General features: G+C 51.2%; 2 protein-coding genes across 5 annotated transcripts; both read left to right on the forward strand.

Moving 5' to 3' along the window:
- The first annotated feature begins 3,744 nt into the window (after positions 1 to 3,744).
- On the forward strand, positions 3,745 to 23,245 carry LAD1 (ladinin 1). 2 transcript variants are annotated; one of them, XM_054027361.1, is made up of 10 exons: positions 3,745 to 4,199; positions 9,810 to 9,956; positions 10,957 to 11,503; positions 12,156 to 12,305; positions 15,486 to 15,529; positions 17,850 to 17,922; positions 18,654 to 18,782; positions 19,325 to 19,414; positions 21,067 to 21,144; positions 21,628 to 23,245. In XM_054027361.1, exons 1-10 carry the CDS (start codon positions 4,162 to 4,164, stop codon positions 21,631 to 21,633), a joined length of 1,302 nt encoding a protein of 433 aa, XP_053883336.1. In that variant the 5' UTR covers positions 3,745 to 4,161; the 3' UTR covers positions 21,634 to 23,245. The 2 variants fall into 2 exon arrangements, with proteins under 2 accessions (XP_053883336.1, XP_053883337.1); XM_054027362.1 differs by having other exon boundaries at positions 3,747 to 4,199; positions 9,813 to 9,956.
- Positions 23,246 to 31,616: 8,371 nt separating this feature from the next.
- On the forward strand, positions 31,617 to 60,736 carry TNNT2 (troponin T2, cardiac type). 3 transcript variants are annotated; one of them, XM_054025868.1, is made up of 14 exons: positions 31,617 to 31,649; positions 32,613 to 32,666; positions 36,518 to 36,547; positions 39,806 to 39,841; positions 40,742 to 40,763; positions 41,394 to 41,417; positions 43,266 to 43,326; positions 43,674 to 43,790; positions 44,240 to 44,317; positions 45,080 to 45,190; positions 46,485 to 46,594; positions 47,462 to 47,552; positions 51,901 to 51,941; positions 60,599 to 60,736. In XM_054025868.1, exons 7-14 carry the CDS (start codon positions 43,273 to 43,275, stop codon positions 60,645 to 60,647), a joined length of 651 nt encoding a protein of 216 aa, XP_053881843.1. In that variant the 5' UTR covers positions 31,617 to 31,649; positions 32,613 to 32,666; positions 36,518 to 36,547; positions 39,806 to 39,841; positions 40,742 to 40,763; positions 41,394 to 41,417; positions 43,266 to 43,272; the 3' UTR covers positions 60,648 to 60,736. The 3 variants fall into 3 exon arrangements, with proteins under 3 accessions (XP_053881843.1, XP_053881844.1, XP_053881842.1); XM_054025869.1 differs by lacking the exon at positions 41,394 to 41,417; XM_054025867.1 differs by lacking the exons at positions 31,617 to 31,649; positions 32,613 to 32,666; positions 41,394 to 41,417; positions 51,901 to 51,941 and adding an exon at positions 48,581 to 48,621 and having other exon boundaries at positions 36,525 to 36,547.
- Positions 60,737 to 60,948: the final 212 nt, after the last annotated feature.

The following is a 60,948-nucleotide window of genomic DNA, read 5'->3' on the forward strand; positions in this document are numbered from 1 at the left end:
GGAGCAAAGCTCATCAGCCCTTGGCCGCAGCAGTGGGTGGAATTGACCTGTGGGCATCACACCCGAGCCCCTTTGCACAGCCTTTCAGGGCTTGAGTGGTGCTGGATGGTTTCACCCCTCTGGGAAGGTTTCCAGGAGACCCTGGTTGAAGAATACAGCCCTTCCCCACATGTGCCCTGTGACTGCCAGGCTCCCAGACAGCAGCCGCATGTGGGGAGTGGGGGCAGGATTCTGGCCCACGTGGGAGCCTGGAGCCCCCACATTACCCTGCAGCATGGCTGCCACTGGTGATTTCATCACTGCAGTGAGGCGGGGCTGGAGTCCATCTGACCATGACCCACCCCAGCGTGCCATGGGGAAAACCTGCTCTCACACTGATGCTCTCACACGGATGCAGGCCTCGTTGAAGCCAGTTTGGACGGACCAGTGTAACTGAGAGCAGAATTTGGCCCAGTTGGACAAATGCAAACCAGGATTTGTTAATGCAACACATCATTGCAAAGGAACAAATCGGCCTCTCCCAGTTGCACCGTGTAACTGAGATAAACAGAATTTGTCCCGCGGTGTTTGTGAGACCATACGGGAAAAATCAAATGCCAGTTCAGACCCTCCATTGGTGTAAATGGGTGTAGTGCTTCAATGGATGTGTGTCAATTCATACCCACTGAGCATCTGGCCCATAGGTTCTTCTCCATGAGCATGAAATCCCAGATCCCCCTGAAGAGCATAAAACAGAATAAGATGCTGGAAAATGGGTTAGAACAACTCAGCCAATTTGTCTTCTCCTCATCTTTACAGAACCACACACCTAACTGAATTCCCCAAGCTCACAACTCTCCATTAACCTGGGTCAGGGCCAGATTTACACCTTACATGCCCGTAGGCACAGCATCTTCAGTGCCCCCCCCCCACCACCTACAGCTGACCTTCGTGTTTTCCATAAAAAATAAAACTTTTAACTTTTAGTTGCCCCTAGAGTGCCTACTGTGCCTAATTGGAAATCTGACCATGACCTGGTTGAGGGACCATGTTTGGTGAACTGATACCTCTTTCTGGGGTCCTGCAAACACTTTGGGCTGAATTCTGTTAGTCGCAGCCACTTGGTGCGACTGGTGCTGAAGTGAATAGTTGGGAAATAAAGCAGAATTCGGCCCTGCATATATAAAAATAACATAGGAGCACTGGAATTTTCACATGGGCTGGATCATACTGTTGGCCTGTCTGGTCCAGTAGCCTGTCTCTCACAGTGACTGTAGCAGATACTTCAAAGGCTATTTGGCCCAAATCCTCAAAGCTATTTAGGCACCTAACTCCCATTGATTTCAGAGGGAGTAAGGTTCCGAAAGACCTGTGATATCCAGGACATTTTTTTCTAACCACAGGTAGTTAATGATGGCCAGAGCTGCTGCTGCTTTTTTTTCTTAATCCCAGAAGCAGTGAGGTTTTACATCCCTTCTAAATGTGTATCCTAGCCAGTGGTGTTCCTATTATCCATACAAATGCCTAAACCTTTCTGAAATCCTAGTAAGCTCTTGGCCTCAATAATAAAGTCAAATCCTTTGTGTCCTGGTGTATCCTCAGCTTCACTGCTTCTCCTTGGCATCAGGTTCCATAGTTCATTATAGATAAAACCAAAGGGTGTATTGTGCTCTCTTTGCTGCTGCTGAGACTTGGGTAGACTACCTAGCATTTGCAAGTGACAAGTTTGCTGTTCTCCGGAATATTTCGGGTTTCCTTTCTTACACTGAAACCTGTTGCATTTTCTACACGTATATAAAAAATGATTTAAAAGGCGGCGGGTGACAGAGACAGAAAGAAAAACTGAGGTGAGTCTTGCTTGGAGGAGATGGTCTTTTGACAGATTTATCGTTTAAAACCACAATTACAATCAGAAACCCCTCATCTGAGCGATGCTACATTAACTATCTATACCAACCTGTCAAAAGCAAGTTAATTCACTTTCTACTCACCCTGTGGGAATTGCATGCAGCACATATGGTAGGTAATAGACAAACAAACAAGCAAACTAACCACAGAGTCAGGTTGGTTGGAGATGGGAATGAAATGTAGGAAGGGGGAAAGTTGTTAATAGCAACCCAGATGCTACAGAAGGGAGATCTGCAATTATTAATAGACACCTCAGAACAGATTCCTGCAGCTCCGACACCAAGCTGTGCTGGATAGGAATGCCCAGCACCGTGTAGCATCTGAGCACTTTGCAAACATTCATGGATTGATGTCCACAGCCACCCTGAGAGATATAGAAGGGCTATTGTCCTCATTTTATAGCTGAGGGAGCTGAGAGATTTTTGATGTGTCTACAGGATTTAGGTACCTAATTACTATTGAATTCCTAGGAGCTTTAGACAGTGTCTAAATACCTGTCAGGATTTAGGCCTAATTTCCTGGGGTTCCCCTTGAAAATCCTAACATAAGTGACTTGCCAAAGGTCCTACAGGGAATTTGTAGCAGAACTAGGATTTGAACCTAGGTCCCACAAGTCACAGGCCAGTATGCGGGCCACAATCCCAAGGTTGCGCTCCTCTGGCTGGGAGACAGGTATTCTGCAAGTCTCAAGGAGAAAACACCTGTTCTCAGGAGCCAACCACCCTGATTGCAAACCCAAGGGGCTTAGATAGTTTGGTTCTGATAATCCAAAAGCTGCAGATTTGAAAGGGATTGAAATATTTATTTACTTTTATTTATTATATTACTTTTCCCCTCCATGTACAGTTAACCTGTGGGACTCACTGCCACAAGATGCCACTGAGGCCAAGAGGGTTCCAGAGAGAATAGACATGGATATGGATAACAAGTGCAAGTTATTGTAGACAGGATAAAAATATGTAAATAATGTAAACCCTGATGCCCCCGGGAATAAATCAACCACAGAGGGCCAGATTTTCAATAAAGTCCAGCATCCACTGAGGCTTTCCACACTCATATTGAGAACAATAGAGAACATGCCCCACCCCCATTGAGAACAATGAGAGATGCTTGGTACTTTTCAAAACGTGGCCATTTTATTCAGCTGTCAAAGTGGAAGCTGAGCTCTTTGGAAATTCCCAATGGGAGTTAGGCCCAGATGCAGAGCAGTATTTAGGCATCTATCTGTGAGGGGGAAGCAATTTCTCCTGAGGGTTGGTTATTCCATAACTGTCCAAGACTGGGATTCCTTGAGTGTCCCCCTGAAGTAGGGTGACCAGATGTCCTGATTTTATAGGGACAATCCTGATTTGGGGGGCTTTTTCTTATTTAGGCTCCTATTACTCCCCACCCCCTGTCCCAATTTTTCACACTTGCTGTCTGGTAACCCTACCCTGAAGCAGCTCCTACTGGCCACTGTCAGAGACAGGATACTGGACTGGGTGGACCATTAATAAAGTCAAATCCTTTGTGTCCTGATGTATCCTCAGCTTCACTGCTTCTCCTGCATAGCTGCTGAGTTAGTTCCTGTGGGTTTTTATACAATCACAGGGGAGCAAACCCCCTAAATAATAGGAAGATGTGATTGTTAAACCACACACATGGGCAGCCCCCGCAAGAGATCTGAGCTCAGCTTTTGAAACTGACTAGATTTGGAAGTCCCTTTAATTGCATCTTCTGAAAGCCCCTGCGTTGGAGGCTGCCTGTCCTGGTTAAATGGGTGGGGAGCCAGGTGACTGATTGACTATGCCTCCTCCCACCCACCTGAGGGAATTCCACCTTTCCTACGCACTCAATCGAGAGAGGGAATTGAGGACAGAGAGCAAGAGGCTGGTAGAACAGGCTTCTGAGCAGAAAGTCGCCCCTGAAAACCAGGGCAACTTGGATGGCTGGTGCACCGAGCACAGGGGGCTGAACCCAGACCAAGTGGCCAGCCAAGAGTGGTTTTCTCGGGCAGAAGCTGGGTCACGCCCGCGCAGGGTGCCTTTTGTAAGGTGCTGCTAATAGACAAATTACAGCTCTCAGTGTCTGTCAAGGTAGATAAGAGACCATGTGACACACCCCGGCAGTAAATGGTCTGCAGACAGGGTAAAGGTGCATAGGGAAGTAAAGCAGGAGGGAAGGTGCAGGAGTCCCCTTTCCAGTTCCTCCAGACATCTCAAATCTGTGCCTTGCTGTCGCTAGGGATCTCTGCAGAGTGGGGTTTGAACCTGTGTTGATGTCTGGAGAGCCGGGATGTCTTTCAACAGGAAGAACTGGTCTGCGCTCTCTAGGTAGGTGCTGTGGTTTAATGGTTAATGCTTTCTGGCCCCTCCAGGGGGGTGAGGTGGGGTGGGCTCAGGGGAAAGGAAGGCTGTTAGTGTCGGACAGGTGGGGATGTAAGAGGAACAGGCAAGGATAGCAGCCAGTGTGACTTCAAGTTGGGTAGGACAAAGCCAGCCCTGCAGAGCCTAGGTGGCTGTTGAGCTTCAAAAGGACAAGTAGCAGTAGATGATGCTGGAATTAGGGGTACTGGGGGGGGGTGGCTGCACCCCCTGGCTTGAAGTGGTTTCCATTCTATCCAGGGTTTGCAGTTTGGTTCAATGGCTCTTAGCCCCCCCCCCCCCGCTATAGAAATTGTTACGGCAGCACCCCTATAGCAGCAGCTAAAGGGGGAGATAACCCATGTGTGGACTGTTCATGAATTGTATCTATGGACTAAGAATTATGCATGGCAAAAATTTGCAAAAATCTTTCTGATAATGAATAATTTGGATATTCTTAAAATGGAATGGGGGAGAGGGGAAATAAAAGATGCATTGAATAGTGTAGTCCATTGTGGATTATTTAATCAGCTATAGTTAATAATTCTCTTGATGATGCATGAGCCAGAACAGAATACAGCTCACTTATCAACAGCCACTTTGGCTCTGTGGGGTTAAAAGACGTACAAAATACAACTAGCTTATTTTCATCGATAAAAGGTGAAATGTACCCATGTGCAGAGAACCAGGAAAAGCCCCACACTCCGCTTAAATAATCCATCAGAAACTGGTCAATAACTGGGAAAACAGTTTCACAAAAATCAACATTTAGAAATTATTTCCACTTGGCAGGGTTTGAAACTGACCCATTTGAAGTCTCTCTTGTGTGTGACATTGTCCATTATAGTTCTACCAAAATAACTTATTAATAAAATCATCAATATTTATATTTAAATTGCTTTTGAATCTTACCAAAAACCCCGAACGAAGGCTTTGGTACAAGAGAGACTTTTCAAAACAATTTCTAAAATATGATTAAGTACATTTGTGGGGTGGGGGAAAGCATCTTGGGAGGAAAAAATGTTAAGAAGATTCAACTTAAAAAAAGATCTTGGAGAAACTTTTCATGCAAAAATTTTCAGCCAGCTCTAATATAAGCTTAGGTAGGTCTGTAAGTGCACCATAGAGCCGGTTCTGGCCCTCTACAGGGGGGTGGATTTCTTTCTAAGAGCCTTCTAGTTAAGGCTCCAATCCTGCAAAAGCTTATGCACATGCTTAACTTGATCACAGCTGCAACTACTACTACTAATACCTAGCTCTATCATAGATCTCAAAGTGCTTTACAAAGGAGGTCAGTAATATTATCGCCATTTTACAGGTGGGGAAACTGAGGCAAAGGAAGGTGACCTTGTCCAAGGTCACCCAAAAGCTAGTGGCAGAGCTGGGAATAGAATCTAGATCTCCTGAGTCCCATGCCGGCACTCTATCTACTTGGCAACAATGTCAAGTCAATACTAGTCAAGTTTAGCAGGTGCACAAATGCTTGCAGGACCTAAATATGTAACTGGAGATCAGTACAATGACTATAACATCCTGTGCAGTACAGCACAATTTTGCACATCTAATCAACTGATTGTGAGCACAAAAGGCCTGATCTAAAGCCCAGTGATCTCCATGGGATGGGGATCAGGCCCAAAATGCAGCCTGGAAACCTAGCTGTGTGTGCAGTAATTTGAAGACATGCAAAGCACCATCAGAAGGATTACACAGAAGCCGACTTTTGTTTTTTTTCTTTTAATTAAGGATGGTAAGGCAGGAGGGTCAACTTGCTTCCAAAGTGCAAGGGCTACAGGAGCGAATGCCGGTAGATTTAAATCTGGCTATGAATCACTGTAGTTTGGTGTCAATGCCTAGTGAACATTGTATCTTTCAGAATTGGGTTATTGTAAAAGAGGGTGGGGCCATCTTTTTGCACTGGAAAAAAAACACACAAAGGGAAGGGTGCATGACTCATGCATGCTACAGTAACAAGCTCATACAGTTCCTTGCGTCGAATTCTGGTGCCATTTCTCCTCCTCTTTTTCCAAGGGAGGACAGGTAACTTTCTACCTAGAAAGTCAGGTTTGAAAGTTCTGTGGCTGAGACTTGGAGCTACTTAAACGCTCTTCTCCCCTCCCACCCCACTGGCTCTCTGCTTCTGCTTTGTTCCTTACCCTGTCACTCTAGCCTTCCCCTTCCCCTCCCCACACCTTGCAGCCTGGGAACGGGGAGTCAGGCAGAGAGGAAATGTGCACTTGTGTAAAGGTATAGCACTGCCATAGCAATTATTAACCCACACAGTGTGACAGCTACAACTCACAGGGTTTGCAATGGCATTAATGCTAGGCTAGGCCTGTTTCTGATCCCACTGACTCCAATGGGATCAGGATTGGGCCCAGTTCCACTTGAATGTTTTAAATGTAAAATTGGGCCCCAAGTTCAGTCAGCAAAAACCAAGCTTGTACTTAAACCATTAACCACATGCTGTTCCCATGGTCTTACTATCTTCCCTTTTAAAATATACTCTAGAGGAAATGCTCACTTTTGTGTTTAAAAAAAAAAAAAAAAAAGTATATTCCCAGGAAGAGGTTGCAGCCCAAAACACTGCAAAGCTGTGAAATGCATAAGAATCGAAAAAAGCAGGCCAGTGTACTCCAGCTATGGTCTGGGGATTGCTGTTGGTCAGAGAAACACTTGCTGGTGGTGTGTAGAGCTGGTTGGTCACCTGATGCTGGCCTCTCCTGCTTGTTTCTTGCAACTGCATTGCATTTAAAGGCAGACAAATGCATCCATACCACATTGCCACTTAAATGTCTAGTTTTCATTAGGCCATTACACAAACGTGAATGGCAGGGTAGGTGGTGAGTGTAACCACTGATGAATTAAGATGTGGACTACACTATTAAAATGTCTGAGATCTTCTGTAAAGAAAGGTGGGTAGGGATAGCTCAGTGGTTTGAGGATTGGCCTGTTAAACCCAGGGTTGTGAGTTCAATCCTTGAGGGGGCCACTTAGGCATCTGGGACAAAATCAGTAATTGGTCCTGCTAGTGAAGGCAGAGTACTGGACTCTGACTTTTTGGGGTCCCTTCCAGTTCTATGACATAGGTATATCTTCATATGTTATTTATTATTAAGAAAATTGATTATAAGCAAAAATGAAACTGACTTGTGATTTCATCATTTGAGGGCTTATCTGTGTGGGGAAGTTCTACCTGTTATAAACTGGTATAATTATATTGGTATTACTTAAACTGATTGCATTATGCTGCTATAACTCCCTTTGTGGCCGCTCCTATTCTGGAGTAGCTTTGTCAGTTTAAACCACTTCCAAAGCAACATAAACCAAAAGGAGGCTTTGTCTACACTGAGCAGCTTTTAGCGACACGACCGTGTTGCTAAAAGTTGGGCAGTGTAAACGCTGTTTGTTGGCACTTTTGCCGACAAAATACGTCCACCCCCTACAAGCGGGGTTTGCGTTGTCGACAGGAGTGATCCCGCCGACAACGAGATGTTTACACTGCCACTTGCTGCGGCAAACTTTTGTCTTTCGGGGCAGAGGGAGGAGAGGCGGCTGGCTTCTTTAAGCACATGGGAACGACAAAACTTTTGTTGTTCAATTGGCAGTGTGGACACAGCCTGAATAATGATCCTCTTACACAAGAATAAGAGTGTCCACATGAGAAGTTCTCTTGGTTTAAATTCAAACCTCAGGTTATACTGTTATAACGTTTTTCTGTGTAGATGAGCCCTGCGCTGAGTCGTGCAAAAAGTCAACAAACAGCATCTGTGGTGGAAAACCAATTTGGTTTTTAAAATTCTTTGTTTTAATGATCTTGGGCATTATTTGCAGCACAGTGTGGGACTGTGTGTGTGTGTGTGTGAGAGAGAGAGAGAGAGCTGAAAAAATATGCCATTTATTTTTGGTGGAAAATTTCAAAACTTCAGTGGGGGAGGGCGGAGTAAAAACTATAACATGTTTTTCTTGGTGTCAAAAGCTTTAATTTTTTCTTAAACTTTTTTACTGAGAACTACAGTTTGTGCTTAAAAACTGAAATCCTTTTGGTAAAAGATTTATTTATTTTAAGCAAAAAAAAATCACTGGTTGGAAAGCCATTTTTCAGTTGTGTGTGTGGTGATGGAATGTTAATGACCTTTACTTATAGGCAGAACTGGTAATGATGGTTGCCTGAAACCTTCCATTAGAAGAGTTTGTTTTTTTAGTTGCTTGTAACTTTTTACCATACTTCAGCCATTCAGACTAAATTTTTTTGTCTCAGGAGCCTACCTCTGTCTAAATTTTTGTTTTTGTAAGTTTAAGGGAAAAGGGTTCAGTCATTTCTGAGACAGTGCAGGGAGGGAAAAGAATACATTTTGCCCATTTTTAAAATAAGTAAATCTTACAACTGTTCCATTAAGAAGCTCTAGCACTCTAGTCTTGAAATTTGGCAGGGAGTTGGCCTCTATGCCAGGGTTGTAGGTGTTGCTCTTCCTGTGAAAATCCACCCAAACTTGCTCAAGTTATGAGCCTCTAGCAACATCCCAGTTTAACAAACCTCTAGTGAGCAGTGTTCTCCAAAAATACTGTCTGGACGAGTATACTCCATCCGCCACTGAGCATGCATCAGCCCAGGGACTGAGCAGGACTTGTTCTGCAACTGGCTGTCAAGGACTGCAAAAAGCACCAAGTGTAGGATTTGAGAGCAGGGAATCTGTCTCCTGTGCTCACAATGTCCCTCTCTGCTGGTTCCTAGGAGAAGCAAGAAGTTTCCTTCCTGTAATGTGGAGGAGTGAGGAGCAGAGACTTGCAAGACAAATGGGGAGGAGGGGATGTGGGGTTGGCAGGGAGGGAGAGAGATAGGGAGGGATTCTTGCTAGAAGCAGGTGTGATGCCAGGGAAAGAGTCTGTGCCCACTAGAGCGGGCTCCCCTACAGACCTTGGACTGGAAGCCCAGTTTCTAACCTTGCTGATGACAAAACTAGGGAACCATATGGTACCATGTGATGGAACTTCTGGTTTGCTTATATCAAACTTAAAGATTTAAAAAATGTAACTTCCGTACATTAAAGGAACACTATGGTTCAAAGTCAAGCGCTTAATTCAGGTATTTCCTAATGTTTAGAGTAGCCTGTTCCTGTGTAGGTGTCAGGATTACACATCACACATGATTAGATCTATGTAATCCAGTTTGTATTTCTGCTCCTGTTTTCCATCCTCCCCCAGCCGATACCCACTGGGGCGGGACGCTGCCATGTATCTGACTGGGATGCTGTGCCACTGTCCAATTGCACGCTGCTGTACAGCTCCTCCTTGACCCCAGGGGTGATCACTTGCTCTCTGCAAGCTCAGAGAGAGGTCCCCTGGTAGCTATGCTCCTACAGTGACCCAGTCCACTGGTATCTGACTGGCACGTTCTTGTATGCAGCGTTGTTGTAGCCATGTCGGTCCCAGGATATTAGCGGCAAGGTGGGTAATCTCTTTTACTGGACCCACTTCTGCTGGTGGGAGAGACAAGTTTGTCTCTCACCAGCAGAAATGGGTTCAATGAAAGAGTTGACCTCACTTCCCTTGTCTCTGGTACGCCCTTGTCTCCTTTCCAAGCAGCCTGGCCAGGCAGAGGACTTTGGAGGATGAGGAGGAACAAGCGAGAGAACGCCGGCGGAGAGACCGCAACCTGAGCTCCACCACTGATGCCGAGGATGAAGCCCTTTCCCCTGTGCAGGATCCCAACAAGCAGGCAGTGGAGAGGTGGGAGAGGAGAGGGGTGATTACCTGGGACTGCAGTGCCGGCGTCGCCCGGAATGCTGCACACCCGCCCAGCTTGTCTTGCTCTGCTGGGCCAGAGCCAAAGCCCACATCTCCGTGGGAGTCCTCCTATCAAACGGGTTTTGGATCAGGGCTGCGGGGTGGGGCAGTTAGAACAGGGGAATCCAGGTTCAATTCATGGCTCTGAGAAGCAGAGGGTCTAGTGGCTAGAGTAGGAGACTGGGTGTCAGGACTCCTGGGTTCTGTTCCGGACTCTGTCACCAAGTCATTATGTGACCTTGGGCAAATCACTCCCCCCGTGCCTCCATTTCCCCAAGTGTAAAATGGGGATAACAATATGCTACTTCGCCAATCCTGTTGAGAGCCATGGAGGACCGATGCAATAGAATGATTAATCACTGTTGCTTATGATACAAAGCTGAAGGCTAAGATCTTCAAAGCAGTCCAGGGGAATTAGAGAGACACATTCCATTGAAATTACCCATCCAAATCCCCCTGGACTCCTCTGAAAATCTTAACCCCTATATTTTAATTTGAATCCACTGGTATAAATACCTTCCTCCACCTGCTCTCCAAACCCCCTTTTTCCTCATCTGTTGCCCAAGGCGAAGGGCAGGATCCTGCCCTCTTCAGAGCAAGCTAAGGCTGCTCTGGCTGCTGTTCCCAGGAGAGTGGAGCAAGTGGCTCTACCTCCCCATGGTGCTAGCTCAGTGCTCCCAGGGGGATGGAGGCTGATCGGGGCATGGAGCCCCCACAATGCTCTGCCCCCATCAGCTGTATAGGACCACACAGGTACCTAGCCTATGCCTGCAGAATAGGGATTCAAAGAGGGGTAACCGTATGTGCAGGGTGCATTGGGATAAAATGGGGGGGCTCCATAGGTGTTAATCTGGCCTCTCTCAGCTGGGCTGGATTCACTTGCTGTCTAACAAGCAGCCTGCCGGTGTCCAAGGGTGTCAGTGCCCTCTCTCTGTTCCTGCAGGCTACGGCGGCTCAAGGAAGCAGAGCCACCAGCGGCAGCCACGGCCGAAGAGGAGGTGTCCGAGCAGAAGCTCACAGCGGTGCTGAGACCGCAAGAGATCAGGAGGCAGAGGTGGCAGGTGGAGAGCTCAGAAAACCTCCGAAAGGAGAAGGAGCAGCCAGAGAACTGCAGGGAGCCAGACATGGGAGCAGGCCGCCTGGAGGCAGCCCCATGTCGGGGGTCAGCTCGGGATGGGAAAGCTCTGGCAGGGGAACAGCACCAGGGGCTGGCCCAAGAGCCGACGGGCCCAAAGGCAGAACAATGTCTGGGGTTGGCTCCAGAGCAGAAGATCCTGGTAGGAGAACAGCATCAGGGGTTGGCTCAGGATGAGAAGGACCTGATAGCTGACAAGCCCCCGCAGGAGCCAGAGGTGACGGGAGGCCAGCCCCAGGGATCGGCTCAGGAGCAGAAAGACCGTAGTCACCTGGAGGTGAAAGTCTTCTCAAGGGGAGGAAGCCGCATAGAACAGAAACCAGACTCCCCAGTTACTCGCCCCTTCAGCCAGCAGGTGAGAGGCATGTTCGTGGCACTTTACCAGCAGTCTCACAACACTTGGGGGTTTTCCCTAAAAGCCCCAGATCCTCAGTGGGAACGAGGTACCTCTGAGGAGCTGGACCCGGGTGACTTTGTGAGTATCCTGGCTTCTGTTTAAAAAGGGAGCTGGCATCGAACCTTCTGGAGAAAAGCTTGAAAAGGTGAAGTGGGTGCAACCCAAAGGCTCTGATGCTAAACGGCAAAGAGCCCGGAACATGGTCATTTAAAAATCATGACTTGGATCTTGGGCTTGGTGATGCTGCACTTTGGCAGCACTGCTCTTTCCAGGCCCAAGGGGAGAAAGGGATGGGGAGGAGGGAGTGGGGGTGTTACTTCCCCAACTCTAGAACTCTGCCCTAGATGAGATAGTGCCAGTACCCACTTCCCCACATTGAGCCAAACCTTGAGCCCTCTCCTAGGCAACCCCCCCATTGGCCTCAGTGATGATTGGGCCTAGGGAGGAGCTTGGGGTTTGGCCCATCCAGTTGGGATTCCAGTGGTCTAGGCTGCTCAGGTGCTTGGTGGATCTGCTGAGCCCCCAAGTGTTGCTCCCGGCTCTCGTAGCCATGCCTGGAAACCTTCCTGCTGGCTCTTGACTGATGTGTAGGGGTGTGTTCCTCCCTCAGGATACAGCAAGGAATCCCCCGCGGGCTCAGGAAACAGCAGGGTCACCCACCACCCAAGACAGACCCGGAGGCTCCTCGGTTACTTCCCCCACTCAGATCACCTACAGCAGCTCGTTCAAACGCATCAGCCCCAGGACGGTCTCTTTCCGGGTGAGTGCTGAAATGGGCAGGGAAAAGTGGCACTCCAGGCAGTGGAAGCTGGGTTTATTCTAGCTGTATGGGAGAGGCTCCCTCCAGCTGTCCTCAGCAGGAGTAGTTTGCTCAGTTCTCTGCAGGCTGGGGGGGCTTGCAGACTCCATTCCAGTGGGCACAGAGATCCAATCCCAGGTTTTCTCCTTTGAGGCTGCACCTAGAGTCCAGGTGGATAGAGCATAGGGGGCAGAGGCCCTTCCATGTGGGTGCTGCAGTCCTGCAAAGATTATTTTCCTCTCTAGAGTCCAGTCCCTATGGGTGCAGAAATCCAGTCCAGGTCTTCTCCTTCCCATTGTTACTTAGAATCTGCTCCAGCTGGGCTCAGGTTATTCCCAGATCATCTCCTTGTAGCATTTCCTAGAGAGGCAGAGTTGTGTGTTCTCCATCTGGGGCGTGGGAGACTCGGGAAGCTCCATTACAAGGATCCAGGGAAGCATGAAGTTTGGAGAAGCTGGAATTGAAGTGCTTGGTGCCATGGGCCACAGAGGCGCTGCCAGTTTCTGGAAAAGGCAGTGCCCAGCCAGATCACTGTTGGGGAACCTGAGGCAGAGCCAAGAAAAGGCAGAACCTTTTGCAGGGCGGGCCACGTTCCTCCCTGGTGCAGCTCCAATGAGTGGCCCCAGGGGTCTGCGAGTACAGCATGCCAGCTGCTCAACTTGTCTGTCCTGTGTCTTCGCATTGCGGAATTCTGCTCAGGACCCCCAAATCAGGAGCCGCTGTGCTGCCCCTCTGCCTGGGCAAGCGGGAGTTTTGCTGCTGCTAAGCTGTGGGTCCACTCCCTGCCCCACCAGCCTCTCTGCCTGGCCAGCAAACACTTCAAGAGTCGGCCAGTCTAAACATTGCCTTGTAGGTAATGGTGAATTCCAGCCCCCAAGTTCCCCAGCCACTGTCCTGCCATGTCCAGTGCCTCCCCCTGGATACTCACAGGAATTAAGTTCGCTGCCTCCAAAGACACCGAGCACACACCAATCTGTTAGCTTAGCTCAGCTTCTCTTCACCTTTGTATAACAGCACTGAGATGGCTCAGAGTAAAACTAAGAAAGCTTATCAACAAAGAGATTGAAGTGATATTAAGCAAGAATAAGAGACCGCTGTGGTTACAAACACCATTACATGTGCTTTCTAGTGACAGCAACTCAACGTTGGCAAGTTACAATCTTTGGCCAAGCAATTTCCTTACTTGCCTTCAGTTTCCAGCATCCCAAGCTCTCCAGACCAGGGGCTCCAACTTTCATAGGTCCAGAGGGTCCTATACCCTTATGTACACCCTAAGTCAGGAGTTCTCAACCTTTTTCTTTGAGGCCCCCACCAACATGCTATAATGTCCACAGCCCACCCTTGCCACAACAACTGTTTTTCCACATATAAAAGCCAGGGCTGGTGTGAGAGGTAGCAAACAGGGCAATTGCCTGGGCCCCACACCACAGGGATCCCAGCAAAGCGAAGTTGCTCAGGCTTTGGCCCCAGGTGGCAGGGCTCAGGGCCCTGAGCTTCAGCCCCCCCACAGCGGAGCTTTGGGTTTTTGCCCTGGGCCCCAGCAAGACTATCACGGTCCCTGCTTGTTGGACCCCCTGAAACCTGCTTGTGGCTGCCCTCAGAGGGCCCTGGACCTCTGGTTGAGAACCACTGCCTTAAGTGATAGATAACTAAAATGTCTTTCTGCTCCCATTATGTTACCCAAAATCCGTTGTCTCTGCCTTGAGCCAGGAAGGCTTCCTTAGGTGCAGATTCTGTCCTCAGGTGTGACTGTTAAAGCTATCAAGCAGGGAAGAGGATTGTTTGTTTACCATATATGTAAATGTCCTTTCATTGGCCTCCCCAGCCGGACAGACAGGTAAATACGCATTCCTTTGTCTAGAGCAGGCTGGGTCTAGGCTCTGCCTCCAAAACCTCTTTTTAAGAACCTGTTTCCAGAACACATCTGTAACTTTGTTCACAACCCATTCGCGCATCACTCACAGATTTATTTTTTTTTGGGACAACATGTCACCAGTTAACACAAGTTTTAGAAACATGTTGCGGCAATGAGTGAGCCAGGGCTGACGTAAGTTATGGCATGGTGGGCCCTCTGCCAGTTGGCACTGAGGGACTCGTAGGGTCACACCCCTTCGGAGCAGTGATTTTAGCAGACTTGGGGAGATGAAGGATTATAATCCTTTCCTCTCCTGGCTCGTGCTGTCCCAGATAAGGGCATTTCCTGCAGCACACGCTGTACTGACCCCAGGACTTTCCAAGTTGAGTAGCGAGGGAAGCTGTAGGGCAGTCTGGCTCTGCGGAATTGATCAGGGGGCAGTTGTTCTGTGCTGAAAAATGTCCAGCATATGTGCTGGGCTCAGTCCTGCCTGGGAAGGGTTTTCATATGGATGGATTGCCTGGATCCAGAAGGACAGTAGCTGGAACTGTGTCTGTTGGAACGGAGTCAGGGTGCTGTGGCCATGCAGGTTTTAGAGCAGTTTCTGCAGGGATGGCCTTCGGCACAGGGCGGAGAGATGCCACCTCTCCATCAGGACATCTTGCCAGAAGGTTCTTGTTCTCTGGGATCACGGGGCAGGAGGATGAGGCAGGCTGGTCAGGAGATTTGGGGGGTGGGGGGCGCTTGCAGTGAAGGAAGAAAGAGGGGACATTTGAGGGCAGGGGGAAGAAGGAAAGAGAAATGGTGAGGCCAAAGGGATGGAGATATGCATGGGCTGTGGAGGAGGGAATAGACTGATGAGAGAATCTCTGGCGCAGGGTGGAAACTGAACATGTTCTTGGTCCAGGGTTCCACCGTACTTTAGCCAGCCCCAAGGGGAGGGGACCAGGTTCAGAAGTGATTGGAACCGACCCACATTTTCACTCAGACCAAACCTTTCCTGAAGTCTGAAGACGTTGGGAACTTTTCTGTCATGTTTGAGACACCCTCTTCTTCTTCTCCTCCTCCTCCTTCCCCCCCCCCCCCCCACCGGTACAGATTGCTCATGTGGCTCAGAGAAGCCACCAAATGTTGCTCTGTGCTAGGGTGAATGTCTGAACTCTGGGAGACGTGGGGAAAGTTCACACAGCCCTGCTCATCCCCAGCTCTAGGAAGGGGGTCTTCTCCCAGCCCATCTCGTGCCCTCCCATTGTTCCATGTCTCATCTCCCTTGCTTGCATTTCCAGGTGATCTCTAGAAAAGACAAGGAAGAAAGTGCATTAACCAGAAGGTCAGTGGGTTTTACTTGTATTTCTGGTAATGTCACAAAGCTGCTAATCATTCTGACCTTCCCCCACCAGCGGCCATCCAAAGATCTCGAAGCATGCCCCAAACTTTAATGAATTAATCCTAGTACACCACCTCTGATGGGTATCCTCGCTCCCCTGGACTTGCACAGCAAATCTAGTGATTGCTCCTGCTCCAGAAATAGAATTCAGGTCTCCTCCCCCCACCTCTTTGTTCATTAGGCCTCACTGTTGTACACGAGGAGGGGGTGTTTGGATGGCCCTGGTGAGAAGATCTAGATAGACAGAGACAAAATATGCTGAGTCCTCCAGTTTTATTGTCTATTGGCTTATACTGTAGCCCTCCTGATCAGACCCCTATTAGTGCTTCCTACTAACCAGGCCCAGACTGCACCTTGGCATTTCAACCCTATGCAAAGTTTACCCCAGCACCTCTTTGTGTGGCAGGGCCTGTCCAGAGTCAAAGACCTCTTGTGGAATTTGGGGGTGTTCCCCTTGCCTGAGACCTGCCCTCAGTGCATCATTGTGTGGTGTGTTGTCATTTGGCTTCGCTGGAGTGGTTGTCTATGGTGACCTGGTCCTGCTCCCATGGAAGTGGCTGGCAAAACTCCCATTGACTTCCATGGCACTAGAATCCAGGCTCATAGTCTGTGCAGTGCCAGAGAATGGGAAATAGTATTAGGCAAATAGCAAATGCACTGAGCGCTTGGCTCGAGTGGTGACACCTCAGCTGTGCTCCTTCCAGAAGTGAATCCATATTCGAACTTCTGCTTTGGTCAATTTCAACCCAAGAAGACTTCTTTTAGTAAAGTCTCTCCTCCCTGGGCTCAGTTCTCCTGTCTCACCCTACTGTAAATCAGGAGCAACTCCATCCTCAATGGGTCTCTACTGGAACAAAACTGATGTGAGATCAGAATGGGGGTCCCTTGACTTTATCCAATACTGAATATCAGTGAGGGGGAAGTCCTGCACTGAGGACAATGCAGAAAAAGTGGGCGGGGGGGGGGGGGAGGGAGGAAGAGCTTCCTCTGAAAACAGGAGGGAACCAGACAAACATGAAGTTGATTTCTCTTCCAGTGAAACAAACCCAAGATCAAATCACCTCTATCCAGGAAACACCCAAAGAATTCCAGATTTTTGCCTCATTTCAGCCCCGTGAATGACTCCTGGAGTGGAAACAGCTGGCTGGGCAGAGAGGCTGGTGTATCAGGGAGCTGACATGCAGCTTAGCTGAGTAGAGAGCAGATACTGGGGCAGTAAGAGGCTGGGGAGTCAGGGAAGTGGTCCCCAAACAACTGGGAGAGAGATGGAGATGTTTGAATTAGATGGTATGAGCCAAAGTTGTCACGTGCGTACATTGCCGTTTGACAATGTGCATTCACCACCATTTTGTGACTATACTAATTACACCTGTGCAATGAGTACATAAATATAATGGAGAAGTTCTCTCACTGATCACCGGGGATCGCGATTCCCTCTCCAGCTGGAGGGAATTGGAGACACAACACAATGTGAAGAGGTACGGGGCCTTCGTTATCCCCGAAGGACCCAGAGAATCCTGGAAGAAGCAATTGTTGGGATGGTGTCGCTTGACCCTGGTCATCTGTGTTCTGGATCTGATGAAGGTGGAAGCTGGGACTCTGGGTTTGAGGACAGAGCAGGGATAGGATTCTGGGTTTGGGTCATGAATTGCCAGAGACGAGAGTCTGGCAAATCTGGGTCTCATGATGTTCCCTGATAGGTAAAGTACTATTACAGCCTACATCTGCTTTCTAGCTCTTTGGACATAGGATGTGTAGGATGCTTGCCTGGGACTTTGTTGACCCAAGTTCAGTTCCATGCTCTGCCCTAGATTCTCTGCATGACCTTGGGCAAGATCCTCAAAGGTATTTAGGTATCTAATTCCCATTGTTCCACTGTGGCCTCAGTTTTGGAGCTGTACAGTGTGGGGATGATAGAGGTGCCATGCCTCCCCAGGGCAGCTTGTGAGGACGGATCCATCAAAGATGTGCTCAGATTTGGTAACGGGCTATGTCCGACATCTTAAAAACTACTTAACTAGCTTCACTTATCATATTACTACACTGAAGCCAAAGTATTTTTATCCCCATTTTATAAGGGAGAAACTGAGGCAGAGAGGGAAATGGAATTGCCCCATGTCTCCCAGTGAAGAGCTGGGAATAGGCTTCCCTGGTGCCAAATAGACCTCCCCCAGCCCTGCCTGTCACTAGGCAGACGTTGCCATGGCATGAAGGATGTTGGGGGATTTCACTCTGCTCTTTTCCATCCCTTCCCCCTCCCCAGTGCCAGTGTGAGACATCCACCCAATAGCATCCGGATCGAGGAGAAACTGGAGAAATACACCTCAGCTGTGCAGGTAAATGGAGCCCCGAGGTAATGGGGGAGGGACCCTTGGCAGGGCCGGCTCCAGGCACCAGCTTACCAAGCAGATGCTTGGGGCGGCCTCTCTGGAGAGGGGTGGCACGTCCAGCTGTTCAGTGGCAATTTGGCAGACGGTCCCTCACTCCTGCTCGGCGCGAAGGACCTCCTGCCGAATTGCCACCGCAGATCGCGATCGCAGCTTTTTTTTGTTTTTGTTTGGCTGCTTGGGGCGGCCAAAACCCTGGAGCCAGCCCTGACCCTTCGCCAGGGAGGGCTGGGCCTGCAGGCCCTGTGAATGCCCAGCTAGTTCTGTGGTCTCTAGGTGGAAATGGGTGGTTTCTGAGCTCTGCATGGCTGTGCAGTGTATGACCTGGGGAGAAGAAGCAACAGGGAGTCAAGGAGAGTCTGTCACACAGAGCTGAGGGCAGGGGCTGGGGAAGAACCTGCCCTAGCCAAAGGGGAGTAGAGACCTGCCTCAGCCGTTCACACAGAGGGAGTGGGGCCTTCCAAGGGACAGAGGACATTCCTCCACCAGACAGGTGATGTGGTAAGAGGGGAGGGGGAAATGACAGGGGGCTGGGGTAAGAAACTGGGCTGCCCTTCATTCATGCATTAAGAAACCCATGAGGAGTGGGGGGTGGGAGGTCAGCCTTGGCAGGACCAGACCAGGCCCCCTACATGAATCTAGGGCTCTAACACAGATGGATCCTGTCTCTCTGCTCCTAGCGATCCGAGGTGAAGTCCCCTGTGACCATGCCAAGAGGTTTTCTCCCCTCCTTGGAGGGTGTGGCCAGCAAGCGCAGCATCTTCGAGGCCAATGCCCCCAGCAAAGCTGATCCAGCCCCAGTCAGAAAGGTGAGGGCTGAGGTGGGACTGAGCATGGGCTGGGGGAGGGACCCCCATGAGTCCTTCCATTTGAAAATGCCACCCCCATCTTCAGGTAGGGGACACTGGGCAGATGGTGGGGGAGACTTGAGGTGGAGTAACCCTCAGGGTGCAGAACTGACACAGCTGGTCCCTCAGCTCAGTGGCACTTGCCAGGCAGAGGCTGGGTGGCTGCATGCCCTGGTGGATCCTCCTCCTAGCGGCTGCTGGCTGGGATCCCATGTGGCAGGTGTGCATTTCTTTTGCAGCTCCCCAGGCTGGCTGCATGGCCAAGGGCTCCCCTGCAGCAAGGCGGGTAAAAGCTGGCCGAGGCATCTTCCAAATGGTGCATTCTAGAATGCTTCACACAGGTCAGCAGGTGGCGCCCTGCCCTCTGAGTTCCTCTTGTTTAGCACAGGAAGTGAGGGGCATGGTCACCATTGCGGCTCGTGCTAAGCCATGTTGCAACCCAGAGGTGGCTGTGTTCCAGTGGTGGGTAACATGCAGTCTTAACTCTGGTCCTGTTGTGGCAGGAGAATTTGAGGCTCCCTGGCGTGGTGTCATCTCGCATCAACCTGTGGATAAGCAAGGCCCAGGAACCCAGCAAGGATGGAGGAGTCAAGGTATCGGCTGTGCTGGGGCATTGCACTAAAGTGCTGGTGCTTTGACAGCCTGGTGCAGGGACCCTGCATCAGGGAGCTGCCAGGTCATGACAGCGATTGGAAAGTGGGCCAGATCATGCTGATCGGAATTGTTTGTAGACTAGTGCTGGCCACAGGGCTGGCTCCAGCATTTCTGCCGCCCCAAGCGCCAAAAAAAAAAAAGCCGCGATCGGTGGCGGCAATTGGGGGGGGGAAGCCACGATCGGCAGTTCAGCGGCAGGTCCTTCGCTCCTAGAAGGAGTGAGGGACCTGCCACCCCCGAATTGCTGCAGGTGCCGCCCCCTCCCTTGGCCGCCCCAAGCACCTGCTTGTTAAGCTGGTGCCTGGAGCCGGCCCTGGCTGGCCATGTTCCAGCAGGATTTAAGTCCCCTGCACCCTTCAGCAGCTCCAATTCGAGCCACCTCACCTGCCTTAGAGTTTCCCACCTGGTGGGATTTTGAGGCTCCTCCAGGAACTCATGGTTACACTAAAATCTCAAGCAAAAAGCATTGGCTTCTCCACGGACTCCAGCAAAGAATTTATTCCCCTGCCCTTCCCCCTCTCCCCTCTCCCTTCCCTCCCCCCCCCCCCCCCCCATGAGGGGATGCTGGCAGTCTGCAGTGAACAGGCCCCACACTGAATGCACTAATCACAAAGGTTCACACTCAGTGAAGCCCTTGCTGGGGGGCTGCTTGTGGACCCCAGATCAGCCACACTTCCTCAGGGACATTGCGAAAATCCCTCTGCAGGGCTGGCGGGTCTGCAGGGTTGGTGGGTCTGCACATGACGAGACAGGCCATGGCCGGGGAAGGGGACTGTGGGGATTCGCTGCTCCATACATTATCCCCACAAACCCTACAGGGACTTCTGCAGACACTAGCTCGTCCATGCACCACCCTTGTGCTGCAGTGGTTGCCTGGGCATCCCTTGGCAGTGGGACTCTGCCAGAGACATGTGGCCATAGCAGTGGGGAGCCTGCGGAAGGTCCCTCTGGCAGCGCAGCAGCACGGGGCTTTTGGGTGGATGACAGCTGGTCTCTGCAGACCAGGGTGGCTACTAATACATGTAGGAGTGGTGCCAAGGAGTTTACATGGGTGTTTGCCTGTAGAGGGGAATCTGGGTCCAAGATCTCTGCTCCTGTCTGTGCTGCAATGCAGCTGCATTCTGCTCTGACTCCATCAGCTGAGCCATGGGGCACCAAGGGCCAATCTCCTATTGCAGTGCCAGGGAATAGCTGAGTTTGGGGCAGGAGCAGGCATGGCTGCAACATTGAAACACCCTCCCTGCTGAGCTGATGGCTCTCCACCTGCTGGGGAGACACGGGGGGGGTGTTTTGGGAGGGGTTTCACAGCTGCCTTATGCCAGCACTGCCAGTGTAAAGTGACTGTCCTGCAACCATCCAATTCCTGCCCCTTAGCCTAGTTTGAAGCCGTTCCGATGTCGCTAATGTAATGGCCTGGATTTGCCAATCCCAGCACCCAAAGGTTCGGATCTGATCCAAACCGCTTGGGTCTGTTTGGATCCAGGGTTCTGGGTCAGGCCCCATCTTCGGTTTGGACCGATGCAATGTTCTGTGCAGTGTCGTCCGTGCCCAGAGCAAACCCTTGCACAGCCTGTTCCTCCTCTCCTTGCAGAACGCTGGGAGAACCGACAGCGCGACAAAGCGCAACCTCTGGGCCAAGCGGCCTGACGACTCCTCCAGTGACACCAGGGTAAGAGCAGAGGGAGCGTGGAGCTTGCTCACGTGACCTGCCTGGATTGTGCCAAGGGCCAGTGGCTGAGTTGGGCTTGAGTCCCACCACTAGAGCAGCACAAAGTAGCCACAGCAAGGGCCAGGACCTGTACCCGTTAAGGGACAATGCAGAGGTCTGAGTGCACAGGCTGGCCTGCCTCACTGGGGGTGTGTTGGGGGTGATGGGAGGAGCAGCAAAGAGGAGCTGGTAGTAGGGAAACTTGCATAGAGGGTGGGTCACAAGGAGGCAGGAGAAGATGTGGTGGGCAGGAAATCGGGTGTGTTGTGGGGTGGGGAAGAGCTGGGCAGCAGCTGAACATAACTGGGGAGCGCTGTGCCGGTGGTTTGGGTGCCTTTATAAGGGGCTAAAGCTCAGTGCAGACACTGATCACGGTAGTTCAAAGCACCTTTCTCTCTGCTGCAGCCTCTGACCCAGCCTGATGATGCCCTTTGTCTCTTTCAGCTGTAACACTACAAGACTCCCTGGGGATAATCTCTTGCTGTGATGATCAAAGCCTGGCCCTATGCAATCCTCCAGCATCCCTTCATGGCTTTGTCTCTGAGCATCTCCCTCCCATAAGACCAACGCTGCCTGGAGACCCATGTCCTGCTTTCCTCTTATGGCGCTGGGTGTTTCGGGGGTCTCTTCTGACTGGTGGATGGGAAGGAAGAAGCTTTGAAGATGACTCGTGTCCTGCTGTCCCATCCCACCACCCGGTCTAGCTATGACGTATCAAAGCCATAAGTGCTGTCCACATTGATGGTATGAGATCTTTGCTACCCTGTCCCTGGACAATGCTTCAGCGTCTCCAGTTACCGTGTGCTATGACACGTGCTGTACCTGCAACAGACTGAACCAGGGAACCCGCACCCAGCTGCTAAAGCCAGCTCCAGAGCGTTGCTAGCAGTGGCCGGGCTCGGGGCTCAGGCCATTACAGCATTGCCCCTGTAGGTCCCTGGTTAAAAGCCAGCCCAGGCTTCACACAGTGGTAGCTCTAGGTAGCAGTGTTGGCTGGCTGAGGGATGAGCTGTCTCCGCTCAGTTCCTACATCAGCAGATGGGCCCCAACACAGCCATCCCTCAGCAAAGGGGCCATGAGGCCTGACCTCTCCTCCCCCCCCACTAGAAAACCTCCCTGTAAGTCAGGGCTCAGGTGTGTTGGCTGGGTGCGGTGCACGCAGGAAACCACTGCTGACCTGCGGCTCGTGGAGGATGTCTGCTGAGGGTGTGGCATTCGTTGGGCCAGATCCATGGGCTGCCTTGGTTGACACTGCTGAGCATCTGGCCAAGCACCCATCACTGCTTCATACTCCATCCATTCACACATGTGCACCACACTGTCCCTCCCCCTGGACACTCACTGGGGCTGTCCCGGGGGAGCAGTGTCTGCATCGTCCCTGGTTTGGTGTAAGAAGCCAATGGCCCCTTTAGCTCCCTTACTCCCAGCGTGTCACATGGGAGGGTGGCAGTTCTCAAGCTTTCCCATGCTAGTGCCCCGCCCCTCCCCCCCTGCCAGGACCCCTCTCCCATTTAGCAAGGGAGGCCCCCTTGGCAATTCTGGTCCTTAGTGCAGGGGCTATCAGCCTAGAGGCCCATCTGCACCTGGGACGGCTGCCGGGAAGTCCCAGACCCTGCTCACCCACACTCACAGGAGCCTGCCCGTTCTTATCCTTGCCTTCGTTGTATGGAACCGTAAAGCTGTTCTTAATGTGCCGTGCCCCTGCGCTCCCCAGTTGCGGCCTGGAACTCACCCCTAGTGGGAGCCTTTCCCAGGAGCACTGCCCTCTCTTAAGCTGGGGAGGGGCAGGGGCAGCTTTAGGACACTGGGGAGGGAGCACAGCGGAGAGCTCCTACAATGGCAGTGTCCAAACGCCTCAGCCCAAGGAGCAAGCACCTTAGTGCAGAAAGATTGAGAGCTGCTTTAGCGAGCCCTAGGCTGGGGTTTTTTTTAGCTTGAGCCTCTGTGCTTGTCTGGGCTTCCCCGAGCTCCCCCTGGATCCGCTCTCACCCCGCTGGCTTTGGAAGGAACCTGCTGCTTTTGATATAGCTTTTCCCTAATAAATGGCGCTTTCTTTAAGATGCTTCTGGTCTCAGACTGTTCTTGGGGGAGGGGGCTTGCTGTGAATCGCTCTGGACAATGAGGCAGATGAGCTGCTGGCCTCTGGAGAGCGGGATGGGGGTTGGGTGGGACTTGATGTGGGACCCTCAGCCATAGGGCACAGGTAGACCTGCATGTGGCCACTCCATGCTTTGAGGGCTGTGGGAGCAATGAAGTCCTGTGAGTATTTTCCAGCTTGAGAGCTTCAAGTTTGGCAGCAGCAGCATTATGGTTGCCGTAATGGGCCAGGAATTCAGTGGCTCTGAGAGAGCTAGTTGTGATGGTGGTTTGGGTCCAGCTGAAGGTGAGGACTTGTCTCCTGAGAAAGCTGGCTCTGATCTCCAGGCAGCCCTATGGGATTTGGCTGAACATCCAGGCTTGCTGGTGCTTACATGACTCAAACCCTTGAAAAAAGAAGAACAGGAGTACTTGTGGCACCTTAGAGACTAACAAATTTATTAGAGCATAAGCTTTCGTGGACTACAGCCCACTTCTTCGGATGCTTATGCTCTAATAAATTTGTTAGTCTCTAAGGTGCCACAAGTACTCCTGTTCTTCTTTTTGCGGATACAGACTAACACGGCTGTTACTCTGAAACTTGTCAAACCCTTGACTGGCCCTGGGGCTTTCTGGGCCTAGCAGAGATACGGGGTGTCGTGGGGAAAGGAAGCAGCATGGGACTAGCCACAAGCTGGGGTTTGGAGGCAACCATCTGATGTCTGAAACCCAGGCCCCCTCCAGGCAAGAGCATTTTGCTTATCAGAGTTCTGGCCACTTGAAAGTGACAGCTGGCTGGCTTGTGTCAGCCCCTTGGGGACTTGTCTATCTCAGCCCTGCGGGTTTAAAATAGCACTTCTCTGAGGCCATACAACAGCTTGGGCTTATATGGGCTCATGGGAGGGGGGGAGAAGAGTTGAACAAGGGGCTGTGACCCACGCTGCCGAAATAGCAAGCAAGTGTTCGCATTCCAAACCCTGCCACACTCGCATTCCTCCAATCAGGCATCTGGCCTGGGGGTGGGCTTCGGAGCCCTGTTAAAGCCTCACTCTTCCCAGCTGCATTTCTCAGACACTGCCAGCTTCCACTTGGCTGCGAGGGACCGCACCTTTTCCCTGGGCGAGAGGTAAGGAAATGGCCTTGGGCCACAGCTTGCCAGGCTTAGGGACTTCCATGGAGCTGGCTTCCTTTTCAGATGGGACCGAGTGACCACCTGCCTGTTTGCTAGACCTAGGTATTAATGCTCCAGAGACAGAACAGATCTGCCCCAACCTCCTTGGCCAAAACTGGCCCCTCCCAGTTGTCCTCATCCACCCCAGAGATGACCACATTTCTCTGGCGAAGGGATTCCTCTAGGTATAGCATGAGTCTCCTTGCACCAGTTTTTCACTGGCACAGCTCCATTAACTTTAATGGCGTTACTCCTGGTTTACACCGGGATGGGCAAAGAGGGGGAATCAGGCCCAGCAGGGTTACTCCTGATTTACGCTGGGGTGAGTAATAAGGAACTTCCACCCATCGTGTATGTAAATTGCTTTGGGAGGTGAGAAGTGCTATAGAAACCTAAGAGACTGTTATGTTACCGAGTCCCTCATTGGCAGATAGAAAGCACAGTGCGGGCACAGGATGTTTGTGCTACCGAGTTCAGAATGCATCACTACAAGTGGCAAATGAAACTACATAGTGGCTATTGATTTTTGCATTGTTCTTTGTATAAACACTGCAGAACTGAACATTTGGAAATACACCTAGCCCTTCATTTCTAGCACTTGAAGTAAAACAGTGATTTGGTACTTAGATAATATAGTTCTAACCTACCTTGCACTAGATCAGTGTTAACAGGCATGTCTGAGGCATGTTAAAAGACAAAAATCAAGAAGTATTCATAGATTCCAAAGCCAGAAGGGACCATTGTGATCATCTAGTCTGACTTCCTGTCTAACACAGACCAGAGAACTCCCCCCCTCCCCCCCAAATAATTCCTAGAGTGGATCTTTTAGAAAAAGGTTGTTTGGACCATTTAATCCACAGTTAAAACTGGGGGATTATTTGCAGCAAATAATTTATTTAGCTGCTTGTTGAACTGTCCATATATTTTCCTGGATTTTTTGTTTGTTTTTGTTTTGTAGCTCAAAATCAGTTAATTAAAAATTCTGTGCAAACATACTTACCAATGTGTTGCTCATTCACGGTTTGATACTGACAATTTGAGCTATCTTTGCTGGAGGTGCAGAGTGCATGGTGTTTCTGGGCACTCTCTGGATGTAGATAACTCTTGAAATCAAGTTTCTGGCACAAATATTCAAAAATTTGCTTTCCTCAAATATTTGTCAATAGCTACTTAAATATTGCAGTCTTGGCTAACATGGTTTGTTGGGCTCTTGTGGGAAGTGAATGAAGCTGGAGAGAGGTCACTTAAATTTATTCACAAACATTCATATTTTTGCCTAACTCTGTATGTGACACAGCACTTTGCAAAAGAGGATCATGTGGAACGGCTTGATGAATGTTTAGGTAGATCTTTGACTGCATGATGAGGGCATGAGAGCTGCCTAGAAGTATGCGAGGGACACGGGCACCAGGAAGGGTCAGGAATTACGGTGGCTCAAGAGGGAACTAGGAGTAATGGAAGGAGTTTAAAAAAATGAACGTTTATCATGGAAAAACTTCCTAGTGGTCAGATCCATAATCTTATTCCACATTCTAATAGAACAGTCTAAATAGTAATAGTGGCACAGAGACTGAGGTGACAGCAAGGCTGTCTGCATTGGCAATCAAACTGAGTTCCAAAGGAAATGCTGGAAGACTTATCACTTAAAGCTAGAATGAACCAAGCCCTGGAAGATGTACTGTTATCCTGAGACCAATCCTGTGCTGGACTATAGGATGTAGTAGGTCTTTCCTATCAGTAATGTTGCTGGATTCAGGCAGCAAAGTTCCTTAAGTTAGCCTCTTATAGCCGGCCTGCGTAATAAATACTGAAAAGATGGAGCTGGGACCAGCTGTTACATGCCACTGGAAAAGGCGGCCATTGTACAGCAGAGCTGATTTGCTGAACAGGTGGTTTGACACATGAGAGTTATTCGTAGACGTGCCTGAAACCTGGGTTTTGGTAGGAGAGTTTCATCTATTGTGGGGATCTGGGACAAAGCTGAGCCTCTGGCCAGAGTTGGCAGAAGGTTTCTCTGGGGTTCAGGGATGTGTCAGTGAGCTGAAAGCCTGCAAGTCAGACAAGACTCAGGGCATGGTGTTTAGGCAAGGCTTGCTCAACCCCGTCAGTGGGAACCAAACGAAAAGGGATGGCTCGAGCAGAGATTCACTTTGACATTTATTTGAACAGGAAACTCAGAGTGAAAAGCGTTCAAATGGACATTTGGAAACCCACTAACTTTCCAGCCTCCTAGGTCCATGTTCAGAATGCTACAGACAGAGCCGTAGTGTTCAATGCAATCAACGGGCAATAAAATAATGGCTGAGAACGTATTTCAAGCTGCCTTCCTAACAGGCTTTGTTAGCATCACTGCTGAGTTAGCCTTGCTGGTGAATCTTATGTTAGCAGTTTGAACATCACCACTTCAGATGTAAGGCCACTTCCCCAGCTCCTTTTCCTAGGTGTTTCCTTGTGCCGTTTCTTTGCTGACTTTGGACACTGTCCAATGGTACCTAGATCATATACAGAGAGAGTAGATAGAATTGAGGAGACACTTAAGACACATCGGACTCCAATGGAAATAATGATTTGTATCTGACCTTTCACCTGAAGAACTGAAAGCACCTTACAAAGATGGGTGTTGTCTCCATTTTACAGAGGGGGAAATTGGGGCATAGAAGGTCCATGGATTTCAATGGGAATTATGAGCCTAAAAACCTTGGAGGATCATGGCCTAGGGGTACATTTACACTGCAAAGTAAAACCCACAGAAGTGAGGCTCGGAACCAGGGTCAACTGACTGGGGCTCGGGCTGCAGGGCTAAAAAGAGCAATGTAGACGTCCCTGTTCTGGCTGGAGCTCAGGCTGTGAAAACCAGTGAGGGGAAGAGGGTCTCAGAGCTGGGGTCCAAGCCCAAAAGTTGACCCAGCTATTTTTAGCCCTGCAGCTCAAGCCAATGGACCTGGGTTCTGAGAGTCTCTGCTGTCTGTTTTTCTTTGTGCTGTAGATGTACCCTTAAGTGACTTCCCCAGGGTCACGTAGCAGGTCAGCAGCAGAGCCAGGAATAGAACCCAGGAGGCTTGACTCCAGTTCCCAGTGCTACCCACTCGCTGGGATGGCCGAGCGCAGACAGTACTGAGTGCAGAGACCTTCCTCTCCTTGACAGGGCTGCTGGAGGCTGGCAGCGTTTGGAAAGCTAGCAAGTGAGTTAGTAATGAGGTTTCACATCATTTTCTTTGCATGGTGGTGGGTTTAAGATTACAGGACACTTGAGTTGCTGGTGAATCTTACTAGGCCCCAGAGAAGGGATTGGGACCCAGGATAAACGACATGTCAGAGGAGCTAATAACACGCAGCTCTGAGATTCAAGGCAAGAGTTACAGTGTTAGCCTCTCTGCCTTCCTGAGTGGCCAGGGGAAAGTGGCTGATTTCTCTGAAGAAAAGCCAGTCTCATGGCATGTGTCCAATGCACAAAAGGAAAAATGGTGGCTAGGTATGAGAGACCAGCCCTTAATGCTAAGAACAACTGAGGAGCAAAATAGGCTGTTTCCTGGGTTTATTCTCCTCCCCTGCACTTCCCACTCAACATAACTCTCTCTTAGATCATCTCTGGGCAGAGAGGTTGCAATGTACCCTGGGCTGGGCTGGGAGCTCAGAGTTATCAGTGCTGACTGATGATGTTCCTAAGCTCTTGCTTCCTATTTAAGGAGAACTATGTTGCTGAGCCATGGGGGGAGAAACAGGGGGGCTCAGGAAGGGTTATCTCAGCCAAGACGCCATTATTAGATGCTGGCTCAGTGCTGGGGTGGTTAATTTCCCCTTTCTTTGTGAGATAATTATAGACATTCCTACCTGTTTGTGACAAGCACAGATCCTCTCAGGAATGAGCTATTCCCTCTCAGCCAAATTACCATCCCTGCTTCACTGACACTGCAGCGACAGGGAATTTACAAATGAAGGTCTGGCCACCCACAAAAGATGAGTCCTGGAAAGGGTTTCCATTGGCTCAGAAGTGGCATCCCCCTGACTCCGCAGTGTCTCCCTAGGACTTCCTGCCAGGACACAAGTGGCCATTTTGCTTTGGCTTTGGCTGCCGTGGCCCTGCTGAGTCTTAATGCAGCTGAGTCATTCAAAGCTGTCACTGGCCACAGAAGGAAGGATTCTCCCTGTGTAACTGCAGTAGGTACGTAGAGGGAATCTTCAGGTGGCTCCTTAGCCATTCTGCTGCTAGCCCCCAGCTCAGAAGGCATGGCTGGGAGAAAGTGGTGCCCCAGGGATCCCGGGTGGCCAGAACAGCCCCAGGTGGCCCTAGGATTGGGGAAGGAAAGATGTGGCTTAATGCAACCATTGTGCCCTCCCACCGCTACGCTGCAGCTCAGCATCTAGCTCACGGTGTGAGTGGAAAAGCAAAAAATCCCAAATGACAAATGAGTTTTAATATAAAAGCCAGGGAGACAAAGGGATTTATTCACACCCACAAATGAACTGCATCGCGTGACATCTAATCCAGCTCCAGCTCGATACTTCAGTGTCTCCATGCCTTTCTAGGGCACCCGTCTGCACCAGGTGTGGGGAATCTGAGGAGGGGATGGATCTGTATGCAATGAGCTCTTTGTGCAGGGCCTCATCTGCCTGCTGCTCAGAGGAAAGGGGAGGAGGTGATGGGAGTGTGACGCAGGACACAAGTAAATCAAAATGAAAATTCCTAGTCTAAACAAATACTTGGGTCAGATTGTTCAGGTTTCTCTGGCTGTCCGTGAGTTGCTGTAAATATCTCACAAAGCAACTGAATTTTCAGACGTGGCCCCTGATTTTGGGTGCCTGGATTTCTGGATGCCCTCTCCTCAGCCTGATTTTCAGAGGTGGAGAGTACAGCTGTTAGAGGGTGCTCAGCATGGCTGACAATCAGTCCAAACGTGTCTCAAGTTGGGTACCCAGAATCAGTGGCCATGTGGGAAATTGTGGGCCATGGGGCTGCCCGGAGTTCATCCCAGATGGACACAGAAATCCTGTTCCCATATGTCAAAGAATGAAGGACTGACTGCGCTGCTGTGGTGGTTGTTGTAGCTTTTAACACTCTCTCTAATTTGATTTTTCCTGCTAGCTAACTGAAAATGTCGGACATTGAAGAAATCATCGAAGAATATGAAGAGTAAGTGCTGTGCTTTAAAATCTTCCCTCTCACTGCCAGTCCTCTTCATGCAGAGGTACAGCAGACAGCTCGCTCTGTGGCTGCCATTGCAATTCTGGTGCAGCTGCATCAAGTCCCATAGAGAGTCATCCATTCTCATTATTACCCAGCCCTGTCTGGAGCTGTGGGAATGGTTCACGTTTTATTAGTAGTAACGACAATGCCCAGCCCGCTAGTTCTTTAGACAGCACTTTTCATCAGTAGATCTCAGAATTGTAGGCCATAAAACCATCCTCCATTCCCATAAATGAGAACCGTGATTAAGTGTTTTTTTGTTTGTTTGTTTCTCTTTACCAACCCTCTGATTCCACTGGTGGGGATGACCCAAGCCCCGAGATCCAAACACCTCCAGACTTCAGGAAAGTTGGGACCCAGATCCAGACAAAAACCTTCCAACATGGTCCCATCTCTGCTGTCATGTAATGAGGGGGACAAAACACAGCTTGTAGAAATGCATAACACAAAGTAGTGTAAACTAGCCATGGAGGGCTCTCTGAACTCCCCCCCCCCCCCCCCCCCCGATAAAGCTGCATTGGAAACGGGCTGTCCCATCCTGCAAATATTTTTTAGAGTCCAAAAACTCACCCAATTCCGAATTGGGATGAAAAATAAAAAATCGCAAATCTTCGTGAGTCAAAAACACCAAAAAATTCAGATCAATCAAAATGTCTGAGTTTTGAACCATTTTGTTAGGATTTTGACTTTTTTTTTCTTTTTGACTTTTTTTCAGTCTAATTAGCTAATATTTTTAAATGAACATTTATTTTGAACCAGAATTTTTCCGTTAGTAATATCAACACACACACACTTTCCTCCTCTCCCCCCCCCCCCCCCAGCCCCCTGAGTCTGGAGATGCTGAAATGCATGCTGTTTTGAGAACAGTTTGTTTTGACAAATCAGCATTTTTCAATGAAAATACAACTCGTGGAAAAATTCTGATCAGCCCCTCCCCCCTTCCCGGGACCAGCCCCTGGGAGAAATGTGCTGCTCTGCAACCAATGCTCTAACCCAACGGTTTCTCCTTCTGCTTTGCAGGGAACAGGAAGGTAAGAGGAAGAGAAGCCTCTTTCTGCACATCAGGACAGACTGAAGCGTTAAGACGATCCGTATAACCTCAATAACCTGCTCAATCTCTCTCCCTCCCTTTCTCTTCCCCCTTCCTGCAGAGGAGTGTATTGAAGAAGGTAGGTTTTTCCCTGTTGTGTGGAAGGGGCAGGAGGGCACGGGGTGGTTGCTACTGGCTTATTAAACTACTTTGTTTCCTTTTTTTGCTTGAAATGGTTTGGCTTGGCATGGCTGCAGGTGGGCAGAGCCGTGCAAATACTCTATAAAAAAGTCCTGGGAATGTTCCTTCCAATTTTTAAACAAATTTTGCTTCAGCTGATGTTCAATTAGGGTGAAATTCACCCCGTCCAAGGGACTCACACAACCCACAGGGCGAATGTGCGACTTCAGAAGCACGTAGGCCTCATTCCTCTGCACAGGGGTGAATTTCATCCTAAGAGTTTATTTGGCATTTGCTTCATTAGCGAGGATAATTGGAGACGGGCCTCAACTAAATCCTCAGAGCTGAGCACGGGGAGAATTCAGGATTGAAAACGTTCGCAGCTCCGGCCTGTCTGCGATGAGAATGTGATAATTGAATGGAAGCTGGCGTCTCAACTGACTTGTGTGAGTGACAGTTCAACCTGAGCTTGCTGCGTTTTCAGTATGAGGACTGGAAGCTGAAGAGTTATGCAGCTAACAGCTTTGCAGCCTTCCCTCGTGTGTGAGTGAGAATATTTGTAATGTCTGCTGGATATTGGTGAAGAAAAGCCTTAATATTCTACAGCTTTATTAACGCCTGGGCAACACCTGCACAGCAGACTCTGGTAAACACCAGGAAAGCTGTAGGACATAGATGGGAAAGTAGAGATCAATAAAATACCAGCGGACGCTCTAGATGCCACAGCTTTATGATACCTGACTAACCTTTTCCGCTTATTCCTTTCACTGCTGCCACTTTCCACCTTGAAGAAGAAGAAGAAGAATGGATAGAGGAGGAAGATGGTAGTAAAATATTTCTTCTTTCCCTTCCCCACTGCTTGCCAACATTCTGCATATGCAATGTCTGTGATCTGTTGTACATGCTCTACCTATCTATGGGATGGAGTGTGACCTCTTTCTTATTCCCATTGGCTCTTGGTGTTGCTTGTTGTATCTTCCGCCCCACTCCCCGTTTCTGCCCTAAGATCATATCTGAATCCATGCTGCATCCTTGCATTCCTAACTTTCTTTCATTCGCCAAACTCGCACATTGTTTGGTTCCTTCCTTTTATTCCTCTTTCTCTCCTCCAGGTAGCGCCAGTCCTTTAAATCCCTTCTTAGAGCCCCAGTCGCCTACCAGCTTCTCCTCTCCCTCTCTCTCCCACAGAGGATTCTGTTTGTAACAACGCTCCCTCTGGTGGAAGGAGGCGCTTGGATACGCCAGGGGTATCAATAGAGCATGTGATAGGATAAGAGGGGGAATGACTAAAGGCAGTTCCCTTGGGCACCCACCAGGGCCACTTCTGTTGCCTGAGGTGATTCAAGAGAACAATGAAAATCACCCCATCACTGCCCCTCACCGGGACTAAGCATGTTGCGTCCCTTGTTGCCATGGAGAGTGATGGACCTTGACTTGGATGTCCCCATGTGGCACTGCTAGACCCTTGGAAATACCATGAGAGCAGCCTCTGATGACATTTGGCCCCTTCCCCTTCTAGTCATGCTGGGAACACGGCAGGGCAGTCACGTGGAAATGAGGGGGGAATTCCCCCCCTCAAAGCATCAATAATAATCAAGGTCAGTTGAGTTTGGGGTGAAGGTTCAGGTGAATTCCCATTTTATGCAAACCAAACCATTACTTGTCTCCATTCCATGGCCACATTGCCTTTCCCCCTCGGATACCCCTGTGGCTGGCTCATGGTGACATGTACTTTTATCAGCCAGCCAGCCTGAGTTGCTCCCCTCACCTTGCATGTTGTTCCACAGACCAAGAAGAGCACATAGAGGAGATAGAAGAGGCTGTGGAAACCCCAGCAGAAGGTAGGTGGTTGAACCTCTAGGAGAGATCACCCTCTGCCCAGCTTGCTCTGGCCTTTTCATGCATTTCATTGGGCTGCCTAATCCCTGGGTTGGATTGCACAGCTGAGCTGCAAAAACTCAGGGATGTTTAAGATTGCAGATCATTAACTCAAGCTATAGCTGGACAAAGGACCCATGCCTCCTCCCAGCTCCGCAAAGGGGTCGCTCTCCCTCAGGGGTGCAGTTCCCAGAATGCTGATGCCAAAGGTAGATCTGGGGCTGATCCTGCAAGGTGCTGAGTGCTCTCGGCTCCCATCATGAAGGCACCAGGTGCTCCTTCCATGGGGTTGTCGGTACTTTGCAGAACTTTGTCTAGAATGTGCAGGATATTGGAGTTGAGATCCAAGAGAAGAATTTTGCCTGTAAGCAGGATCATAGATCATAGGATAATAGGATATTGGGGTTGGAAGGGACCTCAGGAGATCATCTAGTCCAAACCCCTGTTCAAAGCAGGACCAACACCAACTAAATCATCCCAGCCAGGGCTTTGTCAAGCTTGACCTTAGAAACCTCTAAGGAAGGAGATTCCACCACCTCCCTAGGTAACCCATTCCAGGGCTTCACCTCCCTCCTAGTGAAAAAGTTTTTCCTAATATCCAACCTAAACCTCCCCCACTGCAACTTGAGACCCTTATTCCTTGTTCTATCATCTGCCACTACTGAGAACACCCTAGATCCAACCCCCCTTCAGGTAGTTGAAAGCAGCTGTCAAATCCCCCCTCACTCTTCTCTTCTGCAGACTAAATAATCCCAGTTCCCTCAGCCTCTCCTCATAAATCATGTGATACCCCACTACACTGGCCCCACTGCCCCGATCATTGCACTAGGGAAAATGGAACCGCACCTCCACCCAGAGGTCTTGCTCCCCTCTGCAGGCCTCATGTCCAAGTCACGCTCCCGCCGTCGATTCCCAGCTGCACCGCTCCACAAAGAGCCCTGGGAGAATCTGCATCAAAGAAACTCCCTGAGGCTCCATGCCTCTCTGAGCTGATCTATGGGTTGAGGGGTAATATGCAGAGTCAACCCTTTGCAAGCTGCAGCAAACTCCTCCTCCTCCTCTCCAGCTGGCTCTGCTGACTGGCCTGTAGTGGGCAGAGCCACGTCTCCAATTACTCCTGATCCTCTCTGTTTGTGTGACGTCCGCCATCTTGGTCGACACTGGGGGTTGAACTGGGGCCCTCCAGAGCTAAAAGCTTGAATCTAGGGTTACCATACGTCCGGATTTTCCCGGACATGTCCGGCTTTTGGGGGTTCAAATCCCCGTCCGGGGGGAAATCCCCAAAAGCCGGGCATGTCCGGGAAAATCGTGAGGGAGGGATGGAGGGCTCGGGCGGGGCCTCTTTGGCCGGGCCGGTGCGGGGCCGGGCCGGGGTCGCGGGGCCGGGGGCATGGTGCCGGGCCAGGCGCGGGGCCGGGCGGGGAGCCGGGGGCGCGGTGCCGGGCCGGGAGCCGGGCGGTGCGCCGGGCCGCGGGCCGGGGTAGCGGGGGGGTGCGCGGGGCCGCGAGCCGGGCCGGGGTAGCGGGGCGGTGCGCGGGGCCGCGAGCCGGGGTAGCGGGGGGGGGTGCGCCGGGCCGCGGGGTCGGGCGGGGAGCCGGTCCGGGGTAGTGGGGGGGTGCGCGGGGCCGCGAGCCGGTCCGGGGTAGCGGGGGGGGGGGGTGCGCCGGGCCGCGGGGCCGGGCGGGGAGCCGGTCTGGGGTAGCGGGGGGTGCGCCTGGCCGCGGGGCCGGGCGGGGAGCCGGTCCAGGGTAGCGGGGGGGTGCGCCGGGCCGCGGGGCCGGGCGGGGAGCCGGTCCGGGGTAGCGGGGGGGTGCGCCTGGCCGCGGGGCCGGGCGGGGAGCCGGTCCGGGGTAGCGGGGGGGGTGCGCCTGGCCGCGGGGCCGGGCGGGGAGCCGGTCCGGGGTAGCGGGGGGTGCGCCGGGCCGCGGGGCCGGGCGGGGAGCCGGTCCGGGGTAGCGGGGGGGTGCGCCGGGCCGCGGGGCTGGGCGGGGAGCCGGGGGTGCGCGGGGCCGCGGGCCGGTCCGGGGTCGCGGGGCCAGGCCGCTGGGGGGTGCGCGGGGCCGGGAGCCGGTCCGGGATAGCGGGGGGGGTGCGCTGGGCCGCCGGGGGCCGGCAGCGCTGGGCGGGCTGGGGGTGGTCGGCCGGGGCTGGCACCCCAGGGCCCGAGCCGACCCAGGCTGGCGCCGCCGGGGGGCCAGCCTGGGCCGCGCCTGCTCCCCCCACACCCCCCCTTACCAGCTTCAGGCTTCCCGCGAATTTAATATTCGCGGGAAGCAGGGGAGGGGGCGGAGACTTTGGGGAGGGGGCGGAGTTGGGGAGGGGGCATGGGCGGGGCTGGGGGCGGGGCCGAGGCCCCGTGGAGTGTCCTCCATTTGGAGGCACAAAATATGGTAACCCTATTGAATCGCTACAGCCTGAGCTCAAGAGCCAGGCTCCCTAGCTAGGGACTATAAACAGCCTCCTGTCCTCTGCCGCTCAGCACAGACGGGGGCACGTAACAGACTGGCCAGTGGGTTAAACTCGCACAGGAGTGGAGGAGCTGTAGCTCTGCAGGGACTGGATCCAAGAGTAGCCCTCAGGGGTAACTCTTCCCTCTCCCTGTTCCCCAACCCCTTGGAAACATGTTGGAGTTAAGATCACAAGCAACACAATTCAGTGCTGAGCAGTGGGAACAGTCCACTGTCTTTAGACTCACTACCATCTTCTGTGTGGTGTACAGCACAGAGCACCCCATCAGCCCTGAAATATTAACAAAATCATGTAAATAAAGAGAAATAGCACAGCTAGGAGCAGGGCCGGCTCTAACTTTTTTGCTGCCCTGCCATAACCCGGCCCCCCGCCCCCGAGCGCTGCGTCACCCGAAGCCCCGGAGCGCCGGGCCGCCGAACCCCCCCCCCCCGAGCGCCGCACCGGGCCCCCCAGAGTGCCGCGCTGCGCCGGGCCACCCAAATCCCTGGTGCGCCACTCCGGGCCGCCCAAACCCCTGCCCCCCCCACCAAGCGCTGCGCCGGGCCACCCAAACCACCGAGTGCTGCGCCGCCTAAGCGCCCCCCCCACCGTGCCGCGCTGCCCGGCCGAAACACCAACAAAAAAACTCCTTGAGTGCCGCCCCGCCAAACAAAAAAACAAAAACACCGCGAGCGCCCCCCGCCACCCCAACATTGGCCGCCCCTTCTAAGGTGCCACCCCAAGCATGTGCTTGGTCGGCTGGTGCCTGGAGCCAGCCCTGGCTAGGAGCTGGCATCCTTCTGCTGTTGGAGAGGTCGGTATCTTTCCTCAGCCTGTTCATTTCCAGGTGTAACCCACACACCTCCTCAGTGGGGTGTTCTGTCCCATCGAGTGGCACCAAGGGGTGAGAGAGAGCAGGGGAGGGGGAAAGAGATATTCATGAGTTTGCTGCACAGTCTTAGCTAAGGGCCAGCTGGCTTTTAGGTTATGTAGTAGAGGCTCATTCACTAAGCTTCTGAAGTCCCAGGTTCAGTCCTGCCTGCTGACAACTGGGGTCCATCAGTGGTACACAGGCTTAAAGCCAAATTCTGGTCTCTGTTACGCTGCTGAAAATCCAGCTTGGCTCTGCAGATTTCATTAGGCCCATTCCCAAGCGACAGCGGCATGACTAATATCAGAATCTGCCCCTTACGGTGTAAAAATTGTCCAGAGCTGTCTCAGCTGTGATCATTCAATACCAACATGCTAGCTGTGCAGACCCAGCCTGTGTGAAGAATGCTAGGAATTCCTCAGGGCATTCATTAGGGAATGTGTCTGCCTGCATGGCCCGTCTGTGATCGAATTGTCCTTTCTGCTTTTAAAATAGAACACGAAGATGAAGCTAAAGAAAAAGAAGGTAAGAGCAAGACTGGGGAGAGGGGTCTGTTCACAGGCTGGTCAGTCTAGGCCTGATCTCATTTGTTCTGAGCCCCAGGTCCCCACTGTTCCATTGAACTCCTCTGCTACTAATAATGGAGCTTCTGATTCAGTGGCGTAGCCAGGGTTGCAGCCGAGGAGGAGCGGTGGAGAAAAAAGGCGTCGGTCCTTCGGTGGCATTTCGGCGACCCTATGCATGTGCTAAAAGATGGAGCGGCGCATGCGCAGGGCCACCCCGCTTCCCCATCCAGAGCGCTGTCCAGGGCACCGAGACCCCCGGCCACGTTCTCAGGGCCGGAGTCCCGGCCGGAGCGCCGGGAACCTGCTGCACCGGTCGAACCGCCAGGAGCCCGCAGCCCCGTTCCGCCGGCCGCCCGGATCGCCGGGGGGAGGGAGTCAGCAGGCAAACCCGCGGCCCCGTTCCGCCGGCGCCACTTTTGGGGAATGTGGTCAGGGGAAGCAGCTGCTTCCCCTGAACCCCGCTAGCTACGCTACTGTTCTGATTCCTGCTGTGCAAAAGGCTCATGGCCAAGAGGGACTCTCCCTGCCCGCCCTGCGCAAAGGGCCCATGGGCCATGTGAGATTGCTGTGATCGAGCCTTGTGCTGCACAGGAGAGAATTTCACACACAATGTGGTAAGAAGGGGACGTTCTCCTGCTTTCAGAGTTTAAGTTCAGTGGGGTAAATGGAAAAGCTTGTCTGGGACTCTCAGGCCTTTCGAGTGAGCTAGGGCTTGGTTTGGAGGGAATGTGGGGTGTCTCCCGTTGAAACCCTATAGAGCTCCTGTTTCCACCTGAAGCCAGTTTTCAGCTCTGTTTTCCCTTGGAGCGTGTATCAGCCCAGTGCTCAGCACCATGTAGCACTAAAGGCCGGGGTTATAAAGGTATTTAGGTGCCTAATGATGCAAAGAGGCACCTAGTGGGATTTGCAAAAGCACCTAAAACCTGGCCGTCCGAGCCGAGCCCAGCCCTGCACACTACTGCATACCCCCTACAACGTGCCGAGAGCTCTCAGCTCCTGCTAATGGCAATGGCAATAAGGGTGCTCAGCACCTTGCAGCATCAGGTTGCCTGAACTAGGCCTGAAGAACGCGTTTGTGTCGCCACTGCCAAGCCAAGCCGTTGTGATTCACGGGGCTCTGCTTCTGCCCCTGGGGAGCTGCCCTCGCTCCATTGGTGGATGTCTGGGTCGGAGCCCCCACCTTAACCCTCCCGCGCCAGGGCCGGATTAACCTTTTCTGGGCCCAGCGCCAAACATATTTGTGGGGCACCCCTGAAGGCAATGGAGCATGGCGAGGGGAGGTCAGTCCCCGGAGCGAGGGACCAGCCAGAGGCAATGGGGCCTGGCATGGCAGGGGCGGCCCCGCTCCGCCCAATGCGAGGGCACTATTTACAAACTGGCAGTTGCCAGACGCACAATGGCCTGGCCTGCCCAGCCCTGTGATGCCAGCATGTCCCTTCCCCTCGGGAGTGGGCCTATGCCACACCACACAGTACCCCCGCCCAACACTTCCTGACTCCTTATGGCCAGAGGCCCCCCCCCCGACTCACTATGCCCAGCGCCACCCCCAGACCCACCCACAACTGCCCAGCATCTCCCACAGAACCTAGGGTTACCATCCATCCGGGTTTCCCCGGACATGTCCGGGTTTTTAAGCTTTTAAAATGGTCGTCGGAGGGGACGGGGCTGGGATGTCTAATAAAATAGAAATGTCTGGGATTTCCCCCTTCCCCTCATGCAGAGTGCAGCGCGGCTGATTGGACGCCTGGCCTGATTCGGTCTGCCTGCAGCTCTCCCTCGGCCTGGTGGGGGTGGGGCAGGCAAGGGACAGGGAACAGGGGGGTTAGATTGGTCGGGGGTTCTGGGGGGGCTGTCAGGAGAAGGGGGTGTAGAGAGCGGTTGGGGCAGGCAAGGGACAGGGAACGGGGGGTTAGATTGGTCGGGGGTTCTGGGGGGGGCTGTCAGGAGAAGGGGGTGTAGAGAGCAGTTGGGGCAGGCAGGGGACAGGGAGACTTAGAGAGGGGGTGGGGTCCTGGGGGCAGTTAGGGTGGGGGGGGTCTCAGGAGAGGGCAGTCAGGGAACAGGTAAGGGGTAGGGGAATTCTGAGGGGGGCGGGAAGTGGGAGGGGGCGGGGCTAGGGCGGCACCCCGTGTCCTCTTTTTTGATTGTTGAAATATGGTAACCCTACAGAACCCCCACGCCCTAGTGGCCCAACACACACAGATCTTCCCCGCCCCTTCACAGCCCAGCACTCCCCCAGGCTCCCCACAGACCCACCCCTCAGGACCTGCCTCCCAGCCGCAGTCACCAGCCCTGCTGGGAGGCGACTGTGTCTGCTGCGCTGAGCCGGCAGCACAGCCAGGGCTGGGGCCAGGAATCACTCCAGCCCCTTGGGAGTGTCACGGTCAGGCAGGCCAGAGCCTGCCCTGGCCAGGCTCCCTCAAGACGCACTTGCCTGGAGGGGCCCAGCCAAGCCCCCAAAATTCCCCCCCCCCATCCCCAGCTGAGACTGGCCAGGCTTCTGCACCAGTCCCAGGAGGCTCAGCTCCAGGGAGACAGGTGGGGCCGCACAGGTGGTGGGAAGCAGAGACTGCCCGGAGCCGGAGGTGCACTGGGTTCTGGCCAGGGGGCTGAGAGGAGCAGGGGGTGGGGTCAGGGGGCGGAGAGGAGCCCTCGGCCAGCTTGCGGGCAGACCGAAAGGAACAAGTGGTGGGCGAGGGGAGCCAGCGGGGGTCTCGGGGCGCAGTGCAAGCGGAGCAGGCCTGGGCCCCTTCTGAGCATGGGCCTGGCTCCATGGAGCCACTGGAGTCATTGTAAACCTGGCACTGCCCGCCACTTCCCACAAGGCAGCTGGAGGCACCCAGACTGACCGTGCCATGACAGGATTTCTGGGGCTCGGGCTGGCAGGATAGCAGACGCTAGATATGTTAGACAAGATGCCACCTAGTGATCAGTTGGTCAACCACACTCCTTAATGGTCACTCGGTCAACTTGTTTTGCTCAAGTGAGGCCCACTGAGTCTCAAGTCTCCAAAATGGTGGTACTAAAAATCCAGGCCCCATCTTGGTGGGAAGTGCCGCCTGGGGATAAAGTGAGAGAAAGGCTCAGTCATCGTCTTCCTCCCCCTGACCCACCCCTGCTGCCTCCTGGAGTGCAGAGCGTGTGCAGTGGCACTGATCCGCCATGCAGATGTAGATCGGGCACGTGGCTGGGGGCTAAAGCTCTGTCTCTCCCACAGGTGGCGAGGGGGAGCGAGAGCAGGAGTCTGGAGAAGGTAATGTATTTGTCCTCTCCATGTGCCCCACAGGGAGTTGGGCTGGAGGGAAGGAACAAGCACCCATTCACATGCACCCATCCCTTCCTGGCAGGAGGGGACAGCAAACCCTCCTGACCACCCAGCTGCCCTCTTCCCTGCCCCATGATGAGAGTGAGCACCCATCACTAGACAGCAGCAGGACCAGCGGGCTTGGGGAGGTGGGGCACAGGGTGCCACATCCATTCAGGTGGCTTCACTTTGGTAGGCTGTGGGGCTGAATAGGGGGGTGAGCTTTGGACCAAATGCCCTGTACCTGGCACCCACATGCCAGCCAGGAAAGCTGCTACGTTCCCTGCTGGTGCAGGCATGCCGCTGGCTTGCTGTGGTTGAGGTGGGCATGTACAGTGGGGACACTGCCCAAGTCTGCACTGACAGTTTGGGCAGCCTCTTGGGGTAATGCGTCCCCTGTACCCAGCCGCTAGGAGGACCTCTGCCTGCCTGCATGAGGTGGGGAGCCTTCAGGGAGCCACATTATGAATGTCTGAAGCAGCTGCAGGTTGTGGGGCATGTACCTCGGTGTCAGGGCAAAAACAAGGCCTACCCTATGCAATGGAGTTCTCAGCTGGCTAGCGCTGGCTAGGCAGGCAATAGGGAAGGAGACTGGGCCCATTGCTGAGAGCTGAAATACTCTTTAAGTGGATGAGGGGTTGAAATCTGGCTAGATGTGACAGCCTGGGCCCATCTCTAACCCTAGCTAACAGCCTGATTCCTCCATACATGACTCCAGGCTCTAGGTTTACCCGCAGCATGGCATGGGGCAAAGGGAGTCTGGGGGCACCTGGCCCATCACTGATATTTACACTGAAGTGGAAAGTGCCATTAACTCTGTGTTTCTCTTTGGTTCCCACGGACCCGCAGGGGAGTCAAAGCCAAAGCCCAAGTAAGTGGAAATGCATTTCATGTAGGGGAATGGGAAGTTTGGATCGTGTGTGTGTGCAGACTCGTTCTGCGTATGACCGAGCAGGGGCTGTACACAGTGCAGTAAATACAGTATTGGCCCGAGCAAAGGGAAGGGGTGGGGTAGCGGCTAAAGAGCCCCAGAACAGGAGAAGGGAAGCAAAATAGGGAGAGAGTGGGGGAGAAGAGAGAGAAAGGAGGAAAGCAAGCGGAGGAAGGGACGAAGGAGAACAAAGGGAGAGAGAGGTGGAGCAGGGAGAGGGTGATCAGAGCTGGTGCATCTGGAACAGCTTGTGCATTCAGTGGCACAATCAGAACCTCACACTCTGGCGTCTGATATAGGAGCCTAGCGGCGCATTCTCCAGTGCAGCCAGAGCTCCCTGTGCATTTCTTGAAGCGACCTTCTTGAGAGTGATCCGAGCATCCCCTGAGAGAGAACTACCTGCCCAGGTGGAAGAATCTCCTGCAGATGAATGGGAACGTTCCCATGAATCCCTGGGAGCCCCAATTCTCTATTAGATGGACAGAGCAAGGGAGCACCAAGTGCTCTAGGCCCCTGGGAAGGATACACCCTTCTAAACCTTCTCTTCTCTCCTCTCTCCCTACTCCTCAGTTCCACCTTTCCTAGTGTCACCAGGTAGGCTCAGCTTTCTAAGCCCAGGCAGTAATGCTGCTGTGTAACAATGGGTTGGGCACTTAATTGGTCTGGATGGACACACACGTTGCTTTTACTGACAGTTTCAAGGAAGAGCTGGACTAGCCACGTCCTCGTCTCAATGAGGTTCAAAGGAACAAAAGGGGTTTGGAGGGAAGCATCAGAAATACCAGTCAGCGAGCTCAATCCATGGTCCTCTCTCTGGCTGAGCAGGGCTCTTAAGAAGAGTGATGAGCCTGAAGCAAAACTTTTTCAAATGTGAAGCTGGATTGAGAATCAAAATCTGCATCCCAGGCTCACTGCTACCTACAGAAAGCCCTCAGTATTCAAACCCTGGCACCTTGATGTCTGAGGCAGCATGGGCCGGCAGACAGGAGACTGGATGCCTGGGTCCTATATTTAATCTGGCCACTGATTTAGTGTGGACAAATCCCTGCCCAACCCCGTGCCTCCATTTCCCCACCTGTAGGATGGGGCTGATGATACTGCCTCTCCTTTGAGATCTGTGGGTGGTAACTTGTTAGCAGGGCATTTACATCTGGATACTCCAATAAGCACTTTGGCCCAGATCCTCCAAGGTATTCAGGTGCTTAACGCTCATTGATTTCAGAAATCATGGCAATGTACCGTCTATTGTGTATGATGGGGCACCCCGATACTGCATTCAATGGTGCTATTAAGGTTCCCATATTTGAAACTCAGGCCCAGAAGTGTCTGCCCCAGAGCTGCTGGACGACTCACTTCCCCAAAACCTACTGTTGTTCTTTTGATGAAAATGACCTCATAAAGCCTGTCAAAGGAAAAGCACCTGCTAGGTACTCGTCAGCAGCTTGGGGTGGGCTGCAGCATCGCTCACTTCTGGTTCCTTGCTTGAAAGTGTGTCCATTTTCTAAACCTTTGGAGTGCTTTCCTGGTGCAGGTGGCTAGGGGACTTGTCTGGTAGTTGCCACTGCAAACATTAGACTGCAGATGGGGTGAAATGCACCCCATGCCGAGGGCCAGCAGGAGACCTAGGAACTGCTTGAGACCAGGACTTACATGAGATTGGAGTGGTGCTTTGTGCTTGTGAATTTCATCCATCGTGGGCTGTCACTCTACACTCTGCCTGTTTATCACAAACACTGGGGGACTAGACAGCCCTGGGGGCTAGCAATGGGACTCCAAGCCGGTCATGTCTAGGCCGACTGCTCCAATCTAGCTTGAACTGGCCATGATTCAAAGTTGTTCCAGCTGTTCAGTAGTGATCCATGTGAAACGGAGCTAGGGGGTGCCCAGGGACAGGGGTTTTCATTATAAAAACAACCCCCCAACCGCTATTCCACCCTGGCTGGCAGCCTCAAGTTAGTATTACATTGTCCTGTGCTGAAAACTGACCCATCCCCCCATCTTTACATATGTTGGGGGGGGGGGGGTGCGAATGACGTCTTTTGCAAGCTTATTTGCCAGGTTTTCATTGGTAAAAAGTTTGGACAATTATTTATTGTATTTTGCCCCTGTGAGGGACTGATCCCCTTTCCATGATAGAACGGGGCCTACAGACTATACATGCCAAACATGACAACACAACTCTCTTTAAACCCAATTATCTAGGCAGTTATACCTCTGGGCCCCTAAAGCTCCTAGAAAGCTAATAGTAAATTGACTTGCACAGTTGAATTCACACATGCATGCTACTTTCTCCTGCCACTTTTCACAGCAATGTGCTGTCTAACAGGTCTGTATGAACACTAGATTAACTGATGAAGGAGCTTCTCCTACCTGGAGTTAAACAAGGCTGTAATCCGTTTTCCAGCCAAACAGAAAGAAATTCCTTTCTGCTTCTGATTGCAGGCTCTTCATGCCAAACTTGGTGCCTCCCAAGATCCCGGGTGGGGAGAAAGTGGACTTTGATGTGAGTATTGGGTGCCCAGCAGACTGTGGGCCTGCTCTGTGGGGAAGCCGTGGGCTTCAGTAACCAGGGCTGTCAGGCTGGCACTAAATTCACTCATGCAAGAATCCCCTAGTCCTTCCAGGCATGTACCCAGTATGCCCAGACAGTGCCCAGGCTGCCAGCCCTTCTTGGTATGTACCCAATCCCATATTTGCCAGTCCTTCTGAGTATGTACCCAGCGGACCGGGTACCATGTCTGCCAGCCCCTGCTCTCCTCTTTAGATTGCCCCTGGCTCCCACAGCACCCTGGTGGCTATTGATCTGGGAGAGCAGTAGCAATGGCTGGTTCAGTGCCATGTTCCATTCAGGACATTCACCGTAAGCGCATGGAAAAGGATCTGAACGAGCTACAGGGCCTGATCGATGCCCATTTCGAGAACAGGAAGAAGGAGGAAGAGGAGCTGATCTCCCTCAAGGACCGAATCGTACGTCTGGATGCCCCAGATCGTCCCATTACTCCCCCTCCCCCCAGTCCCCAAGTTAAGGGCCATATTCTGTCCCTGATGAAGACATGGGGGAGCAGGGTCAAGCCCTAGAAAAGCAAGATGCTGACTATGGGGAGAGAGGGGACCCAGGTCCGATCCAGACTGAGGAGCATGGATCCAGGGCTTGGAAAGTGCCATCTTTCATTATTTGATACCAGTTAGTGTGGTGTCCCGCCACCCATCACCCCAGTGCCCAGCCATGTCTGGAGGAAGCCGAGGTCATGTGACAGGGAAACGGGCACTCCTTGCCATACCAACAGAGCAAATGCTTCCCGTGGGGCTGGGCCCCTAGTCATTTGGGATCCAGAGAGAGCTCTCCCTGGGTCCCTCATGTGGGGGCGGGGGTCATCCCCTGGCCTCGAAGTCCAAGCCTTGCTCTTCCCCTGCAGGAGCATCGGCGAGCGGAGCGGGCAGAGCAGCAACGGATCCGCAGCGAGCGGGAGAAGGAGCGCCAGGCCCGCGTGGCTGTGAGTGTCCCACCTCCCAGAGCAGGGGAGGGCTGACACAACCCCCAGCGATGGAGCCGAGTCTAGGCTTCTCCCCAGTCAACTAGCTGGGACCAGCTGCTGTTACCCTTTGTACTGCAGGGACCTTCCTTCTAGCTGTGAGGGACTCCCCTTTATTGCAGCTTCTAGATCAGCCAGCGGGGACACTCCAGACCCACCCGGGGCCGAGACTCCTAAGCTCTCCTTGGCCCAGGGAGCTGGTGGCCACATATTCCAACATGGCCCCTTGACTGAGCCGCAGCCTTGGGCTGGGCTGCTCACAGCTCTCCCAGGCGATACAGGGCTGGGCTGGGTTAGTGCTCTGCTGGGGAGAGCTTGAATGAGCCTCCAGGCAACCGAGTAAGTGGTGTTTGCTTCAGCAGAGGGCGCTCTTCCTCCCAAGCCAGCGCCCAGCTCCAGAGGGTGCTGGGCTGATGATGGGCCTCAGACAGGGGCCTGCACCACTTGCAGTGCCGTTAAGTGATTGTGTTAATGTGGTGACAAAGCCTGATGTCCAGTGACCGCCTCTCTGAGCCCCGCTTGCCCTTCTACTTGGGGGAGTTATTCATGGCAAAGTCCATGGAACGTAAGCAGCTGTCATGGCATGTGACTCTGCAGCCCTTGGTCTGGTCTGTAGCTGTATGTTCCCAGCAGCTCTCACTCTGCTGAGTCTGTCTCTCCAGCAGCAGTGAGTTCCCCTGGCTTCCCTCGAGACCCCTCTTGCTCTGGCTCTACCCCTGACAGGAAGAGAGAGCCCGCAGAGAGGAAGAGGAGGCCAGGAAGAAGGCTGAAGAGGATGCCAGGAAGAAGAAGGCTTTCTCCAACATGCTGCACTTTGGGGGCTACCTGCAGAAGGTACAATTCCAGCTTGGGAACTAGTCATGGTGGTGGTAGCCAGAGTCCCCATCCCACAGTTAAAGGGGCCAGCTGTAGGGGAGCATGCTGGGAAAATTCCCATGAAAATGGAGCGTTAAGGGGGTGAGGGAGAAGGAGCCTGAGCCGAGGGCAGAGGCTGTGGGGAAGGGGCTGTGGTGCAGTTCCACTGTTCTATCCTCCTTTGGTTTTACGACGACATTGTGCTCAGATCAGAAAACTCCCGGGCCCGATTCTACTGCTTCAGGACTGCAGTGAGTCTCACTGAAGCTTCCTGCATCCTTTGGCGATGTTATTTCCCGTGAGATAAGGTCATCGCCAGAACATCAAACTTCACCCGCTCTCCCTACTCACTAGACAGAACCATGGCAGTCACCTAGGGCAGCCTTCTTGTTCCCTTCTCCGTGCAGGGCACTCAGGACTCTGCCGTGCGGATTTTACTGGCATGACAGGCTGCTTGTCTTCCAGACTGTGTGTTCGGTGGCTGGTAGTTTTGGTGCTGCCCAAACCCTTCTGGGGAGACGTACCATTTTTGGTAGTATTACAGTGCCACCTAGAGGCCCAGCTGAGATCAGCCCCCCTTGTTCCAGGTGCTGCGCACACACAGTGAGGGCAGGTCTTCACTACAGGGTGGGGTCGATTTAAGATACGCAAATTCAGCTATGCGAATAGCGTAGCTGAATTTGATGTATCGGAGCCGACTTACCCCGCTGTGAGGACAGCGGCAAAATCGACCTCCTCGGCTCCCCGTTGACGGCGCTTACTCCTACCTCCGCTGATGGAGTAAGCGCGTCGATTCGGGGATCGATTGTTGCGTCCCAATGAGATGCAATAATTCGATCCCCGAGAGATTGATTTCTACCTGCCGATTCAGGCGGATAGTGTAGACCTAGCCTGAGAGAGTCCCTGCCCTAAAGAGCTCACAAGCTAACTAGATAAGACAAAGGTTGGGAAAGGGAAACTGAGTCATAGAGCCAGCAAGTGACTTGCCTGAATAACCCAGCAGATCAGTGGCAGAGCTGGGACTAGAACCCAGGTCTGCTGAGTCTCAGCTTAGTTCCCCCTCCACTGGACTAGCCTCATGGCGATCTTGAAAAGGCTGGCTGGAGTGGGCATCTTGCTCAGCTCAGCTGGGCTTCCCCTTTGGAACCTCCCTATGCCATTGGGCTGTAGGGATTCACTCCAGCTCAGTGTGGGAGAAGGTGGGGTAGAGCTGGGGCACGGGCGGGGGGGACAGGTTAAATTCCCTCTGACTCGGGCCTGCTGATGTCTTCAGACAGAGAAGAAAAGTGGGAAGAAGCAAACAGAGCGGGAGAAGAAGAAGAAGATTCTCAGCGAGCGGCGGAAGCCTCTGAATATCGACCACCTGAATGAAGACAAGTTGAGGTGAGGGTAAGGGAGGGACCAGGGCAATAACCCCCCCCCCCAAACCTATCAGGCTGGAGGAGAGCCCACGGGCATGTGCCTGAGTCCTGGAACCCTTTGCATCACTAACCCATAAGGGCAGCAAATCAACCCTGCCCCCCCACCTCTTCATTCACCCCAAGCGAGGCCAGCTGCCCCCCTCCTGAACCAGACTGTGTGAGGAGCCCTCACCGCCAGGGGCAGCGCTGCAGACTGCGGTGGCCAGGCTGCCTGGGCTGAGATGTAGGACTGGGGGAGCACTGAAGGGCAGTGGGTGTGCCGTGCTGGAGTGAGAAAGCAGCAGTAGTAGATCTGTGACTCTGGATCTCTGGGATGCGTCAGCCCTCGATCCCCATCACTCTCGCTGCGGCCAGGGGGACGTGCTTTGGTTGCCATTGTGCAGCTGCTGTGGCTGCCAGCTGGGACTGAACTCATGAGCAGCAGAAGCACAAGCCCCCAGCATGGGAGCCAAGAGGGAAACTTCAGGGTTGTGAGTAAGTAGCAGGCTGGTATAGTCACAGGGGTTGGCCACCAGGGGGAGCTGTGATCAGACACCCTATGCCTGTGTTATGTCCCCATCATGGACCGAGGGCATCACATGATCCTAGGTGGGCTAAGCGCCAATAGGCAGCAGGTCCCGACCTGGCGCTAAAGCAACGGGAACTCAGGCATTGCTCCAGTCCCCTGTATCTACCCTGTTGGGGGGCAGAGCCTAAAGAACCTCATCACAAGTGGGACTGGAGACTGGTGGGGGTCAGAACTGTGTGTGGTTCGGAGAATCACATGGATAACCTTCTGTGCCTCCCTGACTCCTGGTGCCTCACCGGCTCCCCATGGCTTTCCCCACAGGGACAAGGCCAAGGAGCTGTGGCAGAGCATCCACGACCTGGAGGCTGAGAAATTCGAGCTGCAGGAAAAGTTCAAGCGGCAGAAATATGAGGTGAGGGTTGGTCTGACCTCAGCTTCCCCCTGTGGCCCCATCTCTGCCGTGGGGAGGCGGCTGAGGCTATTGTATCCAGCCTGACATCTGTATCACAGGGAAACCTGAGGAAAGCTCCCTCGTTCTCCTGGGCATGGCAGTTGTGGTGAGATTCCCAGTCCCTTTCCCTCAGCTGCATTTGAACTCAGCTCTCCAAAAGTGCAAGGCCAGTGCACCCAGGTGAGCTGAGCCAGACCCTCAACCCGGTGTAAATTGGCAAAGCGCTCTTGACTCCAGCAGAGTTACACCAGTTTGTGCCAGCTGGGGTTGTGGCCCCAGAGCTCTAGTGAACGCCACGTGAGCATTGCAGAACCCCAGCTACCAACACTGCAGAGCAGCCTGCCGGACGTGGACTCCTGTGGATTGTCTAGCCAGCTGGAATCTCTCTAAGCAGCAAACACCCAGCCATCTGCCGGGCCTTCCTGTTCTGTACACTCACAAGTCTCCTAATGGCTGGATTATTTTATGCTTTATCCTCGCACAGCAAACGGATAGCTGAACTGGCTTTGAAAATCATGTCTGTCTATCACATTTCCAGTGCCCCCATCACTACACCCAGGGTTTGCTAACATTGTTTCACCATTCATGCGCTCCCTCGGCACAAGCAAAGTCCTCGTGGTTGTGTGCTAAACCCTGTTAGGGCATGGCTGGTGTCTCGCCAAATTTGGCTCTGGCACATGGTTGAGAAGTTGTGCCGATGAAACCACGGTTGAACGTGGCTAACTGTGGCAGCCCGAGCAGGGTGTCTGTAGCTCTAGTTCTTTTTTCTATATGTCTTTGCTTTGGGCTCAGTCCTGTGAAGTGCTTAGGTCCAGATCATCAAGCACATTTACATGCCTAACTCCATTTGAGGATCTGGTCCCCAGTGCCCATGACTTGCAGTGAAGTTGAGAGCCCGTCACAGCAACAGGCCCTCTCTCTGTTAACCTCCCCTCTGAGTGCTTGCTTGTGTCTGCCTTTTAATGGTCTCTTCTCTCTAACTCCACCAGATTGTCACGCTCACTGCTCGCTGTGATGAGCTAAGCAAGTAGTAAGTACCGCCCGGCCCACTGCCGGCAGCTTCCTGCCTCGGTTTGTGCTTGACATGCTGGCCTACTGAGAGGGAGCAGACAGTTCTGCTGGCATAGGGAAGAGCGCAAGCAGAGATCTGTGTCCGTGAGCCATAGATCCAGGTGGGATGGATTAAGGTGGAGGTCTACTTAGGGGGTAGGTAACAAATGAATAGATGGGAAGGTGAGTGAGTGAGAACATAGGAATTGCCAGCCCAGATCAGCCCCCATTCCCCTATCTAGTACAGTCTCCTGACAGTGGCCAGAACCTGCTGCAACACAGAAAGGTGCAAGTAATGTTGCAATAGAACATCCTGCCCATAGAGGGAGATTCCTCCTGACCCTTATCAGCTCATGCCCTGAAGCATGACCATGTCTGAACCCTTTTTTTAAACCTGTTTATGAAGGACAGAGGGGTGAAAGAAAAGGGGAGTGCTCTACATTAAAGACCCCATTACCTGTTTTAGAGCTATTGGTAACTCAGAAGTGCAGGATCTTGAATGTATATGGATCAATCTGCTAGTAAACAAAGCCCCAGGACAGGGTACTGGTGGGGGGTCTTTTATAGACCACTGAATCAATCCAAAGGACAGGATCAGTTACTCCTTAATTACCTGACTGTAATGTGTTGAACATTAAAGAAAGAAACATTGTGGTGTTATGGGGACTTCTGTTTGAGAGACATTCAGTGATGGTCTCCTGTAGCCAACAGAAAAACATTAGAATTTCTAAAAATTATAGATGGTGGATTTTCTAATACAGATATTGAACCCAGCACAAGGCAGCTCCATTTTGACCATCATTCTAAAGATGAATTAATCACTGGATGGGGAGTTGGCGGTTGCCTTGATTCATAGATTCCAAGGCCTCCTGTAAAACAGAGGCCAGAGAACTGCCCCAAAATAGTTCCTCCAGCAGACCTTTTAGAAAAACATCCAAGCTTAATTTAAAAATTGTCAGTGATGTAGAATCAACCACAACCCTTGATAAATTGTTTCAGTGGTTAATTACTGTCTCCAGTATAAATTTACATTTCCAAGCTTAATTTGTCAGTATGGACACACAGTATCCAAACCGCTAATATATAAACTTGGTGCTTCAAAAGGGCTAGTTTCCCAAAGCTGATGAAAGTTTTATGAGTGAAATTGAAACAGGGGGGGGGGGCAGGGAGTTTAGATAGAAAAACATGAATAAAAATTGGGATTTTTTAAACAAGAGCTGAGTAGATTGTCATCATTGTATAATTCAGAAATAGGACAACTTTGTGTAAAAGTCCATCCTGGTTCAGTGGAGAATTGAAGACATTAATTTAGAAATAAATACAAACATCAAATGGGGGGGGGGGAGAAAGAGGAGAAATAGATCACAAGCAATATAAATGAGTGGTTATGAAGTGTAGAAAATTGATAAGAGAAGCAAAAGACATCAAGTAAAATGTCATGGCTGGCAGGTCTAAGGACAATAAAGAGGAGTTTTTATAAGCATGTACAAAAGAAATCCTAACAATAGTATAAGCCCATTAGTAATGGTGATGGTAAAATTGTTAATGAGGCAGCAAAGGCAGAAGTGTGAAATAAATATTTCTGTTCTGTATTTGGAAAGAAGCAGATTGATGTACTCATCAGATGAGGATGATGAATTACTGAGGAGGATGTTAAACAGTATCTGCTAATTTTTAAATCAGCAGGTCTGGATAACTTGCACCCAAAAGTCCTAAAAGAGTTGTCTGAGAAGATCTCTGGCCCATTGATGTTAATTTTGAATAAATCATGCAATATCTGGGAAATCTCTTAATACCCTTAAAATCTCTGAATCTAATATAACTCTAGATTATTATTACCCTATTATAGTTATCTATATAAAGGTCACATCCTTGTTTTTTATCTTAAAACCAAATTATCAAAAGTGGCCACTGACATTGGGTGTTTCCATTTTGGGGAACTTGAGTTGAGATGCCTTGTGGCCAAAACAAGTAGCCACTTCTGAAGATGTTGGCTTCATCCTCTCTGATATGTGTCAGGGTGAATCAGGAGGTGGGTGTGTGAGTGGATATAGTTGTGTAGTGGTGTGTGTGTGTGGGGGGGTAGTTGTGCAGAGTAAGGACTGATTTGGGCTATTGCCTTCCTCGGGTCCAGGTGGGCCCGGATGCTGTCTGCTCTCTCTCTGCCTCTCTGTGAAGTGTGTTTGAACCTTGCTTGGCTTGCAATGCCACCTAGGACCTCGATTTACTCAGTAAGGGAAGCCATGCATCCCTTGCCATGGGGCATGTCTGGATAAGTACACAAGCCCTCTCTAGACTGTTGATGAGCAATAACTGTCCTGTCCTTCCTGTCCCTGAGCTTGGAGCACAAACAGAGTCAGCAGTTTTGGATCTTCATTAGCCAACCAGCCAATGTTCCTAGCCAGCCATCTATGGATTTGCTTTCCAGTTGGTGACAGCCCACACCAGCCATCCCTCTTCCCTTCCCCCTTCCACATCCACACTTGGTCCCTACAAGCAGGATACATAGGACCTATGTGTGAAGCTGGAGATGCACAGTGCTGTAGCAAGTTTGCACAGAAGACATCAGATCACGTAGCCCAGGTACCATAGACACGGAGCCCATGTCCTGTCATTCATGGGAGCCCTGGCAGGATGGCTGCTGCCCCCTCTAGGCACAGCCGAGAACTGCTGTTGTTTGCTCCATACCATGATGGAGGTAGGGCTCTACCATTCATCTCTATGCAGAAGGTGTTGTTCTGTGGCTGGCCTGGAGGGGCTGGTCATACAGGAGAGAAGCATGGTGAAGAACACTTGCAGAGGCTTGGCCTTGTGAAAGAATCTCCTTCAGTTCCTCTACGGAAGGCAGGCAGTGAGTGACTCTCACCCGATGCCACTGAGAACAGCTATGTGGGCTGCTCTCTGCATTCCCATGCACTGGTTGAAAGTGCCGTTGGCAGCAGAAGAGAGCCAGGACTGGTCCGTGATGAGAAGAAAGGGGATTCTCTATTGGAGCTGCAGGTCACAGACCCACCCTGTGGTTCTCTAGCTCCCAGCCTGACTTAACGCAGCCTGCGCTACCCAGCATCACCTCCAGGGTCTCCCTATGTCCTGACCTGGACTAAGCAGAAGCTGTGGACTGCACTACATGGCCAGGCCACTCTAGAGGGTTAATTAGGGGAGACCATTTCCTGCTCTGTCTTCCGCTGCCCTTTGGCAGCCCTCTGCCCAATTCAAGGTGTCAGCCCCACCTCACTGTCCTTCTGTATTTCTCTTGCAGATTAACGTTCTCCGAAACCGCATTAGTGATCACCAGAAGGTGTAAGTACCAGGGCTGCCTTCTGCCTCCCCGGCTCCCTTCCTGCCCCCCTTCTTTCACCACTCTCCTGCTCTGCTCTCTGCCTTTCCCCTCTGGTTGCCTCCATGGCTCTCAGCTCTCCCCTCCCCTCTCTGCTTCCTCTCCCTCCCTATCTCTCCTTGTCTGTATTTTGTTCCTTCACCCCATCCTCTGCCTTCCCTGCTCACCCCGTTGCTACTGCACATTCACAGGCACACAGAGAAGATCCAGAGCCAGTGTTTTTATCCTGCTGGTGCTTTCATCCTTCCTCTTCTCCTCTGCTCCTGCATACACATTTCCCTGGTTTTCCTTTGGCTGCCTTCTTCCTCTGCTTCTCTAACCCATCAAACCCCCCCCCCTTCTTTTCCTCTAACCTCCCTGTCTCCATGTCATTTCCCCTTTGCATCACTTCTCCCTTAATCTGGCACAGGGTGAGCCACATCCACCTCTAGTGGCTGGCCCACGGAGAAGATGACAACCTACTCTTGCTGAGACTCCTTTAGCTCAAGTGTCAGCAGTGAGTGCTGGAGGTGCTGGGTTCAAACCCTGATGATGTGGTCATAAGCCTCTGCTACTGACCTCCCTTGTCATGATCCTGTATCAGATATTGACTGGCTACAGAGCTTACATCTGAGTGAGGTACACATCAGATGTGTTCACCATAAGGTCAGTTTATGCTTTGCCAGTTATGGCTGAGGTTTGCTTAAATAAGGTATTTTACACACACCACCACATGGGGGGGCTGAACAGTATAATATAGTTAGCATTCCGTTACATCACCCCTTTTAAGTTCTACATTCCTACCATTTGTAATATTTACACTATCGTGCTGCCTTTGAAGTTCAGTACTGATCAGTCTAAGTGTCTCTGAAATCGTACTGATTTTTTAATTACGTGACCTGAACGCATAACAGCTTGCTCATCTGGCTGTCCATTAGTTGCAATGACTAGCTGTGGTTGGTTTGGAATCTTTGAGTCATCATCTCATTCTGCAGCCACCATCTGTAGAGTTTGCTCTGTTGATTGTTCTTTCTGAGGAACAAACTATAGGTGTTGATGGTTTCTGTTGAACTCTCCAATGTTGGTCTCGATCACATGATCTGGTCACTACATGTTTTTTATTGACAACAATTGGAGTTGTCCATCCATCTTATCCATCCAATTTGACATTAACTTAGTCACCTGGTTCTAGATCCAGCGGTACTCTGAGTGAAGTCTGTTCATAGATTCATAGATTCTAGGACTGGAAGGGACCTCGAGAGGTCATTGAGTCCAGTCCCCTGCCCGCATGGCAAGACCAAATACTGTCTAGACCATCCCTGATAGACATTTATCTAACCTACTCTTAAATATCTCCAGAGATGGAGATTCCACAACCTCCCTAGGCAATTTATTCCAGGGTTTAACCACCCTGACAGTTAGGAACTTTTTCCTAATGTCCAACCTAGACCTCCCTTGCTGCAGTTTAAGCCCATTGCTTCTTGTTCTATCCTTAGAGGCTAAGGTGAACAAGTTTTCTCCCTCCTCCTTATGACACCCTTTTAGATACTTGAAAACTGCTATCATGTCCCCTCTCAGTCTTCTCTTTTCCAAACTAAACAAACCCAATTCCTTCAGCCTTCCTTCATAGGTCATGTTCTCAAGCATTCTTGTTGCTCTTCTCTGGACCCTTTCCAATTTCTCCACATCTTTCTTGAAATGCGATGCCCAGAACTGGACACAATACTCCAGCTGAGGCCTAACCAGAGCAGAGTAGAGCGAAAGAATGACTTCTCGTGTCTTGCTCACAACACACCTGTTAATACATCCCAGAATCATGTTTGCTTTTTTTGCAACAGCATCACACTGTTGACTCATATTTAGCTTGTGGTCCACTATAACCCCTAGATCCCTTTCTGCCGTACTCCTTCCTAGACAGTCTCTTCCCATTCTGTATGTGTGAAACTGATTTTTTCTTCCTAAGTGGAGCACTTTGCATTTGTCTTTGTTAAACTTCATCCTGTTTAACTCAGACCATTTCTCCAATATGTCCAGATCATTTTGAATTATGACCCTGTCCTCCAAAGCAGTTGCAATCCCTCCCAGTTTGGTATCATCTGCAAACTTAATAAGCGTACTTTCTATGCCAATATCTAAGTCGTTGATGAAGATATTGAACAGAGCCGGTCCCAAAACAGACCCCTGAGGAACCCCACTCGTTATGCCTTTCCAGCAGGATTGGGAACCATTAATAACAGCTCTCTGAGTACGGTTATCCAGCCAGTTATGCCACTCACCTTATAGTAGCTCCATCTAAATTGTATTTGCCTAGTTTATTGATAAGAATATCATGCAAGACCATATCAAATGCCTTACTAAAGTCTAGGTATACCACATCCACAGCTTCTCCCTTATCCACAAGACTAGTTATCCTATCGAAGAAAGCTATCAGATTGGTTTGACATGATTTGTTTTTTACAAATCCATGCTGGCTGTTGCCTATCACCTTACCACCTTCCAAGTGTTTGCAGATGATTTCCTTAATTACTTGCTCCATTATCTTCCCTGGCACAGAAGTTAAACTAACCGGTCTGTAGTTTCCTGGGTTGTTTTTATTTCCCTTTTTATAGATGGGCACTATATTTGCCCTTTTCCAGTCTTCTGGAATCTCTCCCGTCTCCCATGATTTTCCAAAGATAATAGCTAGAGGCTCAGATACCTCCTCTATTACCTCCTTGAGTATTCTAGGATGCATTTCATCAGGCCCTGGTGACTTGCAGGCATCTAACTTTTCTAAGTGACTTTTAACTTGTTCTTTTTTTATTTTATCTGCTAAACCTACCCTGTTCCCATTAGCATTCACTATGTTAGGCATTCCTTCAGACTTCTCAGTGAAGACCGAAACAAAGAAGTCATTAAGCATCTCTGCCATTTCCAAGTTTCCTGCTACTGTTTCTCCCTCTTCACTAAGCAGTGGGCCTACCCTGTCTTTGGTCTTCCTCTTGCTTCTAATGTATTGATAAAAAGTCTTCTTGTTTCCCTTTATTCCTGTAGCTAGTTTGAGCTCATTTTGTGCCTTTTCCTTTCTAATCTTGCCCCTGCATTCCTGTGTTGTTTGCCTATATTCATCCTTTGTAATCTGTCCTAGTTTCCATTTTTCATATGACTCCTTTTTATTTTTTAGATCATGCAAGATCTTGTGGTTAAGCCAAGGTGGTCTTTTGCCACATTTTCTATTTTTCCTAACCAGCGGAATAGCTTGCTTTTGTTGTTAAAGTGTTCGCGAACTCTGTGAGCCTTTTTATCCAATTTGGCTATTGTCTTTGTATCTGGCCACTTTGGAGCTAGAACTATTGTTCCAGTTTTGGAAAAGAATATGAATTGTCTTCCCACCAGGAGTTGTTCAGGACAATATCCAATAGCTTGTGAATTGTGATTGATTGTCCTTCACTAGTTCTGGAATACTAAAGGTAAGCAAAAGAGCACTTCAGTGTTTCGATAACACTGACATGTTGTCTTTCAAGTAAAGTGTTTGTATATACTTGGGAAAATAGCCTGCAATGACCAGGTAATGATGTCCTCTGAATCCACATATATCTGCAGCTAGTCTCTTCCAAGGTCTCTTTGGTAGGGGTGTAGTTATTAAAGGTTCTTTGTGTTGAGTTAGTCTGTTAGTTCTGCAATGTTCACATGCAGATACTTTATTCTTTACATCCTTGCTGATGCCCGGCCACCACACCAACGGGTTGGCCCGTTCACAGCATTTAGTTAATCCTCGATGTCCTTCATGGTTGAGGTTTAGGATTTCTCCTCTTATTTAGTTTGGAATTACAATGCAGTTGCCTTTAATCATAAGTCCATTTGACTTGATTATCCATGCAGTGCAATGTAGTCTTTTTGTCACTTACTTAGTGTCCTTTTAGATACTTGGGTCAGCCCAAGTATCCTGAAGTTGCGTGTCTGTCAAGATTGCTTTTTGTAGATGGAGTAGTCGTCGTCGTCTTTTTTTTTTTTTTCTTTTCCCCCTGACACTGATCTGTATGTGTCAACTGTGTCCGCGGACACCTTTACATCATCTTCAAGCTCATGGTTAGCTGAGTGTGATGCTGGGCTCTGTGACTGTGTCTGTTACTACCAGAGTTTTCCCAGGAACATATTTAGCAATTGGATTAAATTGCATCAACCTCTGTAACAGACATTGGCATCTTAGTGGTACTTGATCCAGGTCTTTTCTGTTGATGAAGGTTACAGGTTGTTTGAGTGTAATAGGGTGACCAGATGTCCCGATTTTTGGGTCTTTTTCTTATATAGCTTCTATTACCCCCTCCCCCCCACCCCCTGTCCTGATTTTTCACCTGATGTCTGGTCACCCTAGAGTGTAAGCAAATCCAGTCTGCATCAATATCCGCAAAAGGTCTCTCATGCACTTGCCCGTCACTCCTTTTCAATCGGTGCATATCATTTTTCTGCTTCTGTGAGTGGGCAAGAGCAAAATGCAGCTGGCTTCTACTCAGAGCCATGTTGGTGCAACGATACACCGCCTAGTCCATAGCTACTTGCATCTGCACTGACGATTGTGGATTTGTGCATATCATAGTACTTGAGAACTGGAACGATGGAGATAATTTCTTTTACCATAGCCCAGATGTGTTCAGTTCAATCCGTGGTTTTGTCACTGCAGAGAGACCTTGTTGATATCGAGCAAGGTAACTTACCATCCCTAGTACATGTCTCAGTTCTGGTGAATGTATTCCACCAATGAAGGTATTCCGTTTTTGAATGGCTTTTACTTTCTTAGTGCTAGGACTGATTCCATCTTTGTCTGTCCCAAAAACTAGATTTGGGTTAGGCAGAAAATGCACTTTGCCTGGTATAGCTTTAGCTTCAGTCTGGACTGGCCGATGTAGGCTCAGGACTTCATTGAGGGTTTTCTTGTTCTTCCATTGAAGAACCATATATCAGAATATCGTCCATGAAAAGTATAACTCCGTTTGTGTTTGTTAACAGTTCTGCCATCTTTCTTTGTGAACTTTCAGGTGGACCGGTGATCACAAAAAGTAATCTTCAAAATCTCCCAAAGGTGCAATAAATGTAGTCAGTTTAGCACTGTCTTTGGCTAAAGAAATTTGCCAGAATCCGCTCGAGGCATCCACTTTGGAGAATACTGTTGCTCCTTTCACTTGGGGAAGGAAGCCATCCAGTGTGTGTGTGTGTGTGTGTGTGGGGAGGGCTGTTGGTATTTTGCCACCATCATACATGATCTGGGCAGTGAATTCTTTCTCTTTATGATGGCTGGAGTTGTCCATCCTTTTTCTCCATCCCACTTGTGACCCCATGACATGCTCCTGGATCAGATATAGACTGGCTCCAGAGTTTACTTCTGAGCATGATACACACCAGATGTGTTCATCATATGATCCTTTAACGCACTGCCAGGTATGGCTGAGTTTAGCTTAAACACGGTATTTTACACATACATAGCATCACCTGGTGACTGAATGGTATAATACAGTTCATCATTCCAGTACACACACACCCAGCTCCTTTCTTCTCATCCTAGCAGGATCTCTTCCGTCTCTCGTCTTGCCTCCTCGGCTCTCAGGCTCCCTGCTCCCCCTTGTCTTTGTTCCTCCACCACTGTTCCCCTCCCTTCTTACCCCACTCGCTCTCCGGGGCCCTGCTGAGCCTTAGTCCCTTGCGTTCCCTTCCCTCCTCCTTTCTTTCACTTGAGTTTCTCCCTCCTTTCCTGCTCCCAATGTCTCTTCTGGTCCCCCACCCTTCCCCTCACTCTCTTCCACTCAGCTCCTTTTTCCTCCACCCACCTCACTGCTGCCAGCCCCCTTGGCTCTGATTTTTGCTTCTCCCCGTTCTTTGAGCTGCTCTTGGTTTTGAGACCCACCTGCAAAGGATTCTGGGGGCCTGGCACCATTGCTACTGCAGGGAGATAGTGTGAGGGCCTGTGTATGGAAGCTCCTTGCCTCCAGTGGATCTCAGAATCCACAGGGTTAGGGGGTGATACCCCCAGCTCCTTGCATGGGGTGTTGCCCCCCCCCACAGGAGGCCCCCTCAATCTCCACTCTTTCGGAGGAGCGGGTATGGGCTGCCCTCTGTGGGGCAAATGCAGGCAGTGTGATAACCCACCCAGACTGCTGTAAGACATCTGGAAGCCATGTCCTCTTTCCAGCCAGCCCAAGTGGCACAGAGAGGGGACCAATTCTGAATGTTTCAGACCGACAGTCCATCTAAACCAGTATCCTGGCCTCAGTAGTCCTGTCACATGGCATAAGGATGACAGGATCGGGCCCTCCAGTGCCATGGATCCTACCTGGCCCATTCTGGGTCAGATCCCCTGGTAAACTAGAGGGTCTCCACTGAATGTTGGGAATTCCCATTTCCACCAGGTGAGGGCAGGACACCAGCCTGCTTGGATCCAGTTCTCTCTGGCCTGCTTTTTCTTCCCTCTAATTTTGATCTCCTTACGAGGATCGGCGGGTTTCAGTCTGCTCTCTTACACCAGCGTAACTGATTTCAATGCCATGAATGAGAGGGAATCTGGCCTCGGGGTTACTCCTGATTTACACCAGAGTGAGTGAGAGTGATCTCAGGTCTGTCACTAGAGCTTCTTAAAAAAAAAAAAGGGGGGTGGGACATCATTCTAGTGAAAATCTTCTAAAAAATTATGTCCCTTTTTTTAATCACGATTTTGAATTTCAGAACCTTTCAGCCAGCTCCACGCATTACAACTCCAGGCCCATCCCCTTTTGCTTCTGTCCCATGCCTGATTCAAACCCCGCTGCAGCTACATGTTGACACACGGCTGGGGGCAGTTTGGGCCTAGGGTCATTTTGTACTTGGGAGGGGAATGGGAATAAGCTGTCGGAGCTGCGGAACTTGGTGAGGAATCAGGATCGCATTCCTGCGTCGATGTCTCTCTAGTGATCAAGAGCAAGGGGCAGAAAGAGACAAGGGAAGCCCAGTAGCTAGCAAGTCATTGGGCCTTTGCCTTGAGGCGTCAGCCAATCTTTAACCCATACAGAGAAGTAAATGTCACTCTGCGATAGCAGCACCTTTTAGACCCTGCTGTCTGAGAATCTGAGGCCCAGTCATGTGGTGGCTAGGAGCATTCTCCACTGTTTACACCAAATCTCTCTTCTCTCTTCCCCTCTGACATGACCCGGCCCTACAGCAAAGGGTGAGTAGCATGGCTGTCCTTGTGCTGCGTGGGGCTGATCAGGTTTACACTGCATGCATGCTGCATGAGGAAACAGGTTTGAAGTGAAGCTGGATCTGGGGAGGGCAAACTAGGAGTGGTCTAAGCAACTTTCTGTCACCATGGTATGTTTGCCAGGGCCACTTTTTCTGATGTCCTGGGGCTTGGGCAGGGCAGCTGCAAATAGACCAGAGCAAGAAGGAAACCCAGCTCCTCTGGGCTCAGCTTATTGGAAGAGTTCAGTGATTACAGTAAAAAAAAACTCACTCCTTAGAGCATTGTTATATTTGGATCTTGAGCTCTGTGATTGGTCATTTAGTCACATGGAGTGATTTCTCTTCCCTGATTGGATGCACTAACCCTTATAAACAAAAGAACTTTCTGAGGCTTGCATCTCCAACTGCTTGCATTGGAGATATACAGGCTTCAGGGCTTGTGGCATCTGGGCAATCTCAGCCTGCCCTCTGTGCCCCAGGACGGGCCATGGTCATCGAAGAGTTAGCAATAGCAGGGCTCTTCCCTGGCAGAGGCAGAAGGGAAGGCCCAAGCCCCATTGACTGGCTGCCAGGACAGAGTTGGGAGTTTGTTCTGAACTCTGGGAAATAAAGGTCACTTTTCTCCTCACTGACTTGGGGCCAGATCCCTCCTGGTGTAAGGCAGCATCGCTCTCCTGACTGTAATGGAACTGTGCCAGTTTACACCAGCTAAGGGTTTGGCCCAGGCACTTTAACACATTGACCAGTACTAATGACCACAGAGACACCATCTCGGCTTGTGTTCACATCTGCACCACTGTCTGGGCCCTTCCCTGTCTGTCCAGGTCAGAAGGGCCAAGTGAGCAGAGCTGGTGACTTTCACTATAAAACGCACGGACTGGAGTGCTCTTAGAAGACAATTTCACCTGCCCCCACTGGGCCTGATTCTCTTCTTACTGGCACCTGGTGCAAATCAGGAGGGCCAGCGTAGACAAGAAAAGAATTGGGCCCAATGCACTCTGATAACACCCACTCACCATCCCTGCCACTTGGCAGGGACATTGTGTAACTATTTCTCTCCTGGCCAAGTCCTCAGGATTGACTTCTTCCCCATTTTTTCATAAAGACTCTTTGGGATTGGAGAGGGGGTGTCGCTGACTGATGTACCTGCCTTGGGAAAGAGTTTTTTGTCCAGTCTCGTTGGGTCCAACCTTTGTCTGTGAAATGCGTTTGCTAAGAGCCAACTCCTAGCTCCATGAAAGCCAATGGTAAAGGCCCCTTGACCAGGATTTGGCCCCAGGGAAGGCTGCCCAAGAGATTTCCTCACTCTGCAGTGAGCTTCAGTCTTCCCTTCCCTCTCCAGCTGGGTAGAGAGCATAGCCCCTGGGAAACCCAGACCCCTCCCTGCTCTCAGCTCTCTCTTCACTCCCCCTCAAAGTAACACCTTTCAGCAGGTGCTTCTCTGCTTCCCTTCCAGCTCCAAGACTGCCCGCGGGAAGAGCGTGGTTGGCGGCCGATGGAAGTAGCACCGTCTGATGGGCACAAGGCAGAGGAGAGGAGAGGCCCAGGCACGGAGTGGTGCACTCCTGTTTGGTCAGCCAGCTGGATTCCGTTTGACCACGGATCCTGCACGAACCCACCCACCACCCCTAAGGACACAAACCAGTTGTGCTTGCACAGCCCTCACTGCAGGGGCAGCACTGTCTGCGTGTGGAGCAAATGCTTTGCTAGGTTGGCGCTGCTTGCTCTTTTCACTGAACCCCGGGATGTTGCTGTGTCTGTAAATAAAGAGAATCAGGAAGGGATATGTGCCTTTCCTGCCCAGTC

The sequence above is a fragment of the Malaclemys terrapin genome, chromosome 4, assembly GCF_027887155.1.
Source record: "Malaclemys terrapin pileata isolate rMalTer1 chromosome 4, rMalTer1.hap1, whole genome shotgun sequence".
NCBI lineage: Eukaryota > Metazoa > Chordata > Testudines > Emydidae > Malaclemys > Malaclemys terrapin.

What these genes read in the sequence shown, in the direction of transcription:
- LAD1 (XM_054027361.1), top strand. Translation starts at nt 4,162, where the DNA reads ATGTCTTTCAACAGGAAGAACTGGTCTGCGCTCTCTAG. An exon ending in AATACACCTCAGCTGTGCAG is followed by an intron (nt 17,923 to 18,653) that starts GTAAATGGAGCC and finishes CTCTGCTCCTAG; the next exon opens with CGATCCGAGGTGAAGTCCCC. An exon ending in GCAAGGATGGAGGAGTCAAG is followed by an intron (nt 19,415 to 21,066) that starts GTATCGGCTGTG and finishes CTCTCCTTGCAG; the next exon opens with AACGCTGGGAGAACCGACAG.
- TNNT2 (XM_054025868.1), top strand. Translation starts at nt 43,273, where the DNA reads ATGCCAAACTTGGTGCCTCCCAAGATCCCGGGTGGGGAGAAAGTGGAC. An exon ending in GGGAGAAAGTGGACTTTGAT is followed by an intron (nt 43,327 to 43,673) that starts GTGAGTATTGGG and finishes TGTTCCATTCAG; the next exon opens with GACATTCACCGTAAGCGCAT. An exon ending in CTGAATGAAGACAAGTTGAG is followed by an intron (nt 46,595 to 47,461) that starts GTGAGGGTAAGG and finishes CTTTCCCCACAG; the next exon opens with GGACAAGGCCAAGGAGCTGT.